Source organism: Strongylocentrotus purpuratus, unplaced genomic scaffold (genome assembly GCF_000002235.5).
Source record: "Strongylocentrotus purpuratus isolate Spur 01 unplaced genomic scaffold, Spur_5.0 spur5_scaffold_9, whole genome shotgun sequence".
In the NCBI taxonomy this organism is placed as follows: Eukaryota; Metazoa; Echinodermata; class Echinoidea; order Camarodonta; family Strongylocentrotidae; genus Strongylocentrotus; species Strongylocentrotus purpuratus.
The window spans coordinates 31,576,741-31,648,829 of record NW_022145615.1 but is presented as its reverse complement, the minus strand read 5'-3'; the positions used below and the strand labels follow the sequence as shown (position 1 = coordinate 31,648,829).

At 37.7% G+C, this 72,089-nt stretch overlaps 3 protein-coding genes across 4 annotated transcripts in view; 2 read left to right on the top strand and 1 right to left on the bottom strand.

The window, feature by feature from the left end:
* The window catches only part of LOC100889278 (synaptotagmin-11), a 10,119-nt gene extending 1,990 nt beyond the window's left edge, over positions 1–8,129 (top strand). Inside the window, exons 3-7 of the mRNA XM_030977193.1 lie at positions 2,259–2,411; positions 3,151–3,297; positions 3,895–4,021; positions 4,467–4,621; positions 5,071–8,129. Of these exons, the coding sequence (XP_030833053.1) occupies positions 2,259–2,411; positions 3,151–3,297; positions 3,895–4,021; positions 4,467–4,621; positions 5,071–5,223 (735 nt within the window). The 3' untranslated portion in view covers positions 5,224–8,129. The remainder of the gene's footprint in view (positions 1–2,258; positions 2,412–3,150; positions 3,298–3,894; positions 4,022–4,466; positions 4,622–5,070) is intronic.
* Positions 8,130–14,345: 6,216 nt separating this feature from the next.
* On the top strand, positions 14,346–37,935 carry LOC100889864 (sushi, von Willebrand factor type A, EGF and pentraxin domain-containing protein 1). Of its 2 annotated transcripts, XM_030976317.1 has the most exons (16): positions 14,346–15,013; positions 22,500–22,734; positions 23,458–23,519; positions 24,378–24,485; positions 25,181–25,378; positions 26,449–26,568; positions 27,388–27,501; positions 28,034–28,150; positions 28,938–29,192; positions 29,721–29,819; positions 30,304–30,576; positions 31,219–31,467; positions 32,166–32,357; positions 33,093–33,590; positions 34,132–34,284; positions 35,089–37,935. In XM_030976317.1, exons 1-16 carry the CDS (start codon positions 14,791–14,793, stop codon positions 35,979–35,981), a joined length of 3,789 nt encoding a protein of 1,262 aa, XP_030832177.1. In that variant the 5' UTR covers positions 14,346–14,790; the 3' UTR covers positions 35,982–37,935. The 2 variants fall into 2 exon arrangements, with proteins under 2 accessions (XP_030832177.1, XP_030832179.1); XM_030976319.1 differs by lacking the exon at positions 26,449–26,568.
* A 1,482-nt stretch (positions 37,936–39,417) lies between these two features.
* Positions 39,418–48,579, bottom strand: LOC762989 (golgin subfamily A member 2-like). Its single transcript, XM_011670011.2, has 9 exons — positions 48,490–48,579; positions 47,016–47,185; positions 46,020–46,035; positions 44,882–44,995; positions 44,353–44,434; positions 42,571–42,698; positions 40,565–40,704; positions 39,994–40,050; positions 39,418–39,635 (listed from the first exon to the last, which is right to left on the bottom strand). The coding sequence occupies exons 2-9, from the start codon at positions 47,166–47,168 to the stop codon at positions 39,486–39,488; spliced, it is 840 nt and encodes a 279-aa protein (XP_011668313.2). The 5' UTR covers positions 47,169–47,185; positions 48,490–48,579; the 3' UTR covers positions 39,418–39,485.
* Positions 48,580–72,089: the final 23,510 nt, after the last annotated feature.

Genomic DNA, 72,089 nt, shown 5'->3' with positions numbered 1-72,089 from the left:
ACACTGGCAGAGATAGCGAGCGCTAGACCGCGCTATCTCTGCGGTGTGGAAGGTACAACGTCGTTTCGGTCCGCCCAACAGCGAGCCACGGCGAGCCAAAACGGCGTGCCACTGGAGCACCTCTTGGGGGTGGTCCACGAGAGATAGCGCGGTCTAGCGCGCGCTAGAAAAAAGGGAGTGCTACGATAGACCGCGCTATCTCATTGCGGTGTGAACAGCCTCTTAGTCGCGTTTACTGTTTAGTGTTTCTGTGTTTCTGAGTGGTCTAGGCACCGTGCGTTAAAAAATATTAAAAGAGAAGATCAATGCGCACGCACGCCGAGTAGTCGAGAAGCCGGTTTCACGTCGAGCAAGGCTAGATGTCAATGCAATCGAAACTGGGCTGACCAGATTAAACGTAAAAAACAGAAATACGAAGTTGCAAACCATCAAGGGACTCCTAATAAATAAACAAATAAATAAACTGCGATACTGGTGAAATATTGCGTTTATATTCAGTACTGACTGAACGCCATTAAACAACTACCACAACAACAACATCTGATTGTGAAAGGATGATTGGTGGCGTTTCTTGTAACATCATTTCATTAATTTTCACATTTGAAACCGCTGTTTCGTCGCAATCATTCCATTCTGATTTCATACGTTGACCAATAGACAACCTTCCCTAATCATATTCAGACTTTTTTCTCTTGCCAACCCCGTCTAAAATCTGAAGGCAAACGTTTACCATCCATACCTTCATTTAACGTCATTCGAGATGTTATTTTTGACTCATTAATAGTTAAGTGGCCGAAGGCTAGCGTTTCAAAGGTCTTTTACGTGCCTCAATTCCGTAAGACGACACGAGTGGCTTGAGGTACGGGATCTGAACCTATTATCTCAAACTCTCCAGGAAATGCTGTACATTGAACTTAGCTGAGCATGACGAAAACCCGCCATACTGTTCGGTTCACATTTTCATCAGGAAATTGAACGCGGAGGTAAACGTTTTCTATAAATAGGATAATCACAGCACATTTCTGCTCTTACCGTACAAAAGAGCCAATTTATCCAATATGTTATTTTTAATATATTCTAGAATTGATTTATTCATAATTTTCCATCGGAGAGGCCGTTGTTGTTGAACTTGCCTTGTAGTTGTTGTTCGGATGTCGAGATGGCGCTCTTCAATCTGCTGTGTAGACAAAAAATAATAAATATTTGAAGAGGAAAAAAGTTAAGAAGTGTCCCTTTATCTTGAGTTATCTTGTAGCTCCGTCTTCGACCTGGGTGTGGTTCACAAAGACTAAGATCGACTTGAAGTTGGACTTAACTAAGACAGGCCATTCATGGCACTGGTCGCTCTCACTATTGGTATGTCAATTATGACCTTTAGATAATATTTTTTTCCTTCAATAATGAACTATCAAAAAAGGTAAATTCCGTAGATTTGTGACCACGATTTATACGTCCCTTGAGAAACCAATGCCATGAATGGTTAGATGAACTAGTGGCACGAATAGCCTGCCATAGTTAAGTCCAACTTAAAGTCGATCTTAGTCTTTGTGAAACACCCCCTGGTGTCTAACCCCTTAGATCACAGGGAACATACCTGAAATCTGTGGGGATGCATCTCGAAAAGTACCCCCCCCTCCCCTATATTCTGAATTAAGAGACAGACTTCATCTTGAAGCGTGCCCTACACGTGATTTCTAAACCTCGTAATGGTATTTTGTAACTAGAACGCAGAAGACTATATGGAAGAAAATAAATCAGTTTAATCTTGCGTGCCGTCCAGCATCTCCGTAACTCCGCTCCGGAGCATGCATGAAAGCTTCTTCTTTCTTTTTTTTTCTTCAGAAAATAGAATCCCTGATCGATAATCAGTCATTCTGAATTGTGCTTTAAAAGCGCTTCTTGCTTTGCTTGTCATTTAAGTCACGCACTTATTTTTTCTAACATCATTTCTCCCTACCTGTGTCTGACTACCCTAGAGTTTTTTCTATGATCAATAGTGAACATAATGTGGTTCTTCTTAACAAGGGGTGGACATGGTGCACAATCCAGGGTAACTTGGTGAGCATGAATCTTACGAAGGGGGTAGTTCCATCTCATGTTGCTGTCTTGTAGCATTTTCTTCGAAATATGCGCCACTCTAGCACTATAAAAATACACATTCGCCACATAAACCGCACGACAATCCTCTATTCGTTGTTAGGTACTTTCTAAAAACTACTTGTTACCATGACAATGTATTTTTTATTACTGTTTTGCAGGATCCAACTACTGGTGCGTCCGACCCCTACGTTAAGCTGTGCCTGCTCCCTGAGAAGAAACACAAGGTGAAGACCAGGGTCCTGAGGAAAACTCTCAATCCCATCTACGAAGAAACATTTACCTTCTATGGGCTGGCATATAACCAACTACAGGTAAGGAGAAGTTTAAATAATGGCGTAGCCATGGGGGGGGACACGGGGAAACGGGGGCACAAGACCCCCATTTGAATGATGAATCAGGGGGGAAGGGGTGTGACGAAAGAATGGCAAGAAGTGGATTGTTTGGCTCCTTTCCATTCCTCAATTGAATTCTTCTTTCAATGTTATCAATTATTTGGGGGGCATTATAACGCCAGTGCCCCACCCCCTCTCCACTGGAGCAATTCTACGCCATTAATTTCAAATGGCTAGTAGCCCGCCTGTGTAGGCGGGTGAAGTGAAGTAGGTAAGAGATACATATAAAAAAATTAATAAGAAGGAGAAAGAGAGAGAGAGAGAAAGAGAGAGAGAGAGAGCGCGAGGGGGATAGAGAGGGGGATAGAGAGAGAAAGAATGGTTAAGGAAAATGAGAGATGGAGGAAGGTGCATTTCTTATTCCAATAGCAATGGATACCAATGCAAAATCTTGGACGATCAATTTGTTTATTAAAAAGGGTAAGTACAAATCATTGAATGTTGTAATTAAAAGAAGCCATTATCACGAAATAACCCAGTTTAGTGCGAAATGATGATTCGTATGAGCATTTCTTCAGAAATTTGTCTCGGTTTACATTGCAGTTATTGAAGGTTTTTTTTCTTTTTGTTTGTTAGATCTATTATAACTCTTCATTTGGTAGTAATTTTTGAATTGCGTTTTAATATTGATGTTTTGTATCTTTTTGTTTGTTTGTAGGGTGTAACTCTTCACTTTGTAGTGATGAGTTTTGATCGTTTCTCCCGGGACGAAGTGATAGGTGAGGTGGTGATGCCCCTGTCCAACGTCGATCTGAGCACCAGACCGGTCAATCTATGTCGAGATATCAAACCAAGAAATACACGGGTAAGTCTCATCATTTCATCCCACTGTCTTGGAATCTTTCTGTAACATTACTCTTTTGTTACAATTCTGATCCTGCTCCTCCTTCTCATCCTCATCATCATTTTCTTCTCCAGTTTCACTTTCTTCTTCTTCTTCTGCCACTTATTCTTCTTCTTACCCTGCTTATACTACATCTCTCCGTAAACTTTTATTGACAGTTGAATTTGTAGATAGCAGAGTTATTTCTATACGGATGTAAAAAAAAACAAATAAACAAGAGCGAACAAATAAAACATAAGACAGATTATTTATGATATAGTAATTTTATTCATTGTTTTTTTTTTAAATTGTGTTTTTGTGGGATCATTTAAGATAATAATAATAATAGTGGGTTCTTGTATAGCGGTCATGTCTGTCAGACTTGACACTCCTGGCGCTCCCAGGATGTAATGGGGAAAATTCATCTTCCCTTGAAAATAAATGGAAAAATTAGACCAAGCGTCAGAAAGCTGTGGTTATTTAAAAAATCTCATCTATCACCATTTTGTTATTTGCAGGATTATTTTTCAGTTTTTCATGGCACATAAATCACTTTTCCCTTCTCATGTTTTCGATCAGATCCCCAAGTCACAGGGCCGTGGTGAGTTGCTGACGTCACTGTGCTATCAACCGGCAGCTAACCGACTTACTGTGGTGGTCCTCAAGGCAAAGAATCTACCCAAGATGGATGTCACTGGACTTGCAGGTAAATAGATCATAAAGTACAGGTATTGAAGATGAAGAAGAGGAAGGAGAGGAGAAATGAGAAATTAAGAAGAGAAGAAGAAGAAGACGAAGAAGAAGAAGAAGAAGAAGAAGAAGAAGAAGAAGAAGAAGAAGAAGAAGAAGAAGAAGAAGGAATAGAAAAGAAAAAGGAGAAGAAGAAAAACAATTACTAAAAAATATATGAATCAAACATACGTGCATGATATTCAATCACTTATTTTTTTCATCTAAATAATGTGTTAGAGAGGTTGATTAAATTCGATGAACGTCAGGTGAAAATGAAATAATTAAGTTGATTTTGTACTCATAAAAAAAAGTAATCATAAAAGTATTACAGCTAATTGATAATTCATAATTTATCAAGGAATTTTTTTCTCAAGAGAAAGTTGTTCCCAGCTAACATATACCTTTTATTTCTATCATAGACCCATACGTGAAGATTTATGTGATGTACCGCAACCAGCGCCTAGCTAAGAAGAAGACTCGTCTCAAGAAACGAACTCTAAACCCTGTCTTCAATGAATCCTTCCTCTTCGATATACCAATGGAGGGACTGGAGTATCTCAAGATTGAATTTCAGGTAAAGCTTGCACAATGCAACATGTTTATCAATGCCACGGAGCAAATCGTGTTATAGGCCTATTAATTATAACAATATTTTTAATGTGTTATTTTTAAGTTCCGTGCCTATGCCAAGCTAGAATATTGCATTAAAAATATTTAATTTTTCGAAATGTACTTTAAATTTTGCTCTTTCCATCTTACAAATAATGAATTGAACAGATCCTTAAATTTGATTGGAAACAATCGGGTTTGATAATAGCAAAGAAATTGGGCTTGCTGCATAAGTTGATGAATTGTATCCGAGAACGAAAAAAGGAGCAACATTTGTGATAGGATTCTATAGTCTGACATGAATCAGCATTCACCAGATGCAGACTACGAATAATACATTTAATACATTTATTCGAAAATGTATCGCTTGAATTTGCGGTGAAACTCAATTTTTATTTCCCATTACTTGATCAGGTGCTGGATCACGACCGAGTGACAAAGAACGAAATCATCGGCCGATTGGTGATTGGACGAGATGAAGATGGAGAGGCGGAGTCACAGCACTGGAAGGAGATCATGCAGAACCCGCGTAAACAGATCGCAGAATGGCATAAACTCACCGAATAAGACCAAACAAGCAGTGTCGTCTGCGTCTATTTCAAAGATTAAGACCACAAAGTTCCACAAATTAAAAAAATAATTATAATGAAACAGAAATAATTTCTGCTGTATTTGTTACCATCCCGGTTATGGTTGATCTTGAATCTGAAATTTAAGGCAGTCTACATGTACATTCAGCTTTAAGACTGGCACTATTTTGTACTGAACAGTTTCCTGTACATGATGTTCATGTCACGTGACCAAAAAGATGCCATGTTTGATGTCTAGCAAATCAATATCAAAATATGGCATCAAAGTTTTTTTAAGTCAGAAAAAATCAGGAAACGATCAAGTTCATACGGGTGAGTTCCACTTTTCGGTTGATATTCCATCAAGTTAAAAAAAATATGACTTGGTTACCTAACGAAATGTAGCAGACTGTGATCTTCGCAAATGTTCATGTAGCAGTTATTAGAAATGTGAATGAAGAAATTTGCATTTTATCACTATAATCTCACCGCTTTGAAGATAATGTTCACTAATTTAAATTCACCAAAAATTTGATGTAATCCTATTATATCAACAGTAATGTGTTCACATACACGGGTATATAGTAAGAACGGCAGATTAATTGCATGTCATGATTTGAATATGTGTATGATAAATAAAATAAAAATATCAGCATTATTTTTAGAAAAATATGCAGCAGATGTGAATTTTTAAAATTTGTTCATAAACTTGATAAATATGAATTCAGCAAACATGTAAAATGCAGCAGCACAACTCTGATATTTTGGAGCTATAGGGTATTTGTACGAATTAATTTATAGGCATCGTTTCATTTGTTTCGAATAAAACTACAAGTAAAAAGAAAACATCCATTCGTTGGCTTAGACATTAATATAATCTTGTAAAATACACTCATATCGAATATTATGATTTCCTTTTTTTATTGGTTTTTATTTCCTGCTTGTATGAAGCATCGTAAGATTAGAGGTCAAGTAGTGAAAAACTTACTAAATTTAATGGTACCATATTTTATTCTTTTAAACCATTGTAATGTTAGGATTATTCGTAATATTAAAGGACCTTAGGAGATTATTGAGTTCCTTTTGATAAAATAAGCGTAACATATTGTGCGCTGGTGGTAAATATATAAATGTTTTAAAGGAACCTATCTCTTTGCATTACTAAAAAATATAAAGAGTAGGATAATTATTAAAGATTGAAAACAATTGACAGTGAAAGAATGGCTGAAACAGATTGATTTTTAATACTCTAAATTGTAAATGGAGTATCAAAGATGCCTAACGAATGTTGAAAATATTCTGTAAATTGGACTTTGTGAAGATATAATTATTAATGTATATTTGCTATATTAATAATGAAATAGATAACCTATCAACATCCAAACGCTTTAAAATTAGAATCATAATGAATATAAAGAAATGAATCGTGTCTGAGTCAAGTAAAGACATTGTTTAGAGGGGGTGCAGATGTGTCGTGGTCTAGTGGATAAGTCACCGGACTGGACCACATAGTTCGCGGTTGGAGTCCCGCCGCGACCCTAATGTCCTCTGGCAAGATATTGATCTACATTTGCCATACTCAACCCAGGTGAGGTAAATGGGTACCTGGCAGGAATTAATTCCTTGAAATGCTAGAGCGCCATAATGGCAGCCATTTTATAGCCGGGATAATAATCGTTGAGCGCCAGGAATGTCAAGTCTGATAGAAATGAGCGATGTACAAGAACGCAATATTGTTATTTGTAGTATCATAATAGGCTCAACCCTTAAGTTGTGATGGGTTTCGCTTAAAAAACAGCATGGTGAATTCTGATTGACGGGTAATTACATAATCTATCGAAACAACGGCTTCACGATGTAAAATGTGGCAATTAATTTTTTTTTCTTTTTCGTAGGAGTCATAAAAAACCATATAATTTCAACCTGAACTCATAATTAACGTCTATATAGATTGTAGAATGACGTAGTTACCTTGGTTCCTCTTAGAGACGGATTTTCAGATGTCATGCGCCATAATTTTATAAAACGTAGACTTTCTTTTTATAAAACAATGTCTGATGTACGATTTTTTTTATTCAAAGGATTATTTTTATAGGAATTGGTAATCATTTTCTATGATGCAGACTTGTAGTTGCATGAAAATCAAAATACTTGTTTATAGGGGAATAGCATGTTATTCGATTATTTCGTAACTGATAAGTATGAACTTTTTAAAGAGATCAGTTTCGTATGAATAATTTTTTTTTCGATTATAAAAGATTGTCATTAACTTTGCATGCCAATGAAAATTACTCGTTGTGGGAGGGTGGAGTATTATTTTGTAAAAATACTGACTTATAAATAAAAATAGAAACTAATCATCATTTTTCAATTATAGAAGAATATCATTAAATGTTCATGTCACAAAATTTAGGTGTTTACAGGGGAAACACATTCGAAGACCTTTTTAGTGGTAATATTTGATTACTTTGTATTGATAAAAGATAACCAAATTATTAAGGTTTATAGAATAACGTGCTTCAGGGTGTATATACATTATGAATAGTATTCATTATATTCTTTAGGAATAAACCATAAACATATCACGCTTGTATATAAATTATGAAACCCGGCTTTCCCTATGCTTCTCTGCACTGTGTATAAAAAAAAAACTACATTGTGTTAAATGCTTGTAAATTGAGCTTCTGTAAAAGAGGAATAATATGTGAAAAGGAGATACGAAAAGAGAAACAAAGTGGAGAGGGATAACAAAAAATTATATATGTATATAATGACAAGAGTTTGTAATTTTATTTCGTGCTGTTGTGTTAACAAACGTCCTGTGTAGTATAGGGCCAACCCGATTTCAACGAAAAAAAATAGTACTGTGATAAAATAAAAGATATTTTATGATTATAGTTAAAACATTACTTGTGATTTGTGTTGATTTTTTGCTTTTTGTGTACACATTATACTACCGACATATCACCATTCTGGGGGTGGAGGCGTAATGTCGGGGAAGGGTTTGTCGCTTAATCTCCAAGCACACATTCTAGTTTGAAACTATGTAAAACAAAGTGCATTGTGCTTATAGTGAATTCACAAGTTATCGTGGTAAAGCAAAGAGAAATTTGAATGGCCATTGATTAATTTGCCTTCACTTCCCGTCTAGCATTTGTCTAGTATCAATTTATACTGACCACCAGGCAAGGTTTTTCCTCTAATTTACTATAAGCTAATAAGGGCGAATCCAGGAGGGTCATCATCTCAAGGAGGGGGTGGGGGAGGAGGTTACATTATTGGATTTGTGTATTATAGGTAAAGGGGGCACTGGTCGATTTTGCCCATCGTCTTCACCTCCCCTCCCCCTTAATCCGCCAGTGCGACCCGAAACATACGCACCAACATACTTTTGCTGTGTAGGGTGCTGTACCTTTTATCATGGATTAAATGTCAGGACGTAGTTGACTGTTCTCCGGGTCCTGAGGAAGTTATCGAAGAATAGAGAGGCGATGTGAGAGGAGCAACGAAAGGGGGGGGGGTGAGAATGTGAGAAATGCAGAGAGAGAGAGAGAAATAGAGAGAGTGAGAGTGAGAGAGAGAGAGAGAAAGAGAGAGAGAGAGAGAGAGAGGGTAGCTGGAATAGAGGGAGGGGAGGGATGGAGGGGTGAAAGATATATAGAGAGGGGGGGGGGGGAGGTGTGTTGCCCGACCAAGTAAAGTGGCATAGAAAATAATGGCCCAACACGGTTTTGTATGATTAAAATCCACGTTTTTACGTTATGTTATCCAAATATTCCAATTCTTCGAAAAATATACAAGAGCGAAAAGACCATACTATTTGTTCCGTGTGTTGTGCAGTCATACAACGATATGGACGGATTGGGCGCAATATGGGAAATTCTGTTGCTCGAAGTGCGCCATCTATCGTTTTCAACGGCTTCTGTCCAGTTTTAATGGTTATAATTTATTATATACCTTGAATAATACCTGATTACCAAAGCTTTTAGAAGAAAGCTGTCTGCAGCTGCCAAGCTGGTCTAACTTCAAGAGAAGGAAGGGGGGTCCCAGCTTCCGGGTCTTACACCATGGTCATTTTACTTCTGTCTCTTGCTTGATATCTTTCTTTTGAATTATCTTCCCCTGTTTGAACTCTCCCAAATTAGGAAATCAGGTTTAATTAATCAGTATGCCTATATGCAATAAAACAGTATAGTAGCAATATGTCTTTTACTCGTGCAGAACGATAATAAATGTTGCATCATAATTATCAAACACAAAATAAATTATTTCCAATAAGTTTTTGTATTTCTTTTAATTCAACTAGCTAGTCATATCGAACTAACTATAAAACCTTTTTGAGGAGGAAACCAGCAATGATACAACAGTCTGATACGACATACGTGAGATATCGTGGCCATTTTCTAGACTGTTAATGTACTGGCCCGTAACAGTCACAGTTAATTGAGTACAGACGAAAAGGAGACTTTATTTACCTAAATTTAAAGGTAGCGGGTCACGAATGAATACAATATAAAGGGTTCGATGATCAAGCTTTCTAAAGAACTCTAATAGCCATAGGTATTTCTATTTAAACTGCTTTTTTCTCACAATAACCTGGATATTAAGAATCGTGACTTAGATATTGAAAAATTTGATTTCATAACAAACAAAATTATGCAATGCAAATATTTGGTCTTGGGAAGGCTTAAACTAAAAACTCATAACAATATGAAGTTTGACCTGCTCTCTCTCTCTCTCTCTCTCTCTCTCTCTCTCTCTATCACGCGTCTTCTCTCTCTCTATATAAATATATATCTCTCTCTTTTTCTCTTTTGCCCTCTCCCCCTGAAGTTTGACCTCCTCTCTCTCTCTCTCTCTCTCTCTCTCTCTCTCTCTCTCTCTCTCTTTATATATATATATATATATATATATATATATATATATATATACATATATACACACACATGTATATGCTGGAAAATGCTACTGACATGTATATTTCCGATCGTTTTTGCATGTTCTCTTTAAATTTGCCGTCAACTTTTCTCTTCCCTTCCTGCCTCATTTTCTATAGATCTTCGTTTGCTTCTATGTTCTCACAAAAGTTCGGTTTCTATTTTCATTTCTTTCTTTCTGTGTTTTCATGCCGAATCGAGGAAAACAGAGTATCAGTTTATCACAATACCTGGCCGTGTATTGTGCAAAAAGTCACATTTTTCACACCACTTTACTTACAGCCTATACATTTTGCTTGAGCGGGATTTCAAGCAGTACTTCTTGTTTGCAGGATAGAGTTACGCCACGGAAATACCTAGTATATTGTTGATCAAAATAATCCTTTATTTTGAAAAGAACGGAAAAGAGAAAGTAAAGGTTAAGAGATTGTGACGTCATGTATGATTCGCCTGCCAAGGTTATCATGTGATTGAACTTTGACCTTTGGGGAATTTATCAATGTCAATTGGGGGTTGGACTAAGCAATCTGTCATCGATGAATACAATCATAGGTTATCCGAGGTGAAATATTCGTAGAAAGTCTTACACCTCAACCTACATTGAATTATGTGGGACAAACCTCCGACCAGGGAGGTGAAATAGAAGCATTATACTCGACTACTCATGACTGAAATGATTTAGTACCTCATTTAATAATGGGGTAACATTAAACCACGGTCATTATGGTTGTATGAGTCACTATAGCATCAAGCTGCAAACTGGTCTCCGTTTCAAACTCATATTAATAGCAAAAAGTCGGTTAATCAGACGAAAATAACTTCATGTTTACTGAAACATGTTGAAGTGTTTGATGGACTCTTTCACTTTCACTCTCTCACTAGTCAAACGAAGATAAATTCATTCTGAGTTAAATGTGTTTGAAAATCACTTCATGATGTCAATACTCACTTCAAAATCATTGATAGTGCACTTCATACCTTGGCATTGATAACATACGGCATACCATGCATCTATTTTAAATTGTGAAAAATCGGAAATTTCAACAAATTGATTGTCGAAAATTTCCATTTCTTTTTGTATTTCTTTATGTTATACGGACTTTTTGGGAAAGTATGTAGACCAAGACAAATAATATTCCACTCAATGTATGTTTATCATTTTCATCATGCCACCTTAAGCTCAACTTTGTGCTTTAATGCCCATCTGCACTAGTTTGGACAGGAGTGATTAGACCTCCCTACGTGGTCACTGACATTATGGTTATCTCATCAAATCAGCTCTCAATTAACATTAAAAAGGGGATCATGGGGACCAACGGTCACCGATTAGGCATCGGTCGCTGTATAGAGGGCGCAAGTAGCAAGATGCAAACATCTGGCGGGAATAAAGGTTTTGCCGTAGAGAAAGTCACATTCAACATAGGTTGGAACATTAAATGATTTTACTAAGAAGTGGTTGTGTAACAAAAGCACGCAGTGGTGGTTACTGGTCAGAGACTTTACCAAGAACAGACACATGATAAGTATCTAGAAAATTATCCTCAGTTCAGAGAAAGATGTTATTACATTGAAACCATAATTCCATTATAGGCTTTATAGGCTTTAACTAGAACATAAAATGATATATAATGTTGAATATATGCCAAATGACAATTAATTTTGTATTTAGCCGTTTGAATTTTGCCGAAACGTGTACAAGTAGGCTTACCTAACATCATATGTACATTAACAAAAATTGTATATTTTGAAAGCGATTCCGTTTACTGGTATAAACAGCCACCTTTCATATGGGGAGTGGGATAAGAGAACGAGAGATGAGAGATGGATAATGGGGAGGGAAGGGGGCATGATAGAGAGAGAGAGAGAGAGAGAGAGAGAGAGAGAGAGAAAGAGAAAGAGAGAGAGAGAGAGAGAGAGAGAGAGAGAGAGAGAGAGAGGGAGGGGGAGAGAGGGTACAAAGTTGTTTTAATTGACCTATTGAATCGGGCGAACTGCGATTTACGTACATGTATATTACGGTATTACCTGAGACATCCAATTTTGACAAACTTCTTGGATTTCCCCCAAAATGGATTCATTGCACAATGTCACCAAGATACACTGTTATCGGTGGTACACAATATAATGAATTGGTGATGTCATTGAGACACAAAGATCCTATTCACAAGTGCGAAGTCAGAATAAGAAAGGAAAACAATTAAATTGTGTTGTCCACAAAAGAATTGTTTTGTCGTCCTTGTGTCATTAATGCGGGTGGAATGAAAAAAAAACACGTTTTTTTTCTTCTTCTAACCATACTTGAATGTACATTACTATTCTCGAAATAGAGAGATCGTTGTACCTATATTACACGGAAACTGGTCATGAGATACAGAAGTAGTTAACTTTGAAGTTAAGCCTTCAACGTTTTGGCGTACAGACAAAAATAGTTTTGTATATTTCGTTTCACTTTACATTCAGACTTTTTTCTATCGCCCAAGGTGTTTTTTCCATTGGAAACTCAGTTTTAAAGATTGATGAAATCCAAACTTCAATTGGAAAGAAGAAAGCACAGCGATACGTAGCGATAAGAAAGCTAAGAAGAAAGTTAATAAGACGAAGCGGAACCAAGCTGTGTAACAAGTTGATGTCATACGTTGTACAGTATCTAGAGACTAGAAGTTGATTCGATATATTGATTTTTTGATCATCGTTCGTTGTTTAAAGAAAACAAGAAGTTTACTATAAATTACATAAGCACCGAAATTCTCCCAGTTAAAACTAACTCTTTACTTTTTTTTCAAATCGTATTTACGAAAAGACGGAAAGGACAAGGACAAAACAGTCTTAATGGCATTAAACCATGTTAAATCTGAGATGTATGACCCTAAAATTGAAGCCCTAAACAAATTGCGCTTTAAAATGATCATGAAGTGCCTCAAAAAAGTAAAAATCTTTTAGTGACCGGTTTTTCCATACTTCCTGCAAAATATGAAAACCGTAAGGAAAACGAAAAATAAAATTTCGATTTCCAATCATAAATATCTTAATAATCAGACAGGCGATCGGCTTGTAAAAGTTGTGGGATTCCTGACTGACATAAAGGTTTATAATTATGATTGCAGCATGAGCTAAATCCAGGATTTTGTTTCAGAATCTGAGGCAATGTTACCGAGTCACTTTAAAAAAAAATGTTCGTTAGGAAAAATAGGATTATTCGATTTTCCCGGAACCTCGATTCATAACAATTTTGAAGATTTCATGTCGTAAAAATCCCCCCCCCCCTATCATGGTCTAAAATCTGTAATATATGTATATTCAAAGTGTGACGTCAAACACCTTTTGTGCTAAACAATGGTGTGGTGATCATACTAGCCCCAAACAAGTTTGCCCTGCTCCAGTCCGCTGCTTGAATGATTTCACGGTAAACCTCATGCGCAGGTTCTGTTGTTTAGAATCTGTAACCGTGAATGACGAGTGAATATGACGTTAGCACTTTGGTCCTCTATTCCAAGGTATTGTATAAAGATATGTTATACATCGATCGATTTTGTTTTCCCCCATGTTCTAGCGACCAGCGGCTACCATGTTTATTGATGCTCATGACCTTAACAAAAAGCCGATTTACATGGAACCTTTTCAAGCGTATTGTCACGAAAACCAATTCGTTCAGCAAATTGATTTTCAGTTCATAGAATGGTTTATTAATCAATTAATTTGAATTACTTTAGAGAATAAACATGCATACAGTTAGTGAGTCTTCAAACATAATACCGCTTCTCCTGTTTGGTATTTCTTTTTTTCCCATATTAGTCGATCGAATTAAGTTAATCTTTAAGTTGCCCATTAAGATGAGTGTACAGTTTCCTCTTTTAGACTTTTCCGTTTAACTGCCCCCGTAAACCCTTTCTCTCTTTTCTCATCGTGAAGGAGGGTAATCTACATCGATTGTTCTCAAAAGTGACGTCATGAGATGAGAAAACACGGAATAGTTTGCTAACCCCATCCCACTCTACGATCCCCTTTAATCTGGGTATTCATGTACCGGGCGTTGCTTCTCACCGAAGAATAGAACGTTGGTCTGAAAAAGCATTGTTATTCATTGGCCGAACAAATACAAAAGAAGCAGTATGACGGTTGACTACAAAATCGTCCCAACATGCTGTGCATTCATTCGAAACCGTTTCCTTTTATGCGTCCTAAGGCTTGAAGATCTAGAGGACGGATATATACGTTGATGTAATAACAAACGCTGTAAAAAGGACAGGACATAACTACAGATTGCTCTATCGGAGGAAAGAAAATAAGGCTTAACACTCATATTTCATACTTTTAACGCAGACGTGAATATGGAAAGCATCTGAAAAAAGGATATGGGTGAGCTGTGATCATTTGGCGGGGAAACAAAACGCCAATTATTGGAGAAGACCACTTGTTATTATGCGAAGCATTAGTCATCCGGCGACCACACCTAACTCTATGTAGAAACCTGTAACACTACATCGCCTTGTGTACACACACCCGGACACACAATCGCATTCTCTTCGCTCGTTCATTTCTCATCGTGCTGTCTCAGAAGCAAGAAGCCAAGGACCGTTTTCGCGGAGGCACATTTTTCTCAAGGAATATTGGCTCTATTTCATTTCAACATGATGGAATATCATAAATCTATATCGTTTTTGAGGACTTTCATCCTTTCCTTTGTTTATCTTGCCTTATCCGTGAAAGAAACCCAGTCATATTCTAGTGGAGCACCTCTAGACGCCTGTACCACTTTAACACCGGGGCATGGATACACCCCTCAAACTTCTACCAGTCCTTTTACGATTACCCCTCAGTTTCGGAATTACGGACCGAGTACTCAAATGCAAGGTGAGTGTCCTTCAAGAAATCACCTGTAATGGTCATTTCTGGCATATTTGGCATTGTTTTATACTTGAGTCATGCTGGTGTGGTTTACCATCGGCATTATTATAATAAGTTTGGAAGGATAACGTTCAGCGGGAGTGTTACAGCTGGTATGTGATGCATACAAAGTGCACCTGCCCACCGTTGAATGTTATTGAATTATTACATTAACATGTTTATCCTTGTGTTATCATTCGTTCTTTTTATAGACATAATTATGTAGGCTAACTAGTTTACCACTCATACTCAAAGTCAAACATGTCCGAGGTTTGTTGGAAGTTAACGCTTATACATGTACGAGTTGGTGATGCAAGGTTGAGATGAAAAACGGCGTTCTTCCAAATACCGTGTACATGTAGTTCCATGTACTTGTATATTCATACAGTGTATAGGGGCCTATATCATCTCCCCTCAATTTCAAGGATTTTCTTATTTAAATCTGTCTTCTTATAAGTTTCCAGTATGTTCATGTAGGCATGTCTCTTTAAGCTTTACATGTTTATGTACATGTATCTGCACGATATGAATAACCTTTTTTTTTCTCCGTCGTATGTTGTAGTTGTTTGTTAATTTTCAATTATCAATATCTTCAAATTCATATTTTCCAAATGATTCTTTTGAGATGATGGTTCATTGGGCTGTTGTATATTTACCATTATTCTCACACTTTGAGAGTAATCTGATTCTCCTTCTAGCTTCTTCGCCTTCCATTTCTCCTTCTTCTTCGCCTTCCATCCATTTCTCCTTCTTCTTCTTCTTCTTCATCTTCTTCTTCTTCTTCATCTTCTTCTTCATCTTCATCTTCTCCTTCCTCTCCTCCTCCCTCTCCTCCTCCCTCTCCTCCCTTTTCTACTCTTTCGTCTCTTCTTCTTTTTCTTTTCTTCTTTTCTTCTTCTTCTTGTTCATCTCCTTCTTCTTCTTCTTCTTGTTCATCTCCTTCTTCTTCTTCTTCTTCTTCTTCTTCTTCTTCTTCTTCTTCTTGTTCATCTCCTTCTTCTTCTTCTTCTTCTTCTTCTTCTTCTTCTTGTTCATCTCCTTCTTCTTCTTGTTGTTCATCTCCTTCTTCTTCTTCTTCTTCTTCTTCTTCTTCTTCTTCTTCTTCTTCTTCTTCTTGTTCATCTCCTTCTTCTTCTTCTTCTTCTTCTTCTTCTTCTTCTTCTTCTTCTTCTTCTTCTTCTTCTCCGTCTTCTTTTACTTCTTCTTGGTTTCTTTGCCTCCTTCAATCCTGAAGATTCTTGCAGGTCTTTGAGAATTTATGACGAAACCAACCGAATATTAAAGATAATCTTTATCGAAACGAGACCCCGGACGTTTACTTTTAAACAAGGATATCAACTGCGATAAGCATGGAAAGAAAATGTCTTTCATTTTTCTACCGAATTTAAGAAGAACGAGGAAACAAATAGAAGGGGACACAATGACTACTTATCATAAAACCATGGCCTAGCTAGCATATTCATTGATAAGAAGAGACGAAACGGAAGGACTAAGGTCAGGCTATATCATCGAAGAGGAATTCATCGTAAAGATAAAAATGAACCTTGAGCTAAGTTCATGTTTACTGACTGACTAATCAAACCATTAATTTTAGTTCAACCATGGTTCAACACGTGTGTTGTGTTTACCGTTCTGAGGTCAGAATTGTATGTTCAAATTAATCCAGCTGAAAAGATGCATCATGATACATCACCCCAATGTTCTGAACAGGACGGAGAGAGCATGGTAAAAAACTACGATGTCAACATCTTTCGGGATGTGTATTGGTAAGAGTTAGAATACATGCCCACTGGGATTAAGACTGCATCAACAGGATATAATATCAATCTACAAACTAAAATTTTAAGTCACCATTTAAAAGCAACAATAGCAACAATAGGCTGATTGTTCATTGTATCGTTTTTATTTATTTCAAATTTATGGTAATTGTTAAGTAGTCTGTAAAGTCGTGGCGAGTTTTAGTTCGTATTACACAAAGCACTCTGCTGTACAGGTATACCAAAACAGAGTCTGTGTCGTTAAATTCATGTATAATTCATGGCCCACACAAATGGTCACTGAATACTGTGATTTAGCCGCTCAAATCGAACAAATATGAAACGTAGAAAACAAAGAGCGTTCATTATTGTAGGTCCATGATCATATTCGCACAAGCTAATAATATGACTAAAGGGTGGCGTCTATATGAAATCAATAACCCTCATTGAATGCCGCCTAGGGTATCGTACTGAAGTGTTAGATTTAATTAGACAGTGCTATCCCTAGCAACGTTTTTATTGAACTTCTATGGTCAACTACCCATATAAAAGGGGTGGGGTATAATGAAGCCACCCCACCCTGCCCTGATCAGTTAGCCTGTGTGATGATAGGTATATAAATAATACTCTCTACAAGTACAACTGCAATGACTGTAACAACAACAAGTTCTCAGAATCTTCATAATTTAATAAAAGAAAGATAGCATCAACGAGCATATTCTAACGCCAGAATCATACATGCAAACTTAAATGGTAATGACATTTTGTTAATAGATTAAACATGATGAATTGAACTTTTAACAAATAAACAGAAAATTTTACTACAGTGTACATGTACATGTATATAGGACACGCATACTTTTATCTAATAGAAGTAGATCCTTATATGGGGATGTTATTAAACAAGATGACAAGACATGGAGAGGAGATTATTCCGGAGTCTTCAACAGTTACATCACACAGCCCTATCCTCTGAACCGTGTAAACTGCATGTCGATTAGAGAGAGAGAGGGGGGGGGGGGTGAGAAAGACAGACAGAAAGAGAGAGAGAGAGAGAGAGAGAGAGAGATGGAGAGACAGAGAGAGAGAGAGACAGACACAGAGACAGGCAGATAGACAGACATAGAGAGAGAGAGAGAGAGAGAGAGAGAGAGGGGGGGGGGGATTCAAAAAGAAAACGGGGTGAGCCCAGCAAGGTACCATGGCTTCTTCGTCTTGCACTTTACCATGTTTGATAATGTTATTTTCTTTGTGGATTTAGTGGGAAAAGAACAAAAAGCACAATAGGTGATCATCCCTGGTGGTATCATGTCTATGGTTTCATGTTTGCAGGAGAGGTAGGTCTGTCAACATTCACAAAGCAAAGAGGTAGGGCCCAAAATAAAGAAAGCCGTCAGGGTCGAACTCTGGGCTTACCGAGGACTGTATTATAGCAGAAATGCATTTCATATAAATGAAGACCACTTATCTGTACAAGTTGTTTTAGTTTATCTTCTTTAAAACAATTTTTTTTTAAATGGAAAATAAATCTCTAACATGTAATGTATGCAAAAACTTTCATGAAATCAACTGACGGACAATTTTTGTATACCTTATTGCAAACAGGTGTGTACATGTACATGTACCTGCAAAGTGTATAGAAATGACGTGCGTACATGCACATATACGCTGTAATATGCCATTGTCATTACAGTTATGGTCAATATAACATGCAAGACAGTGGTGATATTTTGTAAGTATTTGCGATCTTGCCCTAAATAAACAGGGTTTTATGTAGAGGAAAAATGAAGGCACAACGTCAATGTACACTGTAGTTTACTAAGTATTCATTGTACATGTACATGTAGGTATACCGGTAACTGCAAAAAGTCTAATTTCTGGACTGAAATTTCATACTTTTCCCAAGTTGCTTGGCTACATTGAGGTATGGGTGAGGTGTGTGGGGGGGAGGGGGTTGTATCCTTCAATAATTTCGCGTAAAAAGTAGATGGGGGAGAGAGAGATGAAGAGATAGATAGAGAGAGAGAGAGAGAGAGAGAGAGAGAGGGAGAGAGCGCGTGAGATGATCAAGATTCAGAAGATAGCAATCTCTTCGAGGTCAAGATATTGATATGACAAAATAAAATCGATGAAATTGCCCGCTTTTAAATGTCACGAAGATGTACATTTTTTTGTTAATTTCATTTAATTTCTTTTTTACCACGACGTGGCACTTCACCACCTGATATGGAATATTTGGATAAATTTCGCCAAGAAATCAGTGGGTAGGGTTATGTACATGTATTGTGATTTACATGTACTGCATGTAGGTCGATGTCATAATAACGAGGATCACTGGATGATGAGTACATGTACCTAGTTGGGATAAAATTACATCATTCAATATCGTTACTATGGTAACGCATTGCCGTACCCTCATTACAATCAGGCTAAGTGACAATGTACATTTTGTTGTAGGCCTACTTGACGCATAAATAGAGATGTATATGTACTTATTATTTATGAATGCACACAATGAACATTAACAAGAGTGGCAGATAAAATGTCCACCAAAAGTCAATACCATCAATACATGTATGACAACACGGATGCACACGGTGTACAGACATACATGTACATTTTAATGCAGGCATCCATATTATAATGAGCTAGTCAAAACAGATTACAAACATGTGAACTAAATTAAATTGACAAATTTAACAATTGTGATGGAGAAAAGAGAAAAGTAATATACGACTCGACTCTGAATATTTAGTTGTATGACCCTTACAGTGTATCATACAAGATGTGAATTGGGAGAATCTTCGCCGAGCTTGTTACATGTCAGATCATTTCACCATTATCCTGGATTATATTCGATTGCCACACGCATCTCATTCTGAATAAAAATGGAAAAAACTATCATACACTGTAGCTTCAAAATCAGCGGTTGAGACAATACGAAACTATGGTCTCTTTGAACATATTCTATTTCACTGTAAATGTACATGTAGAATCGAATCCTATTAAAACCGGTATTTTTTAAAGATGGAAATGAAATACATGTAAAAGGGGGAAAGATACGTGCGTAATAAACTGAGAATGACTCCTGGTTTCGTAACACTGATTCAACAAACATATCTGTTGTAAATTCCAGGGAACGATTTATGGTAATTTGAGTCTTTTTCCCCCTTTTTTTTCCTTTTCGGAACCGGAATGTGGAATGGATAAACAGTAACCCATTTGATGACTAATGGAATATCCTCTCCATAAATCCGAGTTTTTCACATTTTGACCTACCCAGATCATTTCAAAAGACCATAATTTATCACTCTACCAAAATGGTCGACGTCACGACTGAAGAATGCACAGTTTTGTATGGAGGCGTGTGAACAATCGTGATTCTGAATTCGACAGGGCCAGACTATCTATTGTTCATTTCACAGGGGCATAGTACATGTATAAAGGTACATACAAAAAGACTCGGAATAATATTTGCTGAAGCGAAGAAGAAGTGCTTCGTTTCTATGGGAAACGCACACAAAAGTGATTATTTTCACGAATAAGTGACTGAAGCACGTTTAGCCTCGGAAAAGTTCAGTCAGAACCGGAAATACAGTACATACTATAGCCCTTTAGCCTAAATCATTTTATTGCAGACCTTTATATTTTGATCTGTTTATTCATTTATTATAATTTTTGCTTTACTAAATATCGTATGTTACACTTTTATAATACGCCTGCATACATGTACATGTACATGTACGTTTATTTTGACTTGACCTAATCTGGACCCTAGTGTTTTCATAGACCTGCATTGAATCACAGTGCTGGAAAAATGGCATATTACTTTTGTTGGCCTAAATGTAATCACACATGTTTCATTTCAACTCCAAAATATTCCACCCGTACTTTTGTCAAAACCGCTGTTATGGAATAATATAATTTAATAACTAATGTCTGTCAAAGAGATATAGGCCTAAATATATCATATACATGTAGGTGTAGTTCATGTGCATACTTCAGAGAATTATGAAAAGCACGTGATCATATACACCTGCCACTTTAAGATCTGCATCACTACATGTACATACTTACAGATCTAGTGGTTTCAAAGGTCTGTGAGTGGTTTTTACGAAAGTGATATCAAGATTATCGTTTCCTAGACAGTATACCACTGTCAATTGTATAATGGTCTATAGATATTCTAAATATACTGTATATAATATTAAAATATTTTCTTCTCTCTTTTCTCTTTATAATTCTTTCTCACAGCTTTCTCTTTCAATTTGATTACATTTTTTCTGAAACTCAATTCTTTTTGTCATTCTCTCACCTCTTTCTTTCTCTTTCCCTTACAATCTTCAAGCTTTCCGTTGCCGTAATTTCTTTACTTACAATGTACATGTACACTATAATTATGTAAGCTCAACAGTAATTCCATGATCACACTTTAAAGCCCCTCTGCACTAGTTTGGCATGGAGGGATTAGACCTCCCTGCGAGGTCACTGGCAGGAGGTTATCTCATCAAATCAGCTCTCAATTAACATAAGAAAAAGGACATCATGGGGATCATCTGCTGGATCATCGGGTACCACTTACATGTAGGCTGTATATAGGGCGCAAGTAGCTAAAAGTAGTGCAATGGGGGGGGGGCGGCTTTAAGATACATGTAGTATACATCCTATACATATTCAAATCACAAACTATTTTACTCAGTCTATACCAGCCAGATGAATATTAGTATACGACAATTGACACCACTAACAAATATCCTACACAATTATACACATTCATTTCAAGTAAGCAAGCCAAGTTATTGAATGGGAATAGGTCGAGACTTATGCTACTCATAATTATTAATGAAAGCCACCTGCACTTTTTGTTAAACCCATTGGCATTTCGAGGCACTGACTAACGGTGTAATAAAATCCCTTTTTTGCGAAACTTCAGAGAACTTGACCACCACATCATGACCACATCAATTTCTTGAAATATCGTGAGTTCTGATGCAAAGTCTACAGTATGTGGTGCCAGTGTCCCGCATTATTATCGGTTGGGCCAAGGATGTAGGATTATATGTTATAAGCTCCTTGGTTAGGCATAATAAATATCAAAAATGTATATGTATCTCTCTCTCTCTCTCTCTCTCTCCCTCCCTTTCTCTCTCTCTCTCTCTCTCTCCCTCTCTCTCTCCCTCTCTCTCTCCCTCCCTTTCTCTCTCTCTCTCTCTCTCTCCCTCTCTCTCTCCCTCTCTCTCTCCCTCTCTCTCTCTCTCTCTCTCTCGTTACCCCTCTTTACCCCCTCTCTCTTTCTTGCTACCCTTACACATGTACATGTCTTGTAAGGGTCTTATTTTCAAGTTACATTATACATTGTACGTCAACATTGTCAAAGCCTTTTCAAGTATGTGAACGTGTACACTTATTGTAATTCAACACCTCAGACAAGGTTATGAACAAAAGTAAGCCGACAATTCATGCATATAACTCTCGGATTGTTTTTGTGTAGTTAAAATTACAATTACAGTGTATATGTTAAGGTGTCTTCTATTTTACAAGCCTTGATTTGTTTTTGTTTTGTCTTAGTTCATTTTCAAGGGATCCTGTCATATTGACATACATGAAAAGAAAAGAAAAATCGTAAAGCAATTACTAGGATTTTTTATGTTAATGGTCTCGTTTAATTTTATTTCTCCATCCATTCATCCACACAGTAAATCTGACGACCACCAGCGGGATCTCGTTCAAGGGATTCATGGTTCAAGCCCGGGTAGTAGGCACATCCACACCGGTCGGTATCTTCAGCGACACCTCATCAGTAGGACAGAGGATAAATTGTCCTGGTGGCTTTGCTAATACTCTCACTCACATCAACAACGATCCTAAGACTTTGGTCTCTGCAATGTGGACAGGTCCAAGCGACATCAACGGAGCAGACATCGAATTCGTGTAAGTTGTCCTCAACGACGTCCATCATTCTGTAGATAAAGAGTATATTTTGTTTGTATATTACATCACCTCTGTGAATAGGCTTCTAACAAAAAATGATGTTGTATTGCCTTTTGCGACCGACCCAAATATCTTGAAATCTACGGTCGGCTTTTTAAAAAATGTTTTTTTTGGAACCGTTTTGTATAAAAATAATGTATTAAAGCAATCCAAACTGAGAAATATCCGCCCAAAGAGAGAGTTTTAAAAAATATATATTTCCGACCGACCGACCCATGTTTTAGCACCTAACGGGCAATGCAACATCTTTTTTCTAAAGGCCTTATGAAGGGACTAATTTAAAAAGACATGCCAATATCACATTTTTTTTCTCCTTTCATACAAATTAGGGAAGTTTTTGTTTAGTTTTTCTTTTTTATTCAAAGTTTGCAGTGATTTTGATTGTAACCAATTACACATACACCTGTATTTATGTCATCAGTGAGACATATTTGATTGCGCTTTGGAGAAAACGAAATTGATTTGGAATAATATACACCTGTTTTTAGATGGTGGAAGCATGAAAATTAAAGTGTCGAGACCCCTCTTGTAAAAATATCACTGATATTTTGAAAATGATATAACATGCATGAGGATAATTATATCACTTTGCAACTACACATGACACGCTAATTTTAAATTAAACTCTATTAATTATATATTTCCAATGTTTTCATCTTGCAGCGGGACTTTCGTTAACCAGAGGGCCATTTATTGGACATTCGTCAGATCATTCACGTTGACAGGTAAGAAATACATTGCACAGTCTTCTGAACTAAGTATGATTGGGGTTATGTGTCTGGAAGCTGAACAAAATTATAGATATCTCCTTTGCCTTTGGATATAACAAACACAAATTATTCCAATAGCACGAAATATCATAAATATGCGTCCTTTATAATATTGTTTAATGTGCTTTATCTAGAATAACAATGAAATTGATAATTGTAGTCTTTCTTTTATGTTCATTTTTCTTATTCCTGGTAAAGTAGTGGACAGTACATGTCCAAATACCCTGGACTTTCCTGACAACCATATTACATACGAATCTGTATAGGGTCTACCATTTTCGTAATGTAATCGAATTTAATGCGCGAATGTTTGTGAAGCTCCTCCATACGAATGATTTCATTCACCTGTTTCGTTCTATTGTACTTCAATAGTCAGAATGTGAATTGCATGCACTAATTGTTGCTAGGTAGGACAAATATTATGGCTTGTCCTACCTAGCAACACGTAACGTATGCAATATGCAATTCGCATTATAACTATTGGAATGCGTTTATTCGTAACATGTGAATTAAATAAGTGGTCCTCCCTCCTGTCTTAGATAGTTAATGATGTCAGTAACCAGGTTACTGAACATGATTATTTTGCGAAGACGGTTCGTTTGAGAGGTTAGCAAAATCATATTCCTTTCTTTAAAATCATCAGTTGGCCTGAAGTCTTGTTAAATGTTTTCGGCTAAGTCTTGATTGAATGCATGAAGACAATGATTGTTGTTAGCTATCGCACTCTGGTATGCGGAACTGCGACAATGGCTTAATTTATTAGAAGGAGAACATAGTGGATTTCACATGACAATATTATGTTTACCTTCGTAGATGCATGTATGCCATCACCGTGCCAGAATGATGGTACCTGCTTTCGAGCTGGTACGGAGGGCTATCATTGTAACTGTGCAGGTGGTTTCACTGGAAAAGACTGCTCTGGTAAGATTTTTTTAAACAATTTCACAATCTTGTCACCGTCTTTCGTTTTAAGAAGTTACAGTACGACCATGGGAATACGCCAACCAATTTGAACAAAAATAATAGATTCAAATTAGTCGGCAGTAAATCTTTTGTCAAATCAATTTTTCTATGTTTGATTAGGGGGTGGGGGGGGGGGGCTGTCTTCTCCTGATACCCCTTAGGCAAACGTTAGTGGCTCTTGGTATATACGTATATCAACTTAGTTTGCAAGTATAACAGGTGATCTAATTTCAAATATAGACATGAATGAACAACTCCTGTAAACAAAGTTAAAGAATGCTTACAAAATACACATAAACAAAGTATTTGTGGTCTGGTCTCCCCCATTATTTTGGCCTAACCCAATCTGGAAATATACAATACGAAAACGAATGGTGTAAATAATAATCCTTCATGATAATCCTTGATGTCCTTGCTTTGATAATGGTGTACTCTCGTAAACAGTTCTCAATGCAATTCAAAAATCCCTCAAACCTAAGAGTGGGACTAGAAAATAGAGGGGTAGTTCATTTGAGCAGACAATTACTTAGAGGTAACATCCCCCATCAATCCAATAACAGTATTCAATCTTACTCATACATTATTTGAATCCATGTCTAAACTAATATGATTTTTTTTCCTATGTTGTCTTCCTCGTATACCCCTACGTCCAGACCAAGCGCCATGCGCAGATGAGGTTCTAACATGTGGCGTCAACCACAAACAATGTTTACTCAGCGGGGCGAACGAGAACTCGTTTGTTTGTGTGTGTTTGGACGGTACCTTTTCAGTCAATGCACCGTGCGATGGTTCGACCATGGCGCCTCCTACCACTTTACTACCAACAACTTTACTACCAACAACAGAAATGGGTAAGTGACGGGGGACACCGATGCACCTTATTAATCTCAGTAATACCGCCAAAACCGACTCCAACCGAACAATATGTTGGCTATTCGGAGTAATGCGATTCTGTTTCCGGTCTCGTGTCTGTCTTGTCGGAGTGGCTGAGGCAAATATACCCCAGTCACATCGCTATGGCTCTAAATCGACTGATTACCGACCGATTTCTCGACCTTTCGGTGGTTATATAAGCTTTGTTCAGTTTATTGTCTGTCTATTGACCATCTCGTTGGTGTGACTTGGTATAATAGGTAACCAAGGTTATCTAACTATTGTTACCTTTTCTTTCTTATTAATAATAACTTTTTCAAAATAACACTCTACAAAAGTTTCAGTAATAGTGAGGCCTTATGCGAGATTAGAAGAAATGCAATCCTTCCTCTATGTATTAAATATAATTGTCATTCAAAACATAGTTCGCTTTTGTTCTTTTCAACCTCCATAATTTTCTTTAATAATAATGACATAGAAGTAACTTGTAACGATATAATAAGGTATATTTGCTTGTGTTATTATTATTTTTTAATGTCTGTTGTAGTCACTACTTATTTGTGAAATTATTTTTATTTTTACATAAATGCTATCCATCTAATATTTTGATAGACATTACACACCTGTAGTCAATGCAATTCTGGTTAGTGTTAGTATCCTTTTAATATATCGAATTTGGAATAACATGGTGCAGTCTCTTCTTTTGATTCAATTATGTAGTGAAAATATGTAAACAATAATGTATAATTGATATTATTGGACTAATATATATCTACAATGACAGGCATAATGTTAGCAACAATAAATATATTTAATTCATCAGCAGTTAACTTTCATTCATATTCTTTCTCCATTGCACCTGTTACAATCTTCCATTAACCCCTATTCCTTCTTTACCTCTTTTCTATCCCTTTCCGCACCCTTTCCGTACATATTCCCCACCCATTCCGTACCTATTCCCCACCCATTTCCTACCTATTCCCCACCCATCTCGTACCTATTCCCCACCCGTTCCCCACCCGTTCCTTACCCGTATCTGAAATAATAGTTCACCCATGTACCTCTAGCCCGTGTCAAAATGGCGGAATGTGTCACCTTAACTCTGCTGACGAAGTTCAGTGTTTCTGCACGGCTGGATATACCGGTACTAGATGTGAAATAGAACCAGGTAAATAAACACTAATGATGCAAAGAAGCATCCTTGGGGAACTTCTCTCTCATCATAGAAATCGAATTGTCTATCGGCTATCGCCAAGTTCCCTTTGAGCGAGTCAAAATCTGATGTAGATTTTTGAAATCGAACCATGAACTGAGAGGTAGGATAGTGACATTTTAACCAATTTCCTACTTATTTGCATCCAACTTAACAAGCTCTTGACTTTGATGAAATACAATTTGGCAGGGCTTGCGAATAGATCAACATTTATTTTGCGAATATAATTTTTCCACTTTTAGTCACTAATTTTTAGTTCTTTTCTCATGATGTAATCAAATACGAAATAAATCTGCAGAGTAACCTCATCGGTTTTATAAATTACGATAACTTCGTCTTTATCTGAATAAAATCTTTCTCGTTATGGCCCCCCACTTCCCCTTTTTACACAGCACGTTTAAGTTCTGGGTGATTAATAATGTATCAAACAACTAACAATCTGTTTCATACTTCGTCTATTCAAATCATATTTTTCACTGTTCGTTGAGGAAATACCATTAAAACTATTGAAAAAATATAAAACGTCAAACATTAAGGCCCGTATTCACAAAGGAGGTTTGTCGACAAACCTAGATTTATGTGCGTCATAATTATAATGCGTTTCGACGTGTTTTTACAGACCAAGGTTTGTAAAGACGCGTCAAAACGCGTCATATGACGCACATAAACCTAGGTTTGTCGACAAACCTCCCTTGTGAATTCGGGCCTAAATGGATGCTTTTTTTCCAACAAATGTCTCTCATGTATTTTTTCTGTAATTTCTCTCTCTCTCAGATCCATGCAGAACGGGACCATGCCAAAATGGTGGTGTGTGTATTAAAGAAGATGCTTCTTCATACACATGTGAATGTCGGACCATATACACAGGTCCACAATGCCAGTACACAGGTAAGATCCATCTTAGGAAAGAAAGATGATGCATGAAATCCGTCACAATGAAAGAGAATAGTGAACTGAAGTGGACAATTATGAAACATATACGGCAGACATCTAACCAATGGTTCATAAAATGATGTGGGGAGAGTGACATCTTCACTTATCATTAACTATATAGAATGCATATCGGAGAGTATATGTAAGGCTTATATTTGTTCGTTTGTTAAATTAGTATAATGTTATGACAAAGCAGTCATTCTTTCTCTTTCCTTCCCTCATATAAATTATGCTTAATATCCCTTCTTTTCTTTTTTTTGAGCGCATAAGGACTTAAATTTATCTTTGTGATATGCACTATATAAGAATAGTTTATTATTATTATTAAATTATTTAGAGAATGTAATTTAAACTTTACACAAGCTTAAAGACAAATTGCGTCCTGATCGAGACAGTTATCAAGTCACTAGCTAAAGTTTAAAGATATCAATATAATATGTTTGATTACGGCTTATCCCATTCTCTTAATTCTGTTTGTCATATCTAGTCGGTTGTGCCTCAATTCCATGTCAAAACAACGGAGTATGTACCAGTACAGGGATCTATGGACAGGGATACGCATGCGATTGTTCTACCATGTATTCTGGTACCGATTGTGAAATAGGTAAGCTTGGGGCGCGTCCAGGGGGTCGCGGGTATCCCAACCCCTCTTTTCTTTTTCAATTTTGCTTGTAAAAGGTTAGGGAAATTTTAACCACCTCCCCCTTTTTTTCCCTCAACAATATTGCACTTCCCTGTAAGGAGACATTCTTCATCAAAATACTTTACTTTTCTTCCAATACAAAGACATATTATCGTAAACTTAAATTATCATTTTTTTCTCTCCTTTTATTTTTTCATTGGTAATCTCATACTTGAGATTCAATGTTGCTGAACGTTTTGGTTTCTAAGCATGTCTCTTTTTCAGCAAAAGTTAGATTCATAATTGAGCTGACTCTGAACAAACAACAACAACAACTTCTGTATCAAAGATTGAAATTCTACATACATACTTACTTGCTTTTTGGAAATGAATAAGGTCATCAGATGCTATTATTCTTCAAGGTTTTGTCTAAAAAAGACACTTTTCACATCATGTAAAGATAATGATTAAAATATGACTCTTTACCATTAAAGTATTTTGTGTCTGATGCAATTTAGCGGCAAAGCATCGCTCCGTTATATAAAGAGTTGCAAGTGATGTGAGTAAATCACAGCAATTACAAATTTGCAAACCTTGTGATCATACTTGACTTAGAGTTTATGGACATTGCATTTCTCTTTAATTGCAACTAATGTGGAATGGCAGTGTTCTCCATTTTAAAATCTTTATTTAACCGGCCCTTCCCAGGTCTTTTATATTAGCTTGGCAGCTTACTGATAACATTTTGATACCATGATTTCTTTTACAGAGGTGGACCCCTGTTTGTCTCAGCCGTGTATGAATGGAGGATATTGCAGCAGACGAGGTGATATGACAGGATACGTATGCACCTGTTATGATGGATACACAGGTAACAGGTGCGAGACTCCTCCACCACCTACAACCATGCCACCACCTACAACACCATCGCAGCCTACCACACAGCCACCAACAACCACACCACCACAGCCTACCACACCACCACCACCACAAACCACACCACCAGTGGTTACTACTACACTAGGTGAGAAGAAAACACATTGTCCTTTCTCTCCCTCCCATTTTCTCCGTCGATAACGGAGAAATATTACCAGTATACCTTTCTAATCGCATTAATATACATCAATCTCTTTCCCTTTCCTTCCTTTCCTTTTTTTCTCCTTTTTTTTCTACCTCTTTTTCTTTTTCCCTTTCTTTCCATCTCTCTTTATTTTTTTCTAGAAAGACATTAGTAATAACAAGCAAAATTCTGTTTATTTCATGTCTGTATTAAATAATAATTCAATAACTTATATTTCTACTAAAGTAAAATGACTGTTTCAACTGCTACTCTTGCATAATAATTCTTGTAGAAAAATCTCTTCAATAAATATTGCTGTACCGTCAAAATTACTTTAAATTGAAAATAAGAATAATAGAGTATTATTACACTCAATATTGGTAGCAGTGGCACTGTTCTTACAATGATTGTGCGGACACGATTTTCTTCACGACTCCCTTGTTTACTGAAGGGGATATTCTGATGACTCATATCTCCATCTTATTCCTGTAGGTTCTGGAGAATGTAGCCAAAGCTGTTTGAATGATGGAAGCTGTGTTGATGGTTCGTGTGTATGCATCACTGGATTCAGTGGTCCTCGATGTGAACAAGGTATGGCTGAAGTCATAGACTAGTCGTTAAAACTCATTTTACCCGGGCCCCAGTCACATTGCCAAATTGACTCCAAACCATCTCCACAGACTCCTTACATGTACCCATTAATTCTATTTGGGTTAATACAATTTTTGTGTTCATTACGCAGTCAGATTGATATCGGTCTCGTCGGTGTGACTGCAGTATCTTTATTATCACATGGTTCTCCATGGTTTAATGTATTCGCAGAACATATCTTCAACTAAATTATCAGTTTATCAAGGATCTACAATGGTGTTTATGAACTAGACTTCAAATATTTTCACACGCATTGAATACTTGTATTTAATAAAATGTATTAAATGAAATCTCTTGAAGAGTTCCATACTAATTAATAGCAATTTCAAAGTGTAAGTTTATATGTGAGTTCTTCTTTCTTTGCGGGTGTTTTAAAAGTTAACTGGCATCATGTTATAACTTTCAAATATTGCTTTTCCATTAGACGGGCGACCATTCTTCACCAACTGCCCCGAGGATGAAACCTTGACCTTCGTATTGGACGAAGGAACCAATGTAGCCTCCGTTGATTTGGATCCCATCACAGCAAGGAACTTCAACCAGGAGACCCTCGACGTCGTCTTCATCGTCGGACCTGACCTGAACACTGTCACTAGTCTTGAGTTCTCTGAGGCGTATGCTGAAGGTCAGGTCGTGGTGGCCCAGGCCCAGGATCAGAATGGTAGACGGAACTGCAGCTTTGTGATCAGGCTACAGGGTGAGAAGCTTGGTGGTACTCAATATACAGTCAAACAAAAAGTGGTCTTTGTAGACAGGTTTCTTTAGTACATGTTTCAATGAGAAACCATGTTCAAGGAAAACAAAAATTGTGGTCCTTGTAGACAGGTGGTCACTAAAGCAGGTTTGACTGTACTATAGGTTGTGAGAGTGAGAATATTTCTGTTAGTGGTGTATCCATCAAAGAGGGCAGAGCATACCCAAAATGAATCAAACCTACAATTGAGTAACCTGGTCTTAGGTCTTCAGTATGCCTCAATTTGAAGTAACTTGGCTTAATGTTTACCCCTTTTGGAAGCATGCACCATACAGACCTCTCTAAATACTCGAGTTCCTACATTTTTGCCCCAGCTAACCCAGTTTTTGTGAAATTGAACAAAGACCACAAAGTAGAGGTCCTGAGGAATCGGGTCATACATTGTTGTTTTCTGCAGCTCCTAAAGTTTCCAGGTTCTAAGTTTATTCTTTCTGTGACGAAGTAGTCGTACTGTGATATTGATAGACAAGGAAGTTTATGTTACCAGTACTTTCTATTATTATCTTTATGTTTATTGTGTATTCTACGAAACAAAAAACCTTTGAACTAACCAAAATGTTGTCTTCCCTTTCCCCCCATCACCAGATAATCAAACGCCAGAGATCACCTGTCCAGAAGACATCGTAGAGATCAGTACATCCTCTAGTCAACAAATCACATGGCCGGATGCTGAGGTCGAAGACAACGCTGACCCTTCACCCGTAGTGACCTACATACCTACCCAAGGGTCGATGTTTGATACTACAGGAGAGACGGTGTCAATCATTGCCCGGGCAACGGACACATCGTCCAACTACAAGGAGTGTATCTTTAGGGTCACTGTGCACATGAGAGGTAGGATTAACAACTGAAGTGATTCTAAAGAGAATTGTTATATTTTATCCCATGGAATAATCAAAGCTAACATACATTCCACAAAACAAAGTAAAAAGACAAAGTAATACATCTAAATTTTGCCTGTAGAGGTCAGATTTGACTTCATTCCAAGTCTTTGTGGGAAGGATGATAATATGATTGATGACAATGGTCTAGAATCCCTCTGATATTACTCCGTAGTTTTGACAATATATCTCTAATTTAGAGTTACTCAAGGTGTGGTAGGCCTACAAGTAAAAATGTTCTTAATGTATTAAATATAACCATCAATTGCTCTGCTACCTAGAAAGTATTTATCATTATAACTACTTACACATCCATGCCAACAAAGTTATTCAAGATGTTATTACAGGTTATTCAACTTTGACAACATGAATGTACCATATAATAAATCACCCTTACCAGGTCATTTTCAAGTATGTGAAAAAATTGATATGTACCGATTTATGCTTTTTGAAACTGTGACATATTATTAAAGCTTACATCTAAAAGTATTCAACCAATGCCCAAATTCAACCAATCCCACCTTTTATTCTTGAGTTACAAACAAATTAAACCCTTCAAAATTACATGGGTATGAATAATCAAGCTGTTAACTGTATCTAACAGAAAAAATGCTTGTCATAATCACATTTCTCAACTCTTTCTCAATCTAGACTTTGACTGCGATCCCTTTCTAACTGTTGAGAATGCTGAAGTATCATGTGATAACGATGCCAATGGACGAGAATGCCATGTGTTATGCAATACAGGGTTCGTCAAGACAGTGGCCAATGACATCAGATATACCTGTATAGCAGACAGTGAGGCCTCATTCTGGGACCCTTCACCTCGAAGTATATGTGCAGGTAAGTTGGGTTGTTTCTTGCTCTGTTCTCTACCCATATATGACTTGTTCCATCTGTCTTATTCTTTCTCTCTCTCTCTCTCTGTTCTTTCCTTTTCTTTAGCCCTTGCCCTCTTCTCCTTTCCTTCTCACTACAATCCTGCTCTCACTCTTTCTCACTCTTTCTCTCTCTATCTCTCACTGTTCTCTTCTTTCATTCTCCTTTCCCTCTATAAGTTTATCTCTTTTTCTCATACCTTCTCTCTTTCTCTCCCCCTCTTTTCTTTCCTCTTTCTCTCAACTAGAATCACAATTTTGTTCAGAAGTGTTTTTTTCAAGAGCTTCCTCATTGACTATATGCTTACAAGCCTTAATACTGATTAATTTAATCAGTTTGATACGACTTTTCAATGTTTTTAACAATTAAATGTATTAATAGTGATGACAAACTTCTGTAGGTTAAATTATTAAATTTGATACAGAAACAACAAATTTTCATCCCAGTCAGCTCAAATGTGAATCGACTTTGAAATGACTTGAGTCATGTGCATATTAAAAAAAATACTGCCTCCTTTAGTCTTAAGAAATTGGGTGCCACTATTTCTTGGTTGAATTCTATATGTGAAAAAACTGGTATATATTCAGAAGGCCCCCAAAAGAAATATACATTTAAGTAAAATATCAAAACCTTAATTTGATGATCATGTTGCCATACGATTTTCTAATGAATGAATCTCTTTCTCCTTTATGTCACCAGAAGCCGAAACTGGGAATGGAATCACCAAGACGACTAGCATATCCTTCCCTCTCCAGTCAGCCTCCTGCCCGCAAGAGACACCAAACTTCACATCATCCATCGCCACCAACATCACCAGCACCCTAGATACGTTCAACCTCTGCTCCGTGGGACCAGCATCCGCCTGCGGGGAAGGCAGTGTCAGCACAGCATGTACCACAAACACCGCGCGACGCAGGAGAAGCAGTGAAGTTATCCTCTCACGAAGGAGAAGAGATAACAGCGTCCTCTTGGTTGATATCAGTGTTTATTCTCCGGTTGACAGCAATTCCGATCGGGGCGAGATAGAGGAAGATATTGATCAGGTGACGGATGGTATTGTGGATGTGGCAAACAATGAAGGATTTGAGCTGACAGTTAATGGTGAGGTCGTCAACAACGTCCAATCAGGGACGAGAGTACCGCAGGAGTTTCAGTGGTCATGTGACAGTGGTATGGTATCTTCAAGTTCAGGATGTGGTGAGTTAATAATTAATGAGAGTTTGAAAAAGGATAGGAACTATTCAAAAATGTGAAAACAGAACAGCAAATCTTTGAACATAGAGAACATCAGCACTTTTCTCTGTTGTTCTTATTTTTATTCTCATTCTGGTACCCGATAGACCTCATGTAGATCTTGTGCCATCTTTTATATGAATGACTAAGTATTATTAATCATTTCTTTATATTTACTGTTGTATTTATATATAAGCACTTTCTAACATATGATCAAGAGTTCGAGACTCATTAAAAAATATATAAATTGTTATGGTTTAAAACTCTGTTCACTCTAGATCTTTTCAAAAAGCATATAATCTATCTAATGCATGTTCAGTCATATCACTTTTACTTGCTGACCGTTATACAAACTTTGTTGCTTACAACCATATAAGTTTAGAGTACAGGTTATCATAGATACATAATATTCTTTAAACTTCTTGTCAAATGGATAATAATGTTAACAAATTGAATGAATGGCATAAAACTAAAGCAGCAATCTTTGTATTGTTCCCTTTCACAGTCCCTTGCCAACCTGGTACCTATTATGATGAGAGCAAAAACGTCTGCTCCTTCTGTTCCAGTGGAACCTACCAAGATCAAACCAAACAGACCTCCTGTCAGCAATGCCCTGGTGACTCTTTCACTGATGCTACTGGATCTGTCTTAGCTGACTGTGAGTATTTCGTTATTCTGCAAACAAACTTAATGGTTCCTTTAAAGGTCATCTGTACTACTATGGCTATGAGGGATTAGACCACCCAGGAAGGTCACTGACAGGTGGCTATCTCATCAACTCAGCCCTCAATTAACATTAAAAAAAGAGGATCAGGCATTGTTTTCTATATAGAGAGAGCAAGAAGCTACAATTTGAAGTAGTACAGTGGGCCTTTAAAGTGAAGGGGGTAAAAATTTGTATCAAACGTTATTGAATAAGGGATATACAGTAAAACCTATGGCCCGTATTCTAACTTGTCTAACTTAGTCATGTTTAAAGTTAAACAACAATTCAGTTAAACAGGAGTAATTAGACCCAAATTCAGAATACAGGCCTATGGGTTCAGAATCTATCATAAACAAGCAAAACATCCTTTGTGGAAAAAGTATAAAATTAATTGGAAACTTTCCATGTGCGGACTGAAGAATGCTATCCAAGGACATTTTTTGAATAAATGTATTCAGAATTCCTTAAAAACAGCCTGGTAACTCGTAATAGTACGTGTATCTTTGTCTTTTATACATTTTCCTAAAGTGATGATGTCTATTAAGACTAATTGGTTCAGTACAGTGTAATTTCAGTTACAAAATCATTCATCAGTTCAAGGCTCATTTTCTATTGGAAAGAAAGATTTATATTTACCACAAAATAATGGACACTCTCTGTAGGACACCTTTTTAATGTAACTGTGTAAAGTAACAATTTCCTTTAAGTGAATCACTTAACCAAAGGATGCCACCCAATATTTCTTTGACTTTCTAGGTTTTGATCCATCAGCTTTTCAACTGACACAAACACAGTGGATCCTGGTGTACATCGGATGCAGTCTAGCTGGAGCATTCATCCTCCTCATCCTCGTCACATTCATCATCTGCTGTTGCCGTAGCAAAGAGGAGACACCGAGAAAGGGCAAGGATGCCACCGATCATCTCACCTACCTCAACAGTGCGTTTGAAGACGACGCTATAAACAACGATATGCATTACACTAATACATTAACAAGGAATGGGTCAACACTACCGATGAATGGGCACAGGAGCAATGGTAATGGTCCCAGAGGAGGGGATAACAGATTGATTGAGATTCCTAGTGATCCTGAAGTCCTCTATGCTGAAGTTCCTGTGACATCTTTCAATGCGAAGGGATACAATGACTTTAACAGTAGGTTGTCAACGAATGGACGAGCAAATGGACATGTTAACAGTGTGTCAGCGACTATTGATATGGATACCATTCCCCGCCCTCCCACTCTAGGTGCCCCTCCTCCACCTCCTCCGCCCCCTCCAGCAGAAGATAAACCCAAGCGTATCCTGACAGAAGATGAACTTCCACCCCCTCCACCAAACAACCATCATTTCAACGGTATGCCGGGGGATTCAGCTCCCTCTGGACCCCCTCCTCCACCCCCAAAGGTTCCTGGTGGCCCAACTCATTCACCACAACTTCGTGGAGGCCCCCCTCCACCACCACCAAAACTTCCTGGTGGCCCCCCTCCACCACCCAACGTTCCTGGAGGAGTTCCTGGAGGAGTTCCTCCCCCTCCACCCCCACCCCCTCTCCCTTCAATGAATAGCAACAACAACTCTTACACCAGCTCCCCATCCGGAAGTACAACAAGTGGAAGAAGTGATAGGAGGGCTAGGTTTTTGCTGTGAGCAAGTACGGCAAAGCTAATTAATGTGAAGAGATGACTTTGAGAAACAATGCTTGATGTACATTACAAGTAGCACAGCCTTGCATCTATAATACAAGAATCGATCATCTTGCTACAAAGATAACTGAACTTGTTAACTTTAAATACATGTAACATGTCCTGCAGAATATGCTACAGCGGTTAGTTGTTTGAGCACGTCAGCCCATTCCTGTTGTACTTTAATGGAATTGCGATAAAAGTTTAACTTTGTCAAATTGCAGAAAAGGCTTTCGATCGAAATGCAGCCAAATAAGAGAACAGAACCCCTCTTTTCATTGTCAAAATGAAAATACTGGATTTCAGTGTTTCTTCCCATGATTATATCCTCCAGAATGCACTATACTTCCACTTCCTATGTATCTTTCTGTTTATTTGATATTCATACAGAATCAATGGGCTTTCATTAAAAAGGCAATTACAAGCAATGTTAATACACATACAGCTAAAAATGTATACATTTTTGCAGGTGCTAAAATGTGTTATGAACGTATTTTATGTTCCTTTCTTTACACTTTTGTATTAGGTGATGGTCTTCATCGACATGCTCATGTTACATATATATATTTTGACAGTTGTGTACAAAGGCCCTTTATCTGCCCATGCACAGATAGTATCTCCTAAGCGGCTTATTGTTCATGTATTAGGGATTAATGCAAATTGTTTACTAAATTAAACAATAAAAACGAATTTACAAAATGATTTGTATTCCTTCGTGAAAAAGATGTGCTTTTCTGCTTTTGTAGAGTATTATAACACAGCATATCTTAATTTGATTTGATTTTATACTTTGCAATAGAATTAAAAGTATTTGATTTAGAAACCAAGGCTCAGTAATGATTGTCGCAATGGACTGCTGGATACAGATTTGTCTTTCATTTTGATATTATTTGATAAGAAGTCTTGGGTAAAATATTTATGTCATGTTTTTAAAATTTATTTTTTATAAAACTAGGGGTCATCAACCAAACTTATAAACTAATCAAGAAGAAAGAAGACTGGTTTAAGTCTGCTTATTTTGCAGGTTTCATGTTTATCTATTATGTTTAAGTTTTTACCAAAATCAAGAATATATTCAAATTTTTGTTTTGTTTTATTTTTGCTGAAAAAAAGACCAATGTTCAATTCAATTCAATTCGTTTTCAAAATACGAAGAGTAAGTCTTTTGTTTTCAGATTAAAAATGCACTTTAATTTTGAGCTGGTCTCGGAAATTAAGAGATACTTGATCAATGTAATGAAGCATGTTTTTACGAAATGTGGAAGTAAATAACCTGTACTATAATGATACCAAAATTCAAATAATTAACTATAAATCAATGTATAAACTGTCAATTTGCAAAGATATGCCAAAGTACTCTTTTCCCAACTTTTGTATGATCCTTGAATGCAGGTTTGTGATTTGGTTATGAACAATGACATGTTCTTTTCATTTGTATGACATATGCACATTAGCCATGTAAATATATAGAGTATACCGGTATATCATGGTGCAAATCTTCTTTTTCCTACAATTGTACAATGTTTTGCTTTATAGCTAAAGTACTGGTGCATGGGAAAATGTTAATAGCTTTTTGATAATTTTGTCTCAAGTTTGTATATTTTGAAACATGTATTCCTTTATCGTATCACTTCTGTTACACGTCTTTCATGAACTATATCGCCTCACTGCTTTGTAAATGTTATACAATAGTACCAGTACTTGTATTTGGTCAGTACTGACTGTGAGTTACTGAAAAGGTTAGTCATATAAGAAGAGTATTTGGGGAGAATAATTAGAGAAAATAAATTATGCATTAATTCTTGTAATTGATGGAAAATACATTTTTTGTGTATGTGTATAGCAGTATACATGCACAGAGGGAGTTATTAGGCAAGGCCTTTGATTCAACTTGTATGCACATTATCAACATCATATTTTTGATTTGATTTGATTTTGATTTTGATTTGATTTATTTATTTTCCACTCAAATATCCACAAATTAAATGACATATATAAACCATACAGTAATACAATATATAATAGAACAAATGAATTATATATTGAAGAAAAAATGATTGTATACATAACTCAGTTGCCTTTACTTATAAATGAGATAAGCTTATTAATCTTTAATTATCAAAAGTAAATTATGCGTCAATATCACTGTGCCTACACTTCCACTCTGTTTGATTTAAAGAATTGGTGAGCAATTATGGACAATTTTTGAAACATTGATTTGCAACAAGAGTAGAGTGGGTTGTTAATATATAAGACAACTTTTGGATTTTCCTTTACCTTACAAGTTATTTCTTACTAAAGATATGCATTCTATAAATTGTATTTCAAGACAAAGCAATTAAACAGACAAAAATAATATTGCTATTTTTCAATCACTATAATTATGTATCGTTATGTATTTTCAAAGTGGGCATTAAGTGCTTCATAGTTGCTATACATTTTCTTCTTCTTCATATTTAATGTATTCATTTTTACTTTTGGTATTCAGTCATTTATGTTGCACTTGTATACTTTTGTAGTATTTTTATACAAATTGTCTGCTAGTAATGTATGACAAAAATGTACAGAATGAATGATTGACAAGTCTCTATAGGCAGCAGAAAACTATTTAGGCATCTCTCGAGTCAATAATGTTAAACAAAGGATTGTTTATATTGATATTTATGAATAAAAGGTAGACACCAAAGTAAAATGATGTTTTGAAGTTTTCTTTATTTTGATTGTGATCTTACCCCATATCCAATTGATCAACATTTTGATTTCATTTTGAATTTCACAATATGAACTTACCAGCCAGAGTATTCCATTTTGATACTCTATCAGTTCAAGGTACACAATTCAACTTCTTCAAATAAAATAGATTAATTTTACACTGGAGACAGTTAAATAATATTGTATCAGTTGGTATATTTATCCCATTAAAGATATTTTTTAATACAGTGTGGCACGGGAAGATTATTTGTGTGGCATATAAAGAACTAACTCAAACAGCATCAATATTTCTTCAGTATCGTATTAGAATATCTTGATTAAAATTAAAGCCCCACTGCACTACTTATGGCGGCTTGCGCCCTCTATATATCAAACGATTCCTAAGCGGTGACCGTTGGTCCCCCATGGTCCCCTTTTTCCTATGTTGAATTGAGAGCTGATATGATGAGATAACCACCTGTCAGTGACCATGCAGGGAAGTCTAATCCCTTGTGGCCAAACTAATGCAGATAGGCTTTAAATGCTCAATACCATATACACTTATTAATTCTAAAAATGTATGGGGAAACCAAGCAAGTACTTTCTCCCCCCCCAAAAAAAATAAAAAATAAAATAAATAAAAATTTTAAAAAAAAATTTAAAAAAAAATATATATATATATAATGATAATAATAAAAAATAAATATGTAATCAATTTACTCCAGATTAATGACTTCCATTGTTGTCTCCCATCTCTGCCCCCTTCCCCTTCTTTTTCTTAATCCTCCTGTAACGTTGAAGTGTCGTTCTCCTTTAGGAGTTCCAGCTGAGCATCCAACTGCTCTGCTTCTTGACTCCACTGCCAGTTTCTAAGCTGAGCTTCTTTCAGTTGACATTTAAGACGTGTCAACTGGGCCTTGTTACGCTTCTGGAAAACAAAAATGGATTTTAAAAAAATATGAACATCGATGTCACAATCTGCACAAAACATGTTATATTTTCATGTTTTTGTGATTTAATAAAAAACTCCAATTTATGTTTTTATAACAACAATGTTAATATATAGCTATGCTGGGTATACATAAAACTAGTTGGATCAATTTAACTGGAACGTAATGTATTCAATCTTGTCAGAATCCACTAATGTCCCTCAGCTTGTAAATTCAGATTGCTTTTTACGATAAGGTTCATCAAAAGAGATAAACAAATAAATCATGGCCTTCCACCTCCACCTATATTGGATTTTAAAAAACTGATAATGAAACAAAGTATTTGAAGATGAGCACCTGCAATACGTCAATGTCTTGTTGGATTCCAGCTTGCTTGGAGGTTTCTTTTGATACCTGTAAATGATAGTACGAATATTTAATCATGAACAAATATTTTCTTATCCTGGCCATGGTCAAAGAATTGAAGTTAATAACAATTTAATTATCTCAAAATATGCATTTTATCTATTTAGAGAACAGTTGCAAGTTTCAAATCATTTGCAGTCATGACTTAATTCGTTATTACTAGTACATGCCGATAATACTCACAGTCCAATTTTTGTTACAACATCCATGGTACATTTTTCCTAACAGTCAACATTATAAACTCTTAAATAACAAGCTTAGTTGAGCATGTGACCTTTACTTACTGGGTGCAAGCTGAAATTTAAACAAAATCATAAACATCTTATTCTGTTTGTATGTACCGGTAACCAAAAAAATTGATTCAAATTCAGATTGATTCAAATTGTTATGCATATAAAATTGCAATTAATTTAAAAAATGTTCAAGAATCGCTCTCTTTCTTTTCACTTTCTCTTACAGTTTCTTATTTTATTTTCATTATAGATAACTGCTACATAATCACCTCTTGTTGCAGCTTATTTAGCTTCTGTTGCAGCTCAGTTTTGATGATCTGTTGTTGATGTAGCTCTCCCTCCAGTCTACGTTTGGCTAATAGCTCTCCACTCTCTGGGTCCATCTCCACCTCTGCTTTCAACTCAGCTCCTGTCAAATTTGTTATCAGTAAAACATCACTTATCCAATCCAATCCATCATTGAGTTGACCAGTTGAGCTTTTCATTTAAAAGTAAACCTTTGTGAGCTATCAAACTAATTACTCCCATCTGTGTGTGATAGCTATCTAACAATAACAAGTGTTCCAGTGGGATGTCAATGCTACTTGTACTTATGATGGTTTCGTGAAGCCCATGCAGGGCCCTATTTCACAAAACTTGTCATCAGTGATAAATGACAGTTTTTGTTATAAGCTAGTGAAATCCTTGCTTCTGATTGGTTATCAACAGATTTTTCACTGGTTTTTGTCATTTGTGATAGAAAAAAGGCTTCGTGAAATGGTTCCCTGAAGACCAGCCTACTGACTGATTTATACTCAATCCTCGAAGAGCAGACAAACGTTACACTGCCCTCTTTCAGTAACACGTGACCAATGTGATGCCCTCTTCCTATTATCAAGAAGCAATACTTTGGAGATTAACTGAAAGGGAGACTTTATCAAATTTCACCATTTGGTTTGCCAGACCTACATATTACTAGTCATATCACCCAATGATCTCTTCACAAAATTGATGACGTCTGAAGTAATTAAGGTTTCACGATGTGACTCCCATGTGACAGTGCATTGTACTCTGTGTTGAAAATGTTTGGCCAATATAGAGAGGCCAAACCTGAATCAACCAAGAAAATGGTAAACAACATTAGAAGAAAAATGTGATTTCTGTTTACCACGGCAGTTTTCATTTTGTTTTCATTTAGGATGTATATCCTATAATGAGACTCCAAGGTTTTAAGTCCAATTCTATGAAATATTCTATTTGGAATCTGACTTTCTGTTGAGTGTAGATAATTGCATTAAACTTTTAGCCCCTACTATATTTTCACATGATTTGCCAGCAAATCATGTCAATATTAGGTTTAATGCGACCCTCTTTGATGTTTGTAAACAGGAACTTAAACTGTCATCCCTCTGGTATTTATGGCTTTAGAATGATCAATTGAGCAGACAATTATCAATGATTGTTGTAAGAGTGGACATGATATAAACATTCATATTAACTTATAAAGAGGTGACAGTGGAAAAGAAAGGGACTGAAAGATGAAACAACATTAGGAATCAACCAATTTGGAAGTGCAATGGGTTATATGATTGTACCACAGTTCTTGGAAACAAAAATGGATACAAGAAGTCTTCATTTCAAATCTCAGGAATCCTGAGTCCATTATTATTTTGACAAACTTCCTTGGATAAAACTGAAAGCAATTAGTTCCCTGGGCTGCGTTTTATGAAACCGTTTTAACTACAAGTTTGCCGTCAACCCATTGTAACATGTGTATTCAATTTAACACCTGTTTCAATGGGATGATGGGGAACTTGTACTTATGATGGTTTTGTGAAACGATGCACAGGTCTGTAACCCCTCAAGTTGCAACCAATACATCCTGTTTTCAAAATGGGAAACCTATCTGTTCTTAATGTTTTGGGGAGTGTAAATTCTATGTATTCTACCATAAGGAGATTCCAATAGTATATAATGTTAGCCATAGGAAAGTATTGACTGACAGTGTTTTATAAATTTGTGCTGTTACCCACTTTATTTATGATCCCTTTTTTTGGGGGGGGGGGGGGGGGTCAGTACCCTAATCTGGAATGCCTGATGAAAGTCATGGGTCAAGAAAATTAAGAACCACTGCTCTAATCACTGAGCAATATTGTCACTAGAAATATACTTGCTTTCTTACAGAACTTCCAAAGTTTTAAAGAAAAATAGGTCTTCTGAATTCACAAAGTCCTGTTGTTTTATAAACATCCATGACGTATTGATGGAAGCCATTCAATCAATTGCCATCTCTCACTTTTCTTTTCCATGTCCTCCTGAACCTTAGTCTGCTCCGCAAGTTCAATCTGATGAGGAGAGTCAGCTTCTAGCTCTAGAATCGATTGACTGCGCTTGGCCATCTTGTCTTTGTACACCTGGTACATTCTAAAGGAATGAACGCAAAGAAGGGAAATATATGGAGAACTGTTAATATTACAGAGGTAGAAAATAGTTTTATTCTCAAAGGTATGTGCTGAAAAACGACAACAAAGAGCAAAGTATACATCAAAAGGCGATGTGTGTGTGTGTGCATGTGTTAGAGTTAAAAGGGAGAGGAGAACTGAAGGATGCATTTAATTGCAGTTTGTTTAAATAATTTGTTTTAAAAAGGACAAAGTAGCAAGTTACCTATTGAAAGAATAGGGGAGAGAGAGAGGGAAAAAAGAGAGAGGGAGAGAGAGAGAGAGAGAGAGAGAGAGAGAGGGAGGGGTGGGGTGGACGAGAAGAGAGTGAGAGAGAGACAGAGACAGAGCAATAGATAGGGACAGCGCATGCGCTGGTTAATTTTGTGTAGCTTAAACAAAACAATAAAGAAGGGTGCATTGAAATAATACTTGATGAAAATCATGAATTCCTTAACCTCTGCTGAAAATAAAAACATCTCCTAATATAATGATATGTATACAATGAATTTTAGGCTCTTCATATGGTGAGAAAGTGATATTTTTGTGAGGCGATCTATTGGCCCATATTGATAAACAGTGAGAAAACCTCCTTGATGTGAAAAGCATAGTTAGCCTTTCCTGTTCATCCTTCTTCCTGAACCAAGCTAAAGCTTTCTCTCACATGCTCTCCTGGTCTTTCTAACACACACCTTCATGTTCTCAGCCTTCCCCTTCTCTCTCTTTCTCTCTCTCTCTCTCTCTCTATCTCTCTTTCTCTCTCACACACACACACACACACACTTTCTTTTTTCCTGTTCTCTCTAGCTACCCTATTTCAATAACAGAAATCTTCAGATTGCTTACCCTTAATCTCCATCTCAATATAAGAGGGATTTCAAGCGGGAAAATCCTATAAACTCTTCTCACCTACACTATGCCCATGTAAGTCTCTTAATCTGTATCTCATCAATTTTTCAAGAGTGGAAAATTTGATGAAAATCATGAGTTTCTTGAGTTGATATGAGATCAATTTGACCTGAAGCAAAGTAACCTACTTAAGTAATAATTTCAAAATAAGAATGTCAAAAGTCATTATTTTTGTCACTCTCTTGCAGATTCTGAGATTGAGTTAACTACTCTTGACAGGGGATGGGGAGGGGGGGGGGGGGGCATTTCCCCCCTTTCTACACTGCTGCCCTTTAAGTCAGAATTATTTTTCTCTCCTCCGAGTCAGCCAATGATTGTGAAAAAATGATTCATTCTTCGTAGATATAGTTTACATCTTCTCAGAAAACTGCCATTCCAGCGTCTAGTGCGTGAGATTGCACAGGACTTTAAGACAGAGCTACTTTATTGATCAATCTCAAGAGTCATAGAGATGATGAATAAAGTTCTGAGAAGAATTTAGCTTTGTTTATTAAGAATAAGTCCTATTTTCACAATCATTTCATGAAAAGAAATAAGAAACAATATTCAATCCTCCAACAGATACATTTGTCTGCTGAGAGCCAGAAGGGCATTAACTCATCATCTTTACAGAGTTAACCCATTGAATACAGGAACCAGCTAGCTCCTGTATTAAGCCAATGGAGATGAGAGAATTCAGGAGTCAACAGATAAATGTCCTTATGACTCTTAGTGGACAATTCACTGACCTGCTCTCTCTCGACCCGTCTTCTTCTGCTCTTACTATCAGCTGCTTCAGACTCACATTTTCAAGAACTGTACTGTGAATAACTGTGAAAAATAAATCCAATACAATACAAGAAAATCATCACTTTGATAAGGACTATAAAAACACCTCATTTTAAAACATTTTATTTGTCGAAAGAGGATGACATACATTTCATACATCAATTGTAAATGTCAATCTGATGTGATTACTCATAATTCTAATAAACCCTGTTTTTAAATAGCATCTGCCCTGTTTTGAGTGACTGATCAAAGTGCTTGAGGGAAAAAGCCTGGGAATTGGAATGAGTTGCGATTGTATTCTTGCAATACCCTTCATCTTTTCCGGCAAAGGGAGTGTTTAAAGTGAATAAGATGTTATTGCAAACCATCATGAACAATCATAAACACATTTTCATGATTTCAAAATGAACATCATACTCAGTAAGTTTATAATGATTTATTATTTTTTTAAATATACCCCCAAAACAAAAAATATTTAGAAATGATTACCTTCTTGTAATTCTTTAGTGTGGCTCCTCTTGTTAGCATGGACCTCCTGAGCAAGACATATCTTTCTTATACACTCCCTCATCTCTGCTTTTAGGGAAACCACCTGTTGCATTGCTGGTAAACATGGATGAATAAATACTTTATCATGTTTTATATCAAACTAGCTACAGGCATGATTGGAGTTGAGAAAACAATTGAGTACAACAATAAGACTGATCACACCTGCAGATTGTTATAAACCAAATAACAAAATACATGTTGATTGAACCTTCTTCAAAATCTGGGTCGAAATTACAACAGAGCTATAAATGTTACGTTTGATAACAACCACAGTATATAAGCTACAAATGGGAAACATGAGAATTACAAGCAGCTTTTTTCCCCAGGTTTTCCCCAGCTTTTCAATACCTCTTTATGATCCCTTATGTTGAAAGATTGAATATTCATATTGTAAGATTTTCGAACTGATTAATATTAGTGTGTATCATAAATTTTTGTCAATAAACGGGAAGAAAAGACAGTTTAAAACATTTTGATTTCTAGAAATAAATCTTTGTTGCTTTTTTTCATTCTCATAAGCCTGTAATACAGATAAAAACTGTCTACAAAGCTTTTAAGAGATTGAATTTTATTATATCTAGAAAATAAAATTACAATTATATTAGGTAGCATAGAGAACAAAAATGTAAACTAAAGAGTTAGTATACTCTCTATACTTCAAGAGATTATGTAATGTACAAGGAAATAAAATCACCTCCACACTCTAGAAGGATGTACTACTCATTAAAATAATATCACAGGAAATTTTAAGAAATAAATTCCAAGACAATTCTGTAGCCTTGTGTATTGCCGCGTGCGAACAAAACAATGACCGCCTACATAATTCCAAGACAATTCTGTAGCCTTGTGTATTGCCGTGTGCGAACAAAACAATGACCGTCTACATAATTCCAACATAATTCTGTCTGGAGGCAAAACAATGTAATAGGGAATCAAGACTGCTGGTAGCTGATTTCTTACAAATGTTTGTGATCATGTTAAATTCACTTCATAGTGACCCCTTTTTTCCTTAAAGCTTGGGGGAGTTGAGCTTTTGATACATAGAAGGTATTAAGTATGCCATCTGTCTAACACTTACCTTTGAGCAACTCCTCCTACGCAGGCAGTTGAAATGGAGTCAACACATGAGCGAGAGACAGACAGAGAGAGTGAGATAGAGAGAAAGAGAGAGAGGGAGAGGAAGAGAGAGGTAGAGAGAGAAGGAGAGAGGGAGAGAGAGAGAGGGAGAGAGAGATAGAGAGAGAGAAAGAAAAGAGAGAAGGAAAGAGAGTGAGAAGGAGAGAGAGAGAGATGGAGAAGGAGACAGAAAATGTGAGAAAAAGAGAAAGAGAGAAAGAGAGATAAAGAGAGAGAAAGAGTGTGTGAGAGAGAGAGAGAGAGAGAGAGAGAAAGAAACAGGTGTCCATGAGGGAAAATATATGGAGAGTAAATAAAAAAAAGACAGCGGAAGGTGTATAAAAGGAAGGAAAAGAGGGATGGAAGGAAATCAAGGGAGGGAAGAAATATAGAAATATAAAGAAAAGAATTTGGGAGGGAAAATAAAGATCAATCATATTTCATTGTATTAAGCTAAATCTAGACGTTTGTATTAAGATGAAATAAAGTTTTATAGAATCAACTAAGACTTAAAGAGAATATTCAAGAATAAAAATAAATGACAAGTGCAAAAACATCTTTGGTAGAACAAAATATGAGGCAACAAAATTGAACTCATAGTCTGTGTGCATCAACAGGCTGTCTCAAAATGTGCAGTACTTTTCAATTTTCAGATGTTTTCATTCTTTGTTTAAAAAAGTTGCCTATTCTACCCAACCCATCTAGTGGTTTATGAATAGTTCAGCATTACTTCATGTTCATTTAATAATACCACTCCATTTCCAGAATTTTAGATCAGTTTTCATGTTAATGATCCTCTTAATCTAGTCAATATGGTGCAAATTAGGAACATTTCAAACCCGTACCAAAGTACTGATAATAACCTGATACACCTTACCATAATAATATTATCCAATTGCCAAAGCCATTATGTAATAATATTGAAAGACAAAAGATAACTTTTTCATTGAAATGATACCTGAAGGGTAGTAAAGATCTGTTGATGTTGCTCTATTTCACTGGCTTGTTGCTTCTGGGCCTTGGAGACACTCTCCACAGCCTCAGGCAAGCTATCTGGCTGGTAGCAGTCATTGGCACCAGGAGGTTGAAAAGCATCCAGGCTATAATCCATGTCGTTAGATTACAGATCTGCAGGAAGAAAAGGGACAGTTGGTTCTTTTTAATTTCAATTTGTTCATTAGATGGAATAGTATCATCTCTCAGACTCAGAAGGGCGTCCACCCATGTAGGTGTACTTTAACACAGAGTAGATGTTAATGCCCTATTCACCTATGAACAGACAATATGATACATAACATGCGCTTGGATGGTTGCCATATCTTGTTAATGAATTTTGCACTATAAATATCAGAATATAATAACAATAAAGACATCATTTATAATGCAAGACATATGCACCTAGAGGGCGCTCAAGGCGCTTACTAATAAGTTACATATAAACCATACTTAGATACAATTATGCTTACATTAATTACATTATACATGGTGAAAAAGTTGATATTAATTAAAGTTGGCCATTATAATTTATATAAATTTTCAGACTGGCCTTAAAATTATCTACTGATTTAGAGTCCTTTAGTGTGTTTGGGAGACTGTTCAACAACGGGGAGCTGCTGAGGCAAATGCTCAATCTCCCCATTATTGTCTGGTTTTAAGGTTAGATCTAGGTCTATACTTCTGACCCAACACTGCAACAGTGTCATCAAGCAGGCCTTGCCTTGTCAAGAAAAGACAGGAAATCAAGGACTCAGGCTCTTAACCTTCATAGTTTTGCCTTTTGGAGCAAGGATAGATCTATAGTCAAAATTTGCAACAAGGAATCTGCAATTTGACTTCTAATAGTGATACTAAGTTAGGCCTCTAGATACAATTTATACAGCTACCCGGTCTATATAATGACTAGATCTAGTATAGGCCTAGACTAGTACTATAGTCTACAAACTCTTGAGTCTTAATACTCCATTGAAGGATAAAACTTATTAGAACATAGCCATAGCCATAGGGTCTAGTCTAGGGTCTAGATCTAGACTCTAGAAGAAATATTAAAATTTAAATAACTCCACATCTAACAAAGATTTCAAAAGCTTCCATGGCATGATTAGACAGAAATAATCATCAGGTATGGGGAATTATTTAATAAAACTGACATTTTTCACTTGTATAGAGACAGTCAGTGGAGCCAGACTTATTCTCAGCGGAACAGCCATCCATCGGTATAGGAACTAGTACCCGGCCCCGCCCCGCCGGCCAGGCTTCAGCGAAGCCGCGCCGTATTAGACTAAGACTAGAGTTAAGACTTCTTAACTCGATCATATTAATTATAAATAATTAAACTGTCTGACTCTGAAGAAATCTAGGCCTAGATCTACGTTAGATCTGAAACTAACTCTAGAAAGACCATTATTTTACAAATAAAATACTTCATACATTACCTGTAATATGCTCGATTGTAAACAGTGATGTTAATGACAGCAGTTACTTTCCGATGCCGATGGAATCAATTTTGTTTTCTTTCTTTACTAGACTATATTCTTCATGATTTTTGTTTTTTGGCGGATCATAAGTCACGTGACCAATCACCTGATATTTTTCGTTTGATTTCCGGATTCCAAGAATAACATGAAGAATATTGAAAATACTTTTCTCATCATGAGGGACGTCTTCATTAGCATGAAATAGAAAATATGATCCCGCTATCTTGCGGCTGTGAAGCTATACCGATAAATAGCCCGCAAATAGCTCGATATCTAGCTCGAGCTGGACGGGTCTAACGGGGTAGGGACATGACCCCCTTACCAATATCTGCTTTATTTATTGGTGCACGCTTCTGCCTCCCCTCCCCGGGCCCTTTTAAGCAGTGGGGTGGGGAGGGGTCACTTGAAACAGCTCTTGTATTTATAAATATTTTACAAAACAATCGTTGGCAGAGTACGATTGTTTTTGTTAGGCCCACAGCGTTGTGCTATGATTCATCTCTTTACCGTGAATCAAATTTAAAGTTAATTTCCGGATTTTCGATCTCTCCCTGGCCCTGAATTTCCGCAGAGGATATGTGTTCATGATTGTGTTCTTCCACATCCCCGGGAAAGTCCCTACTTATTCTAGAGTTACTATGCTCATTTCTTTTCAATCATGTTGTAGATCGATAGATACATCATTTTGAAGTATTCATTCTTTGTCTTAACAACTCTTGCTATGCAAACGACCTGTATATTGAAGTTTTGCTAACAACGCCGACCACGGATAGGCCTATATTGTTTGATCTATTCCGATCGTTTTGTTTATTTTACTTAGCTGTAATTACTCGTTTCGAGGAACTACTCTCGTCCCATCATCTCTTTGATTCATATTCCAGGAGCCAAATATTAAAAGGGAATATTATAAATGGAAAAAATGACATCCCTTGTCTTTTTGGTAAGGGGGGGGGGGGTCAATTATTAAGAAGCGAAGTTCAATGACTAGTCTTCCATTTCTGGAGAAATCTGTATCATTATTATCTGGAAAATTCATTATAGACAGTCATTGCCCTCGTACAGGCCAATCAAAATTAATTCTCTTTTTATCTGAATATCCCTCTTCCCATTCCCGATTTCTCTCTTTCTGCTTACCAAGAGTGCATGTGATTTAGGTGAATGGTAACATATTCATTAAAAATCATGAGCTTATATTATGACCATAGAGCTTGTGGATCATGAAGAGTACATGTTGAGATGATGATGTTACCATTTCAAAGATGCCGCCCATCTTCACTTGATCCTGTTGTAATAATATTAAAATTATTTTCCTCCCTCTCCTCCCTCTTCTCCCTCTCCTCTTTTCTTTCCTTTTTTGTTCAAAGCCACTCTGTTGCTTTTATTTTCCCATTTTATATTCTTCTCTTCATGATTTGTTTAATTACGTAACTCTCAGTAAAGAATGATCGTATTCTCTTATTGTTATACAGAGCCCCCCCCCCCCCACCTCTCTCTCTCTCTCTCTCTCTCTCTCTCTCTGAAAATCTTACTTGGGCTCCACATAATTAATAATACCCAGCGGAAGATTTCATGTGCAATAGGTGTATTATATAGAATACGACACTTGATTCCTCTAAATATTGATTAATATCTACAATGCAATCATTCTTCCTCATCTGTCCTATTGTACTTTGATATGGGGACATTGTGCAAAAACTTTAATGAATCAAGTTTATGTTTTACAGAAAAGAGCACTACGTGCAATTACAAATTCTCACCCCAGAACCCCATCTGAACCGCTTTTTAGGAAATTAAATGTACTTACCATATTTCAAATACATGAATTGCAAGTTGGATCATTTATGTATATGTACAATAAGAATATGTTACCTTCTATTTTCGATAATATGTTCAAAATAACAAAGGATGTTCATCCTTATTACACAAGACATGCTAATGATTTATATATTCCATTGTTAAAATACCGTACTTCACGTAGATCAGTTAAATATTCCGGAGTAATTAGTTGGAATGCAATACCTACCCATATAAAAATGTGCCCATCTGTTGCCTCATTTAAACGTAAATACAAGAACTATTTAATGAAGGAATTCCTATCGTATGTTTAATTTAATTAGCCTGTACTCATTTGTTTATTTATTTACTACCCATTGTTTTGTTTTTTCTCTATACTTTGTATTATTATCTGAGGACACTGGAGCCCAGCCTTCGAAAGGCCAATGGCCTCTGCTGGCTCCTCCATATTCTTTGTATTATTTATATTTATATATTTGCTTATATGTATAATGTATTGTTAAATGTATTTTTATACGAGAAATGGAAATAAAATGAACTTGAACTTGAACTTGAACTTGAACTTGAACTCTTTCATTCCCCCCTCCCTCACCTCCCCGTCCCTCACAATCCATGTAGGCCTATTACGTATTCCACTACTTATTACCCTCCATCCAAACTCATCTTGTTCTCACCGCTAAGTATTAAGCGCTATATAAATCCAGATTTATGTGTTTATTATCTGAGTATTTATTTATATTTACTTATGTTCATTATTTACTATTATTACACTCCGGTATTATATTATTACCAAGAATCCCTTTATATCACTCATATTTCAACCGACTGTTTGAAGACGAAAAGTAATCATTCTTTCACTGGAAAACCATTAAATACTTTCTAATCATCTCTTTGTTCATAATGCAGGCCGGCGGAAGGGTAGGCCACTTGTGGAAAGTACAGGATAATGAAGCCCTGAATTAGGCAATTGGGAACACTCATAGATGGTGTTTAGGGTTGAACACTCTGGTCACTACAGAACATTGACATCGACGTCACATCTACAGATTGGCGAATCATGCAGTGGATGGCACCCCCGTATAGGGAGGATTCTTTCCCCAAAAAATATATGACAATCAAACTAACTAGCATACACACATACTCACAAATCCCAAAACAATGGGGGCGGTATCATACTTTTCCGGCGGGACATCTTCTATCCAAATTCTCTTGCGAGCAAGAAAAGAGTATAACCTTCTGTATCTTGTATATTGGGATATCAATCCCCCCCCCTCCCCCTTTCCCCCTCATCTCCTATTCCTGACAGTGGACTAATGGAATTCTCTGAAAGTCGAATTCTCTTAAAAAAGGTATTGTAAAGAAATATTCTCTCCCCTCTCTCTCTCTCTCTCTCTCTCTCTCTCCATCTCTCTCTTTCTCTTTCTCTCCCTTCAGTTTTCCATGCAGTCCCTTCCGCCTTCCTTCTCTTTTCTCCAGTGTCTCCCCTGTCTCTATTATACTCCCCTCTCCATATTTTTCCTACCACATCTTGTTTGCTCTTTATGTGTTGTAACCGACCTTATAATACAATCTCAGTTGCGTATAAGTTATGAAAAACGTCCTTCTTGGTTTTTATAGGATAATGTTCTGACAGAACAGCAATATAAGAATCATTAATATCGACGTGAAATCAATTTACGGCTAGGGGAATGTGTCTATTTTTGGCTGGTGTCCTCGACGATTGCAGTAAGAAAACTAGAAATGCAATCGTGTCGCAACGATGTGCGTGCAATGACGCCATGTTTCTACGTGTCAAAGGAAAGAGCTTCTCTCGGACTATCCAGAGCAATTTGTACGAAGTCTGTAGCTTCTGTAATATTGGAGATAGGTAGGGCGAAAGAAAGGCCTCAACAGTGACCTTGATGGGATGGTAGTGACTATGCCTACGAAGTTTGAAAGAAATTGGGATAGGGGAAAAAACCTAGAAAGGGCTTGCAAGCACTGCGTGCAAAAACCAATGGGATTTGGTGCATGTTCGTCATTGCAGTCAAGATCGTTCTGGGGGCCAAAAGCGTGAACCCGATATGCCCCATAGACAATTCGTGTAATGTATGGGCGGAAAACGTACAGGATCTGTATTATGACCGGAGTTAAATTGTTTTTTCTCTCTCTCTTTATGTCTCTTTATGGGCCGTATTTGGTATCATTAGAAAGAGGATTTCATGGTAGTTATTGTAAACAACTCTCTTTTTTTCTATGATAATCCTATCGAAACACGTGATATAAAATATATTTATAGGACAAAATGGCGTCTTAAATGGCCCCCTTGACCAATTTCAAAAATCCGGCCAAGAGGTGCCCTGCGTATTGCAAATCGGCATGTCACTGCAAATTTTCAAGGAAAAAAAAGGACGTTTAAGGGGCGAAAAGCAGTCTGAAAAAATGACGTCATAGCCGAAACGTGTTAGGTTCGGGCGGAAACTCGGCGGAATTCGTGTAGTGATCTTTGTTCAAATGCGATTTACTCACAATTTTCTGTGTGAACATATATAATACTTGGTATCATCCGAAAGGGCTCTTCATTGCGGTCAGTTTGACACCATTGTTAACTGCGCGCAATGTATTGCGCGCATTGAACGCGCTATTACGTAATCCATAGTAAATACATCATTTTTGGCGATAACTTTGCGCTGACATATTTGAATTTTACCAAACTTGGTAAACAGTTGTCATGTATATGGATACATATATCTGCCAAGTTTCATTGATGTAGGTATAAAGATCGCCATTTTAAAGCAAGTTGAAGTTATTTTGGAATTTTTCTCGAAAATGGCAAATTTGGAGGGCATTTTTCTCAAATTTGGTCAGTGTAAGGGTATATAATTTTGTATAAGGCTGGAAAGGGCATATCTTCAAGTATCTAAATCCAAAAAAGGGTACGGGTTTGCCAAGCCATTATGGAGATACGGCCACAGAAAGAAAGCCAATTCCCAGAACTTTAGAGGGCGCTAATTATGTTTTGCATAGTCATTGGAGCATGAAATTTGGCATGGCTATGTGCAATTATAAGATAAGGATAATGTGAGATTTAAACACAAAACGGAATTTATATGAGAAAGTTATGGCAGTTTTAGATTTTTAGGGGTCCATTTTTCAAGAATTTGAGAGATTTTTGACGGAGTCAGTTTCAGATTTGAATTTTGAGTACGAAGATGGCATTTTGAAGGTCAGGTCATACGTCGCAGATGAAAGAACATCTATTAGACTATCTAGAGGAATTTGTTAGAAGTTTGTAGAATCTAGGATAGTGGAGATAGGAAGGAAGACAGAAAGGCCTTAAAATGGACCAAAAACGGACAAAATGGCGCCTGGACGGTTATGCATGAGTGATTTCGAAAATCAAAGAATGTAGTGACCTTGATGAGATGTTAGAGACCATGCCTATGAAATTTGAAAGGAAAAGGACATGATGAAAGCACCGAACCAGGAATAACAAACACTACGTGCAAAACGAATGCGATTTCCTGACGATAAGGAACAGGAAAAGGAGGAAAAGGAGAATATTAATGGGGCAGAATGTGAACGAAAACAAGGCAATGACGAAGGTTCGTCATTGCAATAATCGCCCACGAAAGATCGACGATCGGAACTGGCACAAGATGTACATGTAAAGGATTGGAGATAGGGGGGGGGGGGGGGGGTATCTTCACCTTCAACTACAGTAATACCTTTATTCAATTTATAATAAATACGAACCAATTTTAGTAACAATAATGATAAGAAAGTCAAAATAAGAAGGAATAAATCTTAGATAAATGACAACGAACATAATTCAAATAGGCATGCACAAAACGTTTATTCATTAAATAATACGACTACTACTAATAATAATATGGTTATTTATATAGCGCCGGTATCCGTCAGGTTCTGACGCTTTACACAATATTACCCTGGTCGTAGCCGAGCTGCCAAAGTAATTAGCGCTCAAGCATATCAGGTACCCATTTACACCTGGGTGGAGAGTGGCAAATGTAGATTAACGTCTTGCCAAAGGACATTAGTGCCGCGGCGGGACTTGAACCCCGTACCTTGTGATCTGCACTTGGATGACTTATCCACAAGTCCCCAACACCTCCACAACATTACTTTCCATAATGTTCATTGTCCAATGGAACCCCCCCCCCCCCCCCCCCCCCCCCCCCCCCCCCCCCTCCCTCTTCCCCCGAAGCCAAGCTTCGCATACGCCACAGAGAAACGCGTATTCGGGCGCGAATGTGACAAAACATTTTCCTCTCATGCATATTGAAAGAAATATGAATTTCTCTCACATGATATTGTTTGAAAACAAATCGATATATGCATTCATAATTATGGCCATGAAATAAGTCGGTTCAAAAGTTATTTCATTTTGTATAAAACTAGAGCTATATTCAACGCTGCAATTTAATAATTTGAGGGTTTATTTCTTCTTTATTTCAACGTGTCGTATTACATTTCAAATAACAGCCGTGCGAGAATTTTGTTTGTATATCATGTACTTGATCGACTTTATACCCTTTGGATGCGAAAGACCTTCACCATGGAGTGATTTAGATTGCTGGAAGTTATCGAAATTCCGAGCAAGCCGGCAGAATTCTAATTAATCCTGGAGGAAAAATAATAACATAACGCATATGAAACTGAAAAGAATGAACTTAGTTATGACAACTCTATTTCAAAATCTTTGAATTTATATAAGTTTGATTTAAAGTCAACCTACACATTGCATCACAGTTCTTTTTATCCTGATGAAAATAGATCTTCATTACATCCGGAAGTGTTATGATCTGTAGTGACATAAACAAGTGCCTTCTTTTGTAATTATGAAGTAATACATTGTCGGCGTTCATTTTGTGTAGTATTAAAGAGTAAAAAAATAAAATATGATGAAACGTTTACAGATAAAAGAAATGCACTTGTGGTATATTCATACTATAGTTAAAGCTCTTGACTCTCATAAAAGAGGTTCCGGGTTCGATCCTTGATTGATGCTTATACCCTTGGACAAGTGTTTTTGCCAAACTCTTCCATCCCAGGTGTAGATGGGTACCTGGCAATGTTACAGTATTGGAGTAGGTTCTTATGATAATATACAGGGCCGGCAAATATGATTTGTCTACGTTAACAAAACAAAAAATATTATTATTATGTATTTTAAAGCCTATCTGCACTAGTTTGACCAGGAGGGATTAGACCTACATGGTCACTGACAGGTGGTTATCTCATCAAATCAGCTCTCAATAAACATAAGAAAAAAGGGACCATGGTGAACTTCAGGCATTGTTTGCTGTTATTATAGAGGGCATAAGTAGCTATAAAGTAGCACAGTGGGGCTTTAAATGAAAAACATGTTATCTGTAATCGACTGACTAATTCTGTGACTGATATATATCATATAATGCCAAAGTCTTTTTCCCCTTTAATTATTAGTATTCATTTTTTATTTAGCGTAATTTTGAGGCTTGACAGAGCATACACTCTTTTAACTTTGAATTATAAATCATCATGTTCATTAGATCAATAAGATTACTTAGAAAGCTTGCGTATTGTGTTTGATATCATGAACGAGTATAAACACAAAGTCCTGTCTCTGATGGCGTAGCTAAGGGAAACAAAGGTCATGTCCCAATATATGGTGAAAGAAGGATGGAAAGGGTGAAAAGGATAATCGAGAGAACGAGAGAAAGAGAGAGGGAGAGGGAGAATAATGAGGGATAACTAGGGGACATTTAGGGCCTTGATAATTTGCATTTTATCCTCAGAATTAGACCGGTGCATGCTCCTTCCATGTATACTGTTTCCCCTTTATCGTCTGAGCCGACGCTAAGCCATTATGCTCGTCTCCTTTTATAACTTGTTGGAAAGCTTCACTAAGCATCCGTCCAACCCCTTGTAAGATTCAAACTCGCCTCCTATAATCGAATAGAATGAGAAAACAGATCGCCTCTCTGAGACGACATCGATCGGTAGACGTGACATTCTCGAGAAAATTTCGTTTGCGATGAGTCGTCTTTTAGCGATAGTATATCGTACTGTATAAACGTTTTCCCCAAAATGTGTCATTCTTCAACCAAGCCCGAGGCGAAAATTTGTCTTGCGGAACGTCCCTGGCCGAGGTTTGCTGGGTAGAATTTCAATCGGAGCAGTTTTGAGAAAAGTATGGGTTGCTTAGCGAAGTCGAGTGGTCGGATAAATATATTACAAGGAGTAGCCTACAGACACAGATAAATGAGAAAGGAAGAGAGAGACGGAGAGGGTGAAGGGAGATGGGGAGGGGGAGAGGGGAGGGGAGAGGGGAGAGGGGAGAGGGGAGAGGGGAGAGGGGAGAGAGAAACAGAGAGAGAGAGACAGAGAGACAGAGAGAGAGACAGAGAGAAAGGGACAAGTAAGGGGGAGGGACCTAATTTATTACGGACAGATTTATCCCTTTTTAAATCGAGAAATTATCTACTTTGTTGATATTCATATTTATGCAGTCATTCGCCATCATTCTAGGACAATTACCCTCTGGACAATCACCCCGGCCAATTACCAGCGGGACAATTACCCCCAGAAAATTCCCCCCCCCCGAAAATTATGACCTTAGATGCGCGCCGTTGCTATTATTTACACGTAAAAACAAAAACCGCTGGAATTTTTGCAGGTTGTTTACAGCGTAATATCTGAATGAGCCTTACGAACATTTTGCGAACTTTAACTGCCGTGTCGCGTTCAACATTTACTGTAACGAATTCATGAAGTATCTTCTGTGAGATAAAAATCTTTAAATTATTTTGGAACCGGGCAGGCAGGCAGTGTGTTTCTGAAAACAAACAATAACTCATCAATCAGGCAAGGAGACGGTACACGGAAACACGCTTTGGAATTAATTCGCTTAAGCGCCAAATTGAATCCAAAAAATCGATTAACGGGAGAGTTGCTCCCCATCGTCTGTCAGCAGCCTCTTTAGCGTAAAACAAATTGAAGTATAAATTCCTGGATATTGAGGGGCATTCGTACGGTATAGGAAATAAAATGAGGTTATAATAGTATAAGCTTTTAGAGCTGTAATTATTAAATTTGAACATTAATTCATCCGTTCCTGAATCTAGTCATGTCAACTCGAAAATTTCAAAAGTTTTTCAATGTTTCTTTCAAGACTAGTAAAAGTTGGGAGTCTAACATTTCAATCCTACTTCGTGGTAATAGTGAGCAAACGAATGATGAAAGTGCTTTGAATATACTGCTCAACGTGGCAAGACAGGAGTAATAGAATTTCCACCGACAATTCGACTCTTTTCATTGTTCGAAGATGACACCTAGGTTTCATAGGAAAGATGGGCAAGGGCCGGATGTGCACTCCCCCCCCCCCCCATCCTCCACCCCTCTCCCTAAATCAGCCGGTCATCTCTAAATTGGATATATTTATGTAATATACATCGAACCAAATAAGAAAGGATCTTCGCTTCGCCAAAGATAACAGACAACCAAGAGTAACTAAAAGGTTTATGGAATCAAGTAAAGCATTCTGATTTTCCTTTGTACATGAAGAAGCTTGAAGCTTGGCTTGAAACGGCCCGAGGAGTATTCAATCTCCTTAGACAAACGTGATTTGCTAATAATTGTTTAGACAGAGCGGTGAAGGTCGTTAAACGTTAAACAAAACCATCTGGAAAATTCCAAGAATATGACCATCGTTTAATCAGCAAAATCAATGTTCACTTTTTATAGGAACGAATAAGAAGAATAACAATTCTATTTGAATTGCGCTACGAATGATTCTGAAATCATAGATTTCGTCAAGATATTAGCATATGTTATGTTTAATTTAGTTTTTATACCCTATTATCTTAAGACTATAATATGCCGCAATTTTTACATTTTGTTTAAACCTTTGATTTCTATGTCCTGTAACATCCAATCATTTTTATATTTATATTTAATGATACATTTTGTATAATTATGTTTCATATTTGATTGTTTATGTTAAACGGCCCCTTCTTTAACCAGCCTACTAGCTGAATGTATATTTTTTATTTTTTATTTTGTTGTAATGAATTAATTTCTACATTTAAAAGAGCCATACAAAAAAATGAGTGAGATGATCACGACCCTATATAACGTTACTTTCTGTCATCTTTTTTGAACTAACATTGCAAAAGCGAATTCTCAAATTTACAATTTTTGAATCATTTGACACACTCATTTTCCTTCCATATTTTCGTATTTCTGATATTCCGCATTTCTGAGACTTTGAAAAGATATATGGAAATAAATTGTATGCTTTGGTTTCTCCAATATCTTTTTCAATGAAATGCTAAACGAAGCGTTCATAAAATTTCATTTAAAAGCCGTACTGCTCGATCCCAAGAGAACAACAAAATAATCTCAAGGCTTTCAGCAACATGTAAATCTATTCATAGCCTAATCGCAAGGGAGGTAATGAAGAAAAACAAAACGTTTTCGTAGTTAATATTTTGTCAATGGCGGTTTGTGGTAGATTTTGTACCCACCATACACCTGTAACAGCGTATATGGTGTGAGAGAAGGTCGCGTGGTTGTCTTATTGCGATGGGAATTGTTTGGGCTCAGGGGAGGGCGGGAGATATACGAGGGACGCACAGAGGCGCAATCGGCGAGATTGGGGCTATGTCGGGTCATTTTCTATCGAGACAGCAAGGGATATGCTGAACACTCTATTAAAATTCAACTTCAAGAAGGCAATGATAAGGAGTAGTGATGAGTAGTGGTGATTTGATTATCTCTGCTAACGCCACTGTGAAGAATTTTTACGGAAATGTCTTCAATGAAACCTTCACCTTCATCGACGCTGATGATGAGGATGATGGTGGTGATGACGACGATGAAGGTGGTGAAAATGGTGGTGATAATGATGATGATGATGGCGATGATGATGATGATGACGATGATGTTGTAGACGTTCGTCTAGCTTATGAGTCCAATCCTGACTTTGGAAGTTCTCAAGAATTCCTAAAAAAAAATGGCGTACTCTGAAACCAGCCATCGAGGATGGGGGGGGGGGGGGGGGGGGGGGGGGCACTGATATTTCAAATCGAACGAGATAGAAGAAGCGACACGACCAATGGAGGATACATCCTCGATCCTTCCATCCTGTCTCCGTTTTCCTCTTTTTTTGAACTCTTTCTTCTCATTCGTCCTTTATTTTTAATCTAATGGGGGCAGGGGGCAGTGCCCTTCTTTCCCTTCGTGTCCACTTTACTGAGAACAGGTGATGCGAGGTGGCAATGTGGCAAATCAGATATTACATGTTCAAGCAGTAACACCTTTCTATTGTTTTACTCTCATTTATTCCCTTCAATTTTGTAAATGTGTTGGATTGGAAGGTCGCTTCCATTTCTCAGATGAGTTGGATTTTTAGCCACGTGCATCTTTTATTCATTCGGCAACAATACACATTTGGACAATGGGATATTCATGAGCTTGGTACCCTACTCACAACAACCTCTCTCCAAAGTGCACTTTGTATTGATTTCCCACGTGTCAAATCCGATAACATACGAAGTTAATGATAAATCATAAGAGACTAATGTACGTGCTTGAGGCGGGGGCAGGAGGGGGGGGGGGGGTGTAAACTTGATGTCAATTTTTGCCTGCCCATCCTCCCAATCCAATGTTCTGGTAGTAATGCTACGGTCACAAAGGTTCGTACGAACGATAATTTCGTACGAATCTCCCTGTTTTTCCATTGTCTTCCCGAATTTCCATTGTCTGAAAATCGTTCGTACGGCGTTCGTAGCAGTTCGTAATGGTATTTGTGACCGAGGCTTTACCTTCATGTGAACACAAATGTCAACGAACTTTTATGCATGGTAATCGGTAACATTAATATTGTATTGATATTAAAAGGGTGCTCCGCTTTGCACCCTAGAACTAACACGATGACACCTCAACGACTGGATATGCATATTATAAAAGATCGCTTTGGCACCATGAAATGTGGTGATTCTCAATCTTTTTTTCTTTTCTTTCAATTTCAAGTTTAAAAGCAAAATCAAAGATCAATCACATTCTACAAGACATAAAAAAGATATCAAAGGCATTCTCCTTCTTCGATTTTTGTTTTTAATGTTTTGTAATTTTGTTTTAATGTTATTATAATAGGCCTGTAATGGCTAAATGAACCAATGGAAATAAATCTCTGAATATTTAATTAACACGGTCACAACTGCTTTCGGAAGGATTGTGCATCACCTATTGAAATACGCGGCGAACATGACCATCAGGTATTACGTAATCCGCAACATGATTGTATAGGACATATATATATACCAAGGGTATTACCCTGGAGTGTTGGTTTCTCATGAATAGTTGCATTCGGGTTAATTTTAGTCAAATCTTAACGACGCAAAACGGTTTGATATGATTGGCCTTGTGTTTTCTCTCGTGTCCAATTAAAACATTAATTTCCATTCTCTTGTTTTTTCCAGATTTGTATTAATTGTAATTAAAAAGTAATATATAATAGCTTTTACTTCTATGCCATTTTTGTTTCCTTTTCATCTGATTATTTTATGTACAAAGAATAAGGTTGTCTGATGCGATTCGAATGTAATTCCCTTTTCCCTATTAACCTCTTTTTGGTTTTTAATCTTTCAATCTCCTTTTTTTCCTTCCCTCCGACAGTCCTCCAGCAAGTAAAATCACGTTACCATAGCGTTTAGGGATTAACAAATGGTGAACCTAGCGGCTATAAAAGAGCACGAATCACGGACTATCGATTGTCGTGGTTTCTACGTCTGACTGTTGCTCGGACCATGACGAATTTAATGAAGAGGGAAGAGGGCGAGGACGGTCCGGAATGAAAAGGAAATAAAAGATGAGGATTAACCATAGCGAAGAGCGATTATTACTGTTTCATATGAGATCGTAATATAGGGCTTCTATGCGCAGTTGAAATGAAGATGGTGTTGATAGGGACTGAAGCAAGGGAAGGGTGCTTACCCAACGGTTCCATGACACATGCTCCGCCGACGATTGCTCCGCCGACATTTACTCCGCAAAACGCGACAATTGCTCCGCGACATTTGCTCCGCGACATTTGCTCCGACGTCAAGTGCTCCGCAGACAGGTGCTCCGCCGACAGTTGCTCCGCCGACAGTTGCTCCGCCGACAATTGCTCCGCCGACAGATGCTCCGCCGACAATTGCTCCTCCGACAATTGCTCCGCCGACAATTGCTCCGCCGTCAATTGCTCCGCAAAACGCGACAATTGCTCCGCCGACATTTGCTCCGCCGACATTTGCTCCGCCTGAAGCGACACTTGCTCCGCCGACATTTGCTCCGCCGACATTTGCTCCGCCGACATTTGCTCCGCCTGAAGCGACAATTGCTCCGGTGACATATGCTCCGCCGACAATTGCTCCGACGACATTTGCTCCGCCGACAATTGCTCCGCCGACAATTGCTCCGTCGACAATTGCTCCGCCGACAATTGCTCCGCCTGAAGCGACAATTGCTCCGGTGACACTTGCTCCGCCGACAATTGCTCCGACGACATTTGCTCCGCATGAAGCGACACTTGCTCCGGTGACATTTGCTCCGACGACATTTGCTCCGCCCAAAAAGTGTCCCATTGAATACAAATGCTACTAGTACTACGACAAATGCTTCGCCGACAATATATTTTTTTCACGGGTTGTTTTTGTTTCTTTCTTTTTTTCTTCATTTTTTGAATGCATTTCATGACATTATGTAAATGAAATGAAATGAATGAATGTTGATAATGTGGGAGGAAAAAGCAGTTGCCTAAAAGTCATTTCGAATATACTGAAATAACTTTCCATCTATCACTGTACGTCCCACATAATGTACACTAAACACTCATTACATGTCATGGGAAGTTTTTTTTTTTTAAAGTAGAGCAGCAAGCCACATTCCCCAATACGCGCATACCTCCTAGTTAATTTCAAACAGCTCATCAATATGTAAGACCTGAAATTACCTCAATGAAAGAAGACTAATAACATGAGACGAAAGAAAAGAGCAACAAAGACAACCGTTTTTTGCTATTCCCCATAATGTTTGATTTAAAAAAATAAAAATAAAATTATAGCTCCTTACGCAAGTTCTCCGGCGAAAGATAATTACTCCGCTCAAAATCTGTTTCATGTATTACTCATTAGCTGATCCAAAGCTCAAGGCTATCTCTCTCTCTCTCTCTCTTTCTCTCTCTCCCATGCTCCTCCTTTTCCTGTTTACACCGTTTTCTTGTCTTCTTTGCTCTTTTCTTTCCTCTCATGCTATTAGTCTTCTTTCATTTCCATCACTTCTTCTCTGCTCCCCCTCTCGAGTTCTATTTCTCTCGTGAAATTGAAACGTAAAGTAATACAATCATGTAGTACATTCTTGTTTAGAATAATATTTTCAATAATATCCAGTCCATTTTCTAAAGGTTTCTTTCCTTTAGTTAAGTGTATGTAGCTTTAATATGTATATATATGTTAGTGTGCAAAACACTCCGTTTCATTCGAGTACTTTGTTTTCACTAAATAATTTAAGGGACTCACGAAGCCACCGGAAGAAGAGCAATTGGCTTATCATGAAGAACTAACATCAAACTGCAACAAAATGATTTGTATAAATGTGAATAAGCAGAAAGGCTGCCATCTCATTTTCCCGTCTGAATGGGTTCTCTTCCTTACGTATATAAGTGCCCTTATTTTCTAAACTTTTTTTTTTATATTTGTGTGTTTATTAAATTTTCAATCATATACAAATTACATATTTTACAAGTCATTGGTAATAATTAGACAAACAAAAAAACCAATATGTATAAGAACAACTAACAATAATGAAAGGACAAGAAAGTTATAAAAAGAAAACATTATAGTAAAAAAAAAATACACTGTACACATATAAATCATAGTTTGAACTCCAGTGCATAAAGGGGAGTGAGGGGGCACAGGAATAAAAGTTAAATCAACATGAGTATCATAAGTCAAATCGCCATTTCTTAAAATGCGAAACAAGCTTGTTCCTTTTTTTCGCTGAGAAATATTCAATATCTTTTTGTTTCTTTATAAAACTCTTAAAAAGATCAACACTTGGTAAATCCCCCTTACTTATTTTCTAAACTTCCATGATGACCTATTACATTGTATAATGCTTTACCTAGTAAGATGCATTGATCGAGGTAATTTCAGGTATTACATATTGATGAGCTACTTGAAATTAACTAGGAGGTATGCGCGTATTGGGGAATGTGGCTTGCTGCTCTACTTTTTTTTTAAAACTTCCCACGACATGTAATGAGTGTTTAGTATACATTATATGGGACGTACAGTGATAGATGGAAAGTTATTTCAGTATATTCGAAATGACTTTTAGGTAACTCCTTTTTCCTCCCACTTCATCAACATTCATTCATTTCATTTCATCTACATTATTTCAAGAAATGCATTCAGAAAATGAAGAAGAAAAAAAAAAACGAAAAAAATAGGTGTAAAGAAGATATTGTCGGCGAAGCATTTGTCGTAGTACTAGTAGCATTTGTATTTAATGGGACACTTTTTGGGCGGAGCAAATGTCGTCGGAGCAAATGTCACCGGAGCAAGTGTCGCTTCATGCGGAGCAAATGTCGTCGGAGCAATTGTCGGCGGAGCAAATGTCACCGGAGCAATTGTCGCTTCAGGCGGAGCAATTGTCGTAGTACTAGTAGCATTTGTAGTTTATGGGACACTTTTTGGGCGGAGCAAATGTCGTCGGAGCAAATGTCGGCGGAGCAATTGTCGCTTCAGGCGGAGCAATTGTCGGCGGAGCAATTGTCGGCGGAGCAAATGTCGGTGGAGCAAATGTCGGCGGAGCAAATGTCGGCGGAGCAATTGTCGCTTCAGGCGGAGCAATTGTCGGCGGAGCAAATGTCGGCGGAGCAATTGTCGCTTCAGGCGGAGCAAATGTCGGCGGAGCAATTGTCGCTTCAGGCGGAGCAATTGTCGGCGGAGCAAATGTCGGCGGAGCAAGTGTCGCTTCAGGCGGAGCAAATGTCGGCGGAGCAAATGTCGGCGGAGCAATTGTCGCGTTTTGCGGAGCAATTGACGGCGGAGCAATTGTCGGCGGAGCAATTGTCGGCGGAGCAATTGTCGGCGGAGCATCTGTCGGCGGAGCAATTGTCGGCGGAGCAACTGTCGGCGGAGCAACTGTCGGCGGAGCAACTGTCGGCGGAGCATTTGACGTCGGAGCAAATGTCGCGGAGCAAATGTCGCGGAGCAATTGTCGCGTTTTGCGGAGTAAATGTCGGCGGAGCAATCGTCGGCGGAGCATGTGTCGGGTTACCTACCCAACATCGGGGTACGCACTAGACAGGTGAAGAATTGACATTCCAGACATTCGGGCCCCGCCCCCCCCCCCCCCCCCCCCCCCCACTCCAAGAACGGACGGACCCCATGCGTGTTGCCAAAATGTCCTTTTCGTAACAAAAGAAAAAGGTCGACCCGTATTGACTTTACACACCGGACTTTTGCTGAAAAAGGGGGGGGGGGGTGCTGAAAAAGGCTCGTATACAAAAGAAAAAGGTCGAGCCGTATTGACTTTACACACCGGACTTTTGCTGAAAGGGGGGGGGGGGGGGTCGGTTGGAACCATATGGAAACGTTTGCTTGTATTTGTCTCATAAAAGAATTTGATCACGAACTGACTCCCACACGGTGTTGAGTGCTCAGGGGTCATATGCCACTGGCTTCATTGGGCAGGTAGTTCCATTATGTGAATGGGTAAATTAACTATTACAAAATGAGGGGACACATTACATTGTACAATAGGGACACACATTGTTTTTATTGTGCATAACATACTCTTTTATTGACTTACTTATTGCATGGAACTATAAAACCAAAATGCATTTTGTATTCTAACAATTGGAGTAAAAAGAATAATAACAGGTGAATGAAATGCATAAACACCCCAAACACCTGGGGAGGAAGCATTCATAAATTTGAATACATTATAGTTGATAAACGACTCCGATGAAACTATAAAACCAAAATGAAATTTGCGTTCTGGCAATTGGAGTACAAAGCATGATAGTAGGTGAATGAAATGCTTCAACAGCAACACAAACACCTGGGAAGCTAGGAAGCATCCATAAATTTGAATAATTTAGTTGATAAACGACTCCGCATGTGGACGTTTGTTGGAGCAGAAAGCAGTGGATTCTTAACAACACGAACCCATTCAACAGAATGTCGGAACGTAAATTAAATTTGGCGCGGTTGGAAAATGCATCTTTCTACCCTGCGACTTTAATGGTACGATCCAGTAAATTAAAACAGTAAAAATGGGTTTTATTTTAAAATTACTCATTAAATAAAACCCAAAACTTCAGTGATATCAGAAAAAATATGTTACATCTTACTAATAATTAAAAAAAGATGTATAAACATTGTGAAAGTGTCGCATTTTACGATAAAAGACACCGATTTAGCAAAGATGACGTCATTAGTGCGCTTGCATCAGGGAATTCAAGGTCAAAAGGTCAATTCAGACGCTGATAAGTTATTGGTCGAGCCTCTTTGTTTCCTTTATTCCGACAAAATTATACAATCAATCAAAATAAGTTTGATACCAGAAGAAAGCTAACGATTAGTATTTCCATTAACCGCTTGCCCAAAGTCTCTTGATCACAGTGAAACGAGTGAGAGCTTGCGAGAGCGCACAAAGTGTGATTGAAACTCGCTATTTGCTCTTCTCCAACACAAAAAGAGACTACATTGTGCTGGATAAATGTATTTTTTCCGACAAAAGTACAGAAAATTTGCATATGGTCTTTTTATATTATACTTTATGAAATGTTACCCAAGTGACTTCCGGGCGCCCAATGCTGGAAAGAAACGCACATTTTAGAAAACTTCACTTTTTCATGGAAAAATGCTTATTTGTTCTATGCACGCAAGTCAGATTGAGCGGATGATACAACGTTTCCATATGCGCATATGCGTACCCTAAATAACACTCAATGGGGGGGGGGGGGGAGGGGGCGGGATTCGGGCCAACTATCTCCATTTTTTATTTCATGGACAACAGATAAAAAAAAATTCATCTAATTATACGAATTTGTATCTTAGACCTTAAACAGGATGGAATGAAGATAATATTATCACGAGAGAACGAAATAACAACTTCGAGGCTTCGATATGATTTTATTCCTATCCCCTACCCTCGGTTCGACGCCCGTGTCCTCTAAAGTTGATTTGTTTAAATCACGTTCCACTGACACCGGCGTTTAATGCTGACTGACTCCAAGTTAAATGTATTCCCTTTAAAACTTTTCTTTGAAGTCTCCCTGCATGCTTTCATATTATCTTAATTCTATGGTGGCCCTGAAGGGACATCGCGAATAGACTAAATCGTGAAAAATATGCGATAAAATTCACGATATCGTCAATTTTATCGCATATTTTTCACGAAGAAATTCACGAAATTGACGATATCGTGAACTTTATCGTGAACTTTTCACGATGAAATTGACGATATCGTGAATTTTATCGTGAAAATTTCACGATATAAAGTTCACGATATCGTCAATTTATCGTGTACTCTATCGTGTACTCTATCGTGTACTCTCCTGACGGGCGCTTCGTAAACAAAACCAGCCCTAGCTGGGGGAGACAGAGAGAAGGAAAAAAAGGAAAGGGAAAGAGAAGATAAAAGGAAAGAAAGAATAATAAGAAGAAAAGAGGGAAACGGGGGGGGGGGGGCGAAGGGCTCTTGCCTCCTCCTCACTCCCCCCCCCCCCCGCCAAAAAATAAATAAGGAGAGAGAGAAGGGAAAGGGAAAGGGAAAGAAAATATAAAAGGAAAGAAAGAAGAGGAAGAAGGAAAGGGGGAAACGGGGGAAGGGCGAAAGGCTCTTACCTCCCCCCCCGCCAAAAAAATAAATAAGAGAGAGAGAGAGAGAGAAGGGAAAGGGAAAGAAAGAAGAGGAATAAGAGGGAAACAGGGGAAGGGCGAAGGGCTCTTGCCCCCCCCCCCCCGCCAAAAATAAATAAGAGAGAGAAGGGAAAGGGAAAGAAAATATAAAAGGAAAGAAAGAAGAGGAATAAGAAGGAAAGAGGGAAACGGGGGAAGGGCGAAGGGCTCTTGCCTCCTCCCTCCCCACCCCCGCCAAAAAAATAAATAAGAGATAGAGAGAGAAGGGAAAGGGAAAGAGAAGATAAAAGGAAAGAAAGAAGAGGAAGAAGAAGAAGAAAAGAGGGAAACGGGGGCGAAGGGCTCTTGCATCCCCCCGCCCAAAAATAAATAAGAGAGAGAGAGAGAAGGGAAAGGGAAAGAGAATAAAAAAGGAAAGAAAGAAGAATAAGAAGAAAAGAGGGGCTCTTGCGGGAGGACCCCCCTCCCGCGCCAACTAATAAATAGGAGAGAGAGAGAGAGATAGAGAGAAGGGAAAGGAAAGGGAAAGAAAAAATAAAAGGAAAGAAAGAAGAAGACGGAAAGAGGGAACGGGGGAAGGGCGAAAGGCTCTTACCTCCCCCTCCCCCCTCCCGCCATAAAGGGAAAGAGAAGGGAGAGGGAAAGAAAATATAAAAGGAAAGAAAGAAGAGGAAAAAGAATAAGAAAAGAGGGAAACAGGGGCGAAGGGCTCTTGCCTCCTTTCTTTTCTTTCTTTTCCTTTCTTTCCTATTCTCCCTCTTTTTCGTTTTTCTTTTTCTTTCTTTCCCTTTCCTTCTCTCTCTCTCTCTTATTTATTTTTTGGCGGGGGGCGGGGGGACGAGGCAAAAGCCCTTTGCCCCCGTTTCCCTCTCTTCTTCTTCTTCCTCTTCTTTCTTTCCTTTTATCTTCTCTTTCCCTTTCCCTTTTTTCCTTCTCTCTGTCTCCCCCAGCTAGGGCTGGCTTTGTTTACGAAGCGCCCGTCCGGGAGAGTACACGATAGAGTACACGATAGAGTACACGATAAAATTGACGATATCGTGAACTTTATATCGTGAACTTTTCACGATAAAATTCACGTTATCGTCAATTTCATCGTGAAAAGTTCACGATAAAGTTCACGATATCGTCAATTTCGTGAATTTCTTCGTGAAAAATATGCGATAAAATTGACGATATCGTGAATTTTATCGCATATTTTTCACGATTTAGTCTATTCGCGATGTCCCTTCAGGGCCACCATATAATTCATATCGAACTTCCCAGTAACATATATCCTACCCTTGCAGCAGAAAAACTAAAGCAAACAATGAAACCAAATCTGCGTCCTGATCCCTCTGGGCGGGATATGAAAGATCAACATGTTTACATAGTAACAATGTCAGCGAAAAACATTCATACATGATTTGTAAAAAAAGTTACCCACGGCGTTGGCTTGAATCAATCTCAATTTGGCCTCCCGTGGCAGTTTGGGAAGGGAGGGTAGAATATTAATGTCATCCTGGGCCAGGGGTACAACATGCAAGACGGCTAACCCTCTCGATGTCATAATCATAGGATAAACATTAAGTTGAATTAACCTCTATTGCGGAATTATGGGGAGGACATACATTCAGTACACAGGTCCAATATTGTACCCCATCTCCTTGACATGATTACCCTTTTCTTCTTTTTCTTCTTTCTTGCATTCGGTACTAACAAAATCTGATGTCTGTGATGGGGCTTTTTGCTGTTGCTTGTCACAAAGTCAAGAACCTTTAGAATATTATACAATAGGCTTGCGGGTGCACTATGTGAGAGAGAGGGAGGATTGAGGATTCCTGAAAAGGACTCTCGGTAATCTTTCTTGAGGGTTTGTTAGTCTTGAAAAGGACTGTTTGGAATATTGAGCCCCGGTTTTTTACAAAATCCTGGATCCACCCCATGTATAAGCTGGATAACGTTTGGATTACGAGATGATTCAAATAGATCAATCATAAAGACAGGCTGAATAGATATAGTACATACTCATCTCCTGAGGTACAGTGGCGTAGTGAAGTAGAAGAGGGGCGGCCGTTATCTAAGATCGATTTAAACAAAGATGTCAGAGGAGAAAAAAGAGAAGAACATATGCACGAGGAGACAGAAAGAAAAAAAGAAATAATCCTTCATGACTGTTTCCCGTCTCTTCTCTTTTCGCCTATTTCGTTAGAGAAATGCCCCCCCCCCCCATTACCATGGTTCTACGCTACGCTATATCATTATTATGACGATTATGGGATACGCCTCAGGGAATTCCATCTGCAGAAACCCCCTCGATCACCTAAAGAAAATATAAATCTGAGATATTGCTTTGCCTGAATTTCAATTTTGTCTATTTTACATTATATAGGAGCAGTGTTGATTATCAATCGTTTCCCAGCAAGCCTTAGATAGAATAACATAGTGATAAATTATTATTTGAAGCGCTTCTTGAAAATCCATCACGATTAGTGACCATCCCGAGGGAAGTGAAGCATATAGAAGATCACCTGTTTGAAACAAGTTTACAATCGATGAAACTGAGGCCCCAATTATTTCGTGGGATGTGGATTCTCTTCAGGCGTTGACCTATAAGTCTGCTTTTATCAATATACATACTGAGCATATTATTTCCCGTGTTCGATACGTCTCTGATAACGTTTGTCTCATAACCTACTAAAAGCTTGTTCAGATATGGCGCTGTAAACCGCCGCGAAAAAAAAACCCGCCACGATTATTTGTTTTGACGTGTAGCATAAATGGCAATTGCGCTCAACTAAGGACTTGCGCATTTTCCTGATCTCTGTGTATATGTATAAGATAGAGAAAGGAGAAGTGTATTACACTTTACGTCATCATTAAAAAAAAAATTGTAAACGCCGACATTTTTCCGTGTCATGTTTGAAGTACCCTCAGCTGTTCTAGAAACTGTAAGTTACGATGGACCGTGAAAACACGTCAGAAAAGTGTCACATCAATATTTACGGTTTACCATGATTGGGAATTGAAGAAGCGAGAAGTGTTCACTCGTCCACTGTACAGGTAGAGGATCCTACGAAAATGTGTTACTGGAAGGGTAAACTCTTTATGATGGAATAATGATGTAAAATTGTGAGCAGCCCAAAATATTCATGATTCTTCTACTATGAAAGGTAACGACAAATTTATTTTCCAATATTGAATAAAATGACAGTAGGTTGGCAAGATGTGTTCTTTTATTTTTCCTAATACCCCCTTCACATACACGGCTTTTTCTTACGAGTCCTTACGGATCGCCAACTCGTAGTCAATCGCAAGGATCCGTAATGCCTGGATTACATTTGTCCCGGGCGCCGTACGATAAATTAGTCTACGATTTTTCGTAGACATCGTAGGAGGTTACGGGCTACGATGTTTGTGTTTACATTATCTACGAGCATCGTGCCATTTATGTATTGGCCCTCGGGGGCAGGCCGGGGCAAATCCGTACAGAGGCTGCTCGGAGATTGTACGGAAACCGTGCAATTTGCATGCAGTAGCCGTGCAGTCTCCGCAGCCTCCGCACGGAAATCATACGGAGCCCGTGCGGCTTCCGTGCAAAGGTTGCGCGGAGAAGGCGCGGTGACCGTACAGCAACCTTGCGATAGCTGTGCAATTGCTGTGCGAATGCCCCATGAGTCTACAATCTCCGTACGATTTTCTTTGCCCCCATGTTCACCGAAAAATCGTACGTTTGCTGCACAATCAGTGCGAGGCCTCCGGGCGATGCCCGTGCGGGGATTGTGCAATGCCACCTACGACATGTATACGGGCTACGGGCTTACGATTTTTTCAAATTTGTTTAACTTCTCGCGAAACAAAATCGTAAAGGCTGCGGAGCCCGTGAATCCGTACGAAAATCGCACGGCCGCCTCCTGCCACCGCACAGAGGCCGCACGGAAAAGGGATACGAGCAGGATACGGGCTCCGTAGACTAATCGCAGGCTAAATGTAATCCATGCATAAATATCTCGCTGGTATCCGTAAATAACTCGTCACAACTCGCAACAACATGTCAAAAATCACCTTATGATTGTCCACGGATTGATTTGTCCGTAAATAGCTCTAGGAAGAACAGAGCCATTTTAATAATGGCTCTGAATAGAGCTTTCCAGCCGTTTTTTAATTCTTGATTTGTATTATTTGTAAATTGTATTCTTGTATGTATTGAATTTTTATACGGAAAATAAAACCAAACCAAACCAATAGCTCGTAACAATCCGTAAGTATCGTAAACCGCTCGCAACAACACTTAAACATCCGTAAACTGCTCGCAAGAATCCGTAATTGACTCGTAACAAATTTTTAACGATTTGTTACGGTTAGTTCACAATTTGTTTACGGATTAATTACGGATTATTACGAGTGCTTACGTGTTGTGTACGATTTCATTCGGGTAGTGTTACGATGGCTCTACGGATTGTTACGGGTTATTACGAGCACCTTACAAATATATACATATACTTTATGTATACTTACGAACTGTTTACGATTTGGGGAAAGGTGTTAAACCTGCAAATTCGAACACGTCATTTTCAGTTGATATTTTTGGTTAAAAATCCTAAGGACTCGTAAATACTCGTAACTATCTCGTAACTATTCGTAATAGCACGTAAACAAGTCGTAACTAACATATTATTTGCTTGTAGTTATCCGTGACAACTCGTAACAAATCGTGGACTTTTGACGTAAATACATCGTAATAACTCGTAATAATCCGTACTAACCCGTAAACAGCTCGTAATAACTCGTAACAACTCTAAAATCGATCGTAAAAGTGGCCAAATCGTAAGGGTCCGTGAAAGATCCGTGTATGCGTGCGATCCGTAGGGACTCGTAAGAAAAATC

What these genes read in the sequence shown, in the direction of transcription:
- LOC100889864 (XM_030976317.1), top strand. Translation starts at nt 14,791, where the DNA reads ATGATGGAATATCATAAATCTATATCGTTTTTGAGGACTTTCATCCTT. An exon ending in ACCGAGTACTCAAATGCAAG is followed by an intron (nt 15,014 to 22,499) that starts GTGAGTGTCCTT and finishes TCATCCACACAG; the next exon opens with TAAATCTGACGACCACCAGC. An exon ending in CTTTGTGATCAGGCTACAGG is followed by an intron (nt 30,577 to 31,218) that starts GTGAGAAGCTTG and finishes CCCCATCACCAG; the next exon opens with ATAATCAAACGCCAGAGATC.
- LOC762989 (XM_011670011.2), bottom strand. Translation starts at nt 47,168, where the DNA reads ATGGATTATAGCCTGGATGCTTTTCAACCTCCTGGTGCCAATGACTGC. An exon ending in GGAGGACATGGAAAAGAAAA is followed by an intron (nt 40,705 to 42,570) that starts GTGAGAGATGGC and finishes CAAATTTGACAG; the next exon opens with GAGCTGAGTTGAAAGCAGAG. An exon ending in AAGACATTGACGTATTGCAG is followed by an intron (nt 39,636 to 39,993) that starts GTGCTCATCTTC and finishes TTTGTTTTCCAG; the next exon opens with AAGCGTAACAAGGCCCAGTT.